Here is a 72,089-nt window from a genome sequence, read left to right as displayed (position 1 = left end):
TGCATAAAGCAATATATAAGATTCTTTAAAGAAATAAAGTCATACAAATATCTATTTACAATAGTACAAAGTTCTGTTTTAACTGTAAGGACATTTGCTTTACATTAGATGGGACTTAAAGGTTTATATTAGCTTTATGATTTTTAATTGTTTGAAACTGGTTATAAAAACATATTATATGATGTGTTTACTAGGAATGTCTTACTAGGAATTTCATTGGTGCCACTCTTTAAAGGAGCAATCAGTGGTGATTCTAGCCTGTATAGCACCTTTGTATAGCCCCCCCAATATGTCTGTATTATGAAGGAAACCTTCATAGTGTCGTAGTGTGACTGCATTAACACTGGAGAAAGTCAAATGTGCTCTATTTGATAGATTTCCTCTCTCCCCTTCGTCTGAATTCCTGTGGGGAGACCAGAGGTCAACCTACTCTTAACCCCCACCCCCACCCCAACCCATCCACCACCATCACCCACCCCATAAAACTCAGTGGGACAAATTCTTGAAACATTTGTACGCATACAACTAAAGGGAGCACCCTAGATATTTGTATAAATATCTATGTTATGATTGATTATTATTTGTAGTTATTTCCCAATCACTAAGTGAGCTCCCATCCACTGGTAGTGCTGTTTCACTAAATCCACACAAACTCTGTTATAAACCTGTTTAAGAATCACAGAAACAGTGCTGTAACCTGTTGAAGGAGAATGCTACACAGGAGACAATCCTACAACTCCTGACTTCTTAGAGTTTAGGATTAGTGACAGGTTTAAGAATGTTTTTTCACACTTAGTAGGCATCAGTAATTTACCAAGAAGTGTTAACTATATTTTGTACACATTGTACGACTCCTGGGAATGGTCTTTTAGTTAAATATTTCAGTCTGAATTTTTCATGCTTATGCCTGAATTTGTGGCATTCAGTCATTTACTCCAGTGATTCTACTTCATGTTTTTATAGTCGTTATACTGACATCTAGTGGCCTGAATGCATCATTTTAACCTATTAAAAAGCATGTGGGGACATGTTCTATGGAACATAACCTGGTCCATTCAGAGATGAAAGAAACACTGATTCCCCCTCTCATGTGAGTGGCACTTTATAAAAACAATGTAACAATAACAAATATGCAAATATCCACTATTAAAAAATATACTACTATTTGGTGGAAGGAATGACAGATTGCTCCTTTAAATGCTGGCTATAATAACATCTAAATATCTAACTTTAAAACTATTAGAACAGAGCAACAAGCTTCATTGAAGGTCATATACTACAATATAAAAGTGAACAGACTGATGGATGTAAGGCACTGATCGGCTGTGTTAATAATAACTGTGACTGTGCACCTGTGCCTGGATTTTAAAGCATTCCATTCAGCCCTACTCTACATTCACTGGACATGAACTGCTGAGGGCCCTGAAAATGAACTAGTGAAGAAAATAGTGCATGTAAGTAATGCCTGTAGCACCAGATACAGGTTAAAGCAGCTGTTAAAAACTTGAAACCAACTCTTAAAACTGAACTAATACTGACAGAGCACACAAGGTTTTAATACCACTGGTTAGATGGCATGCTTTTGGTGATTTTCCATGTGAAATTAAAGTAAGCTGTTCTCTGTAGAGAATAGATTTAAATATTTTTTCATGCTAATTTTCTAATCATTTTAATTAGTTCATTCATTCATGCAATTGTCTGTTAACAGCTTCATCATGTTCACTGTTGCAATGGGTCCCAAGAATATCTGGAATCACTGGGTGTAAGGCAGGAACACAGTCTGGACCACACACTCACACATTCACCCAGTCACTAACCCATTACTTTTCACTTTGAAGATTAACATAAACACGCCGTTTGACCAGGGATACCTGAAAAGTTGCACATACTTAAAGTGATTTTATGAGTAAATCTATCAGCACCATTAAATTTACACACGTTAAACCCCTCTGAGGACAATGTTTATCTTAATAAATGAAACCTATATGAATCTCAGTACCTAGTTTAGTTTATAAAAAAAAAAGTACAAATAATTTATGGTCTTAAAAATAGAAGGATAAAGATAAACAAAAAAGAGTATATTTTAAATAGTTCCATATATACAGATCAGGGTCATTCAGGAATGTTGTGCAAATAAAGCCCCTCCACGATGGAGAGAGAGAGAGAGAGAGAGAGAGAGAGAGAGAGTGTGTTTGTGTGTGTGTGTGTGTGTGTGTGTGTTTATTCTGGTTTATTTGAACCAGTGCAGGTAGTTAGAGTTCACTGCAGGAACACATATGTTGTTACTGCATGATCCTCCGTAACTGGGCGGACACATGGAGCAGGGAACACCAACTTTATATGGAGCTTCTCCAATCCAGTTTCCCCTGCAAACAAACACACAACAAAAACTTTTAAAAAAGTTCTTAAAGCTCTAAAATTAGGAAAAACAAATATTTAGAAGTTATACTCGCATTAAATGAAAATCAAAACTGTTTTGTGATTTCTGAATTAAAGATGCTCCATAGAGGAGGTCCCCACATGGGGGCAGCCCTGTTTTAAACAAGGTTTAGAAATACATCCAGGCCTCTAGGTGTCCTTATTTTGACTGTTTCATAAAGTGAAGAAAGAAATGTGAAGTGGAGAAAGGGCAAATTGCCAAACTAACAAAGTTATATTTAGAATCTATGGCAAAATGTTGGATCATACAAGAACAGCCCACTGGGAAATAAACACATTTCTAGTTTTGATATTTGCCCCAAATCTGGTTCAAATGTTTAAAAATTACTTTGTAAACAAATATCATTATATTTGAAGATTTGTTGCACTACTTTTGCAGTTTTAAAACAAGGGCAGTTGCAGATACATGTTTGTAATATGGTATACTTTGTTTTTTCTTGTTAACTAAGAGACTTTCACTGCTCCTGAGCAGCAAAGCTGTCCTAGCACTGGCCCTATCATCAGTAAGTCTCAAGTTTGATCCCTGCTGATGCCACAGCCCTCTGTAACCACGGGTCTAAAAGAGGAACACTGGCCTAGCTCTCTAGTTGTGTAGAGTGTCTCTCCCTCTCCCCATCACTCAGAACAATGCTAGCCAACGCAGGTAATCAGAACAAGCTCATGTAGATGGGGAGGTAGACTGGGACAATGACTACATTGGACTACATATAGAGGACATAAAGAAAAGTTAACTTTCAATGAGGATCACAGCAGGAGATGATTCCATAACAACAGAGAAAGAGCAAGTGTACTTCATGTTATTTCATGCTGATTTTCACATAAGAAATAGAAGTAATGGGTGATTTTTTTTGTTCCACGGCGAAGCTCTTATTTTCAGGGTAAGGCAAGTTCAACTCCTCTGTGATGCTTTTCCCAAGCTTTCGGTTCAGTGGGATTAAATAAAGTAGGCCAGAAGTCAGTCATAAGCAGGGTCATACATAAATTGTGGAGCTTAAATTCCAGAATTGAGGCAAAATTCCTTTGAAGCTCCCCTGGTGCCAGGAGCTTTCAGTCCAGAGCAGGCTGCCTGCACAGGCTTATGCCAAAGTGTTTAGCATGTGTAGTCATTTCATCTTAGTCTGGAGCTAAACATCAAGAAGAAAACATGAAAAAGGTGCAAGAGCTTTCATTTTTCATGCTTTCTTGAACTTGTATAGCAATTAATAGCAGTGCTAGGTTATGAAATACTGGGGGGAAATTGCAATTGCAATTTTTATGACCAATATTTTAAATGTTATTCACAAATCTTGATTATTTACTAATAATTAAAATCCATGACTATTTATTGGCCATGACAGCTAGAACATACCCCAAATTCATGAATAGCGTCTCCAAAACTCTGATGGTGACTCGTTCTTTGGACTATTACAATTCCTGCTGTCATTTGTTATGTTTTGTCTTGTTCTGTATGTTTACTTTCAGTTTTGTGAGATTTCTTCCATGTTATTTTACTTTTTTTCAAAAGCTCCACATCCACTCTACCATGCTATGTACCTTTAAGAATAATGATTGCACACTTACTTTGGTGAATAGTTGCACACCAAATACGTCGCTCTTTTCCAAACTGAACCCCACACGTTCATATTATGGCACGTATGAATAGCGCATCCTATTTTATTTGATGTCGCCCAAACCATCTGCCCAAAGAGAACGAGAAATAAAAGTAGATCAGAGCTGATATGGGCCACTGAAAAATAATTAATGCAATTACTCCACAAGTCAGCCACCATCATAAACAACTCACCTGTGTGTAATGTGTGCACATGGGTCCGTAGCACTTTAAAGGACATCTGGGGTTACATTCGCGAGGATAAGGGAAAGAATAATCTTTCACTTCATCGTACCATGGCTTCACCAGCTGGAGAATGGATCTGTACCTTTAACCAAACCACAAACCACAATGTTACTGGACACAGCTGAGAAAACAGATGTTCATAGATGCTTTAATGTCCAAGTTATTTCAGAATGAATTACTAAAATGACACACATCCAAACTTGTGATAGGCTGTTTATACGTTACTATAATTTATAAATTTGAGTTGTATTTAACATTTCACATGAAATGAAACACTCAGGACTAATTGTAATGAAACATGTACAATTCCAGAGAATATTCAGGAAACAAAAATCATTTTTCCAAAAGATTGAATCAGGATGGGTATTATAATATACATATTTATAATGCCCCACCCACAAATGTACTTTTCATAGCTTTTCAACTGTTGCTTAGTTGGACAAGTTTTACAAAACACTGGTAAAAATGCCATACATACATCCCAGATGCATGCAATATCAACCACATTCATTTCGCACACCCCGTTATTATGATCTCATTGGACAGCCCAAAGCACTAGAAGAGAATGGAAACTCCCCAGGTCTTTTACATCAGCTCACAGATCCTCATACTGGCTGGCACCCAGCCATGTGTGATGAGGGGAAGAGAGGAAACCATCCCACCCACCCAGAGAGCAAAGCCAATTACAACCGATGATCTCCCATTGATCGGACCATCACATAGACCACTGGGCCACTCAGGAGCTGCCAAAACACCAATATTTATAGTCGGGTATTCACTCAAACTAATCATAATAGGTTGCAATTTTTGTTTATGATTCTCTTTCTTTAAGTTAAGCATAAATAGGAAATTTATGCACAGCACGTACAGGACGACATTGCACTGAGTGCAGAATGAGTGTCTTACCTTCCAGTTCGGACAGAAAGGTTCTGACCCAAAAACCGAAGTAGGCTCCGAGGGCCATGTTCCCAAAGACACATCGCAGCCCATTCCTCAGCTCTCTTTGCTAGAGTATCATCCCATACCTGGAAACATTAGGGGGTGGGGTTGGGGTTTAAATTGCGGAAGACACATTTTTTATGCAGAAGACAAATAATTGCACATTATTATTATTATTATTATTATAAATAATAATAATAATAATTATTATTATTATTATTATTATTATTAGACAGACTAGCCATCTAAAAGCAGGAGATTAGCCAAGAAGCTTAGTCCAACAAAATTGGCGAGATGAAGTTGCTAGACACTGAAAAGCTCAAATTGAAAAGGAAAGCATCTGGCTGGGCAATAAAATGTAATTTCATCTGGTTATGCAATAGAAAATACACCATCTGTCTATGCTAACACTGCTTTCTTAAAGAAACTTGATCGTGCCCTTGCCATTACCAAATTCACAAGCCATGAAATGAAGCCTAAGAATCTGTCTGGCTGAGAGACTGAAAATACAGTGACCATAAGAGCCATAAGACCACTGCTTCCAAAATAAATCCATTTATATCATAGCCCTGAAAAAACAAATGTTCACCAGTGGAGGCCAAAAAACCAATTCACAAGTTCCAGGTCTGTCTATCTATCTATCTATCTATCTACCTACCTACCTACCTACCTTTTTTTTTTGTTAGTTTGTCAGGTTTTCCTACCATGTATATTATTATCGATGTATGCTAACACAGCATTAAGTGTCATTCCCACAGATTCTCTTGTGTGGTTTACTTCCCAAGCTGGGACTTAAACCCTAGTTTGAGCTATATCACCTGAAAGTTAAAATTATTTAAGTCCATCTATTCACTTTGAAACATATTACATGCCTTAACAATTAGGCTGAACTATATTTTTAGAAGAAATGGACCATCTTTGGTGGACAGGTTAATTTATATCTATGAAATATTAAGCACATATAGTTTCTGCTATTCAATATGATGTTTACTTCTGAAAGCTTAAGTATAAGAAAAAAGAACAGGGACAAACACTAACTAATGAATGCCTGCACAAAGCACCCAATCATTAAACGCCACAAGAAACCCCTTGTGGATAATCGTCAGCCTGCTAAACACGTGTGAGTGAGTTACAAGCCAATTCCATGAGCCCATGATCTAGACTAAAAATGTGACATTTATACAACAGTATGCCAGTAAATATTTTTTTTGTCTTTATAATCAGTCGTAGTTATAGGGTCTCTGCAGGAAATTACCTGATCCAGATTTTATTTAAAGTGCGAGATTAATCAACCAGTGCCAAAACCATTTAACAGCAGAACCAAAACACACTGTAGAAATGTCCCAATAACAGTACAATACAATACAGTACAATATCAGTCAAATACAGACATATATAATGGTTTTATTTTTTGAGGGGTCCATCCATGGTCCCTAACTCCACCTAACCCAACTCTTAACATTAATTAATGTCACGAAAAAGACTTCTACACAAATTGAGAACTATGTCTGTTAGAAATCCATATACTCATATCAATTATCAGTTACATTTCTGACAATGAGAAACTATATTTACTTTATTTGAACACTTTTAGACAGAGTATGTCCAGCTTCTCAAAATGATTATGAAAATGTGTTGCTCATGAATATGAGAAAAGTCACAATGATGAGATACTAAGTTATGAATTTGGAAAGATTTCTCAGTATTAACATTTACAAATTGGCTTCCATACAAGAGTCCCCGTACAGGAGGAAAAATATTAATGTGATTATCATTATAGGCACCTTTGGTCCCTACAAAGTAACAAATACAGACTCAAACACAGCACTGTGGAATCTGAACCCAGTGACCGCGCGGGGCTCTGTTGCTAATCTCATTTTAGCGAACAATTCTGATTTAAAATGCAAACAAAATGGCTTTAAATGCAAATTACCATGTATTCCATGTTCGAAGCCGGAGGGAAAACTTTTCCGCGGACTTTGTTGTGGTAGTGGAGGATGGCTAGCATGTCCTCCTGGGAGATGGAGCGCTTCTTTCTGACCCGCGGCGGGAGCGGCGCGTCCTGGCCTGGCAAAGGTGCGCCAAGCCCGGCATGAGTGAGCGAGAGAGCCGCGGTGGAGTTCCGGGCGTAGGCTGCGCAAACTCCGCACCAAAGACACAAGAGCAGCACGTCCACAGCCAGACACGTCTCATTCATCATCAGCTTCATTGAAGTTCACTTCGGGGTTTTCTTTTCTTTACGTATTTACTGCAAATGTTCACAAAGCACGTGCACTTAAATTGCTTTCTGGTTTTGGGTGCAGTCCAGTACAGATATCTTCTAACAGTTAAACATCTGATATTTGTTGATGTGCATCATGCATGTGCAAAGATATAATGTATTTAGTAAAGTAATTACATGCCATGCCATGCATATGCTCTATGTGCAATACCTGTACTAAAATGCTGAAACAAATATAGTGGAACAGTATACAGTCTCTCTCTCTCTCTCTCTCTCTCTCTCTCTCTCTCTCTCTCTCTCTCTCTCTCTCTTTTACTCTCTGATTGTGGAAGCCTTTTTCAAAGCTCCTCCTGTCCAGCAGCTCTGGATTTCTCCCCCTTCCACAGAGCTAGTAGAGGGGCTTTATATACCCAAGATGCACAGGGCAGGAAGTCTCTTGGCTTGCCCCTGAATGTGCAGGGTGTCCCCACCCCATCACCTGAAACACATCACTCGCAGACGTAATGCTTTGTTGCTTTTATCCCTTTCCTGGCACAGTTTTTCAGGGCCAGGCCTTAATCAAAACATCTGGTTTTGGTTTGCACAGCTGGCAGGAGTAGAAAAGAAAACATAAGATAAGCAAAGAGAATAATCCACTGACCCTAAAAGAGTAGGGCTCTGTAGACATTCTGAGCTCTGTGCCAATCGTGACAGTGAAGATTAGAGTGGAGAAGAAGCTTTATATATGGGTGTTAGTGGGCGTTGGTTGTTTTTTGCTGCTATTTAGACATAAAATATAGTGAGGTCAGGTGCTGATGTTGGATGATTAGTTCTGGTTCACAAACACCTCTCCAGCTCGTCCCAAATGTACTGGATGGAGTACCATCACTTAAGAGAACACAGCTCACACGCAGCTGCTCCAGAGTACCAACGTAATTTCATGCTTGTCTGTGGTAATTGTACAAAGTAATGCAGTGGTTGCACCTTAAATAAGATGAATGCACTAATTAACAAGCTGTGTCTACTAACTTCTGACATGAATCAAACATTTATTTAGATTTTCTTGAAGTAGCAACTTTGATAAAATTACAATAGAGCCACATCTGGCATAGACACCTTTTGCCTTGACATTTGTGGACACTTGGAAGAAAGTCCAGCAGCTTTTACAACTCAGGGGTTAGAGCTGGGTCTCTCACCTCTGATTATTTTCCTTGTGGTATTTATTATAATTGACTGTACTGTAAAGATTACACTTGTTCTGTGCTGGATGCTTTGCCAGGACGGTTGGCAGCTGGTGAACAAATTAAAGCAACGTGACGCAGGACTTCTCTCTCCCCCATTCGCTTCTCTCTCTTAAAAAAACAGTCCTTTCCATACTTTCTTGGAAGTGATGGACTCTCAGGGCTGGAGTTGGGCCATCAGAGGATGAAAAACGCTGCGCTGCTGTATGGTGAAATCTAGTAGCCTGTTAGTGTTGTTCTCTGGCCTCCATTTCTCCCCAATCAGAAGCGCATCACACCAATGATGCCTCAGTGAACTAACCAAGGAAATGCCTGGTTCCATTCAACACTGGAAAGAAATCTGAGTGCACAGGTGTCTCTACAATCAGTTTAATTTATGTCTATAGCACTAGGGTCTTTCTTGTGAGGGATGAAATGAACAAAAACACATTATTCCAATAAATATCTCTTGTAAACATCTCATTTCACAGTGACGTATTAAAACCCAACTGTTAATCAGCTTTTACTGCTTATGTAGGTGTGGTATTAAAAAAGGCTCAGAGTAATAGTGGAAGTCTAGGAAGTTTGTGGTGAGCGTTCTTGGCCGAATGTGTGTGTGGTCAGTGTGAAAACCATTCCCATTTTCTCTGAGCCAGTTTGTCACTTGCGCTGTTTAGGCACTTGTCTTAGCTCTGCATTTCAAAAGCAAAGGATGACTTCATATGTTAATTTTAACTTCACGAGCTTTTAAAAATGGGAAAGAACACGGAGATCTTGAGCGGGAGTTTCATATGACATTAGAAGAGGTAAAACTGATGGAGAATGTGGAGGAGAAAGAACAGTAACACATTTTGACAACTGGGCACAGGAGAGACGGCGATATAGAGTCACTGCAAGAAGAAAACCATGACAACTCCAAAACAGATTTTTAAAAGGAACATTAATTTAAAGGGAAAGTTCAATTGTTTCGGGTCTTTCTAAACTCATGCAGGTAGATGTCATCATAGGCACCCCTGATTGTTTCTAAGAGTTTGTTCTATCCACAAATGGCTGTTCTGAAAAACGAAGATATATGAAATGTATGATTCCTTTCACGTTAACTAAACAATGAAATACATATCCTTAAAGAAATTTTAGACATAAAACAGACAACAAAATGTCTACATTTATTGGCAGTGGTCAGATTTTTCCTGCCATGATTTAGTCTGTTCTCTTTTACATGCGGCATAGTTTAGGGCACCGGAGGCGACAAAATTCTCCAGCTTTTTAGTGGTTTCAGAAAAGGAGACTGTGATAATGGAGCACATTGTTGGCTAGCAAATAAACTCATAGCAGCACAAATGGAAAGACACATTCAACAAGTGCCTTTCAGTGCTTAATTTAATCAGTGTAAGTGTCTGGTTAAAATATTCACCCAATGTTAAGAGTTTATTCAAGTAAATAAAGCTGAGCAGTGACTGCTTTTTTTTAACAAGGGCTGCCATTTTAGCTGTGACTGAGTGCAGAGGCAGGGGTGGTTAGCATTGCTAAATTAAGATAGCATTGCAAATCCCATTGGTGTGGTAGCATAAATTGGAACTGGCCTAGCACGTGTTAACCCTGTGAACACACAAGGTTGGGTGCCTGGTCGAAAAAGAAGAAAACTATCCTATCACTATATAAAAGAAGTGCCAGGTTTATTTTTGAATGCACCTTGTTATTCCTGGCCTGTGCTAATACTTTTATGGCTTTACTTGGCCTTCACTGTGGACCAGATCTTTACTCAGTGACTGGAATACGCTGTGCTTTACTCCTTGCATGTTTTGTCTGATATTAATCACCAGATGTCTTCATTTGTGCATCAGCGTCTTCAGAAATATTCCAGCTCTGACCGTCATTGCTTACACTTAACCTTTCAAAACAAGTCTGGTGTAACACTGGAGCAACTCTGATGATGGCTAACCCTGAAACACACTCTCTGTTAAAAAAAACACACGCATTAAACTCACCTCGCTGACGTCTCCACTGTTCTTCTGACATCACTGATACACACTTGGACAAACTCTGATACCAGCTGATTTTCTCAAGATGGTTCTGATCGGCTTCATGAAGTTTCTGTCATGATGCTGAAAGTGTACAAGGTCAGCATAAGCTAAAGACAAAAATCTCTCACTATCGCTATACTTTCTCCTTAACGTCTCTGTAATTCCTCCTTAATATCTACATAGTTTTCATACTTAATATCTCTGTAGTTTCTCTTTAATACTGTATCTTTGAGTTTCATTAATATCTCTGTAGTGTCTCCTGAACACACTGAAGTCAGATGGAGAGACAGTGGAGGCTTGTGTCTCCTGCTTCTCAGATGTTTCTCATGAGAGAAAGAGCCTAGGAATGTTCTCTGTGTTTCCTACTGAGTCTGAGTGGAAGTCTCAGTGGTGTCTCATGCTTGGCTCAGTGCTGAGATAATAACACTCCTATTTATCTGCAGATGAACTAAAGGCAGCTGTCCACTGTTTCTCACCAGAGCTCATAACACAATCAGTTTTGATCATGGAAATAACCTCATCATTTTGATCTAGACATATCGTGTCTCCTTTTCTACACATATGTCTCCTCAACATGTCTCCTTTTGAGCTAACAATGAGCAACTTTTTGAACAATGATTAATGTCTTTCTGGGGTGTTAGGCCATGTGTTAATTAGACAAGGCCTGGTCAGAGAGTGCAGCTCCACTGTATCAGGAAGGCAAAGTAAAAAAAAATCATGCTGAATATTTATTTACTTGGAGAGCAGCTCTGATTTCCTCGGCTCCCTCTCTGTGGCCTCACGGAAAAGAACAGATGCAACAGAGAATACACTGCTCTGTCAGCTCCAGAAATCAACCCCAAACTTTCTCAGACTCACAGCTGTGAGCTCCACCCTACGACGAGCTCATCTTTCTCCTCTGGCTCTTTGCTGAGCATCTAGGAAAATCACTTAAGGGTCATCTGTGAACAGTGAAAAACTTCAGCTCAGAAGAAGGGAACAGAAGAGAGCTTTGCATTTCAGCTATCTACGGACACTTTTTCAGAAAGAGACCACTTCTACTGTCACACTCTGGTGACTCTGATCACTTTATCACTTAGCACTGTGTATCTGGAGGAGACTGTGGGACTGATTCTGCTGGAAAATGAAAAGCGAGGAACTGTGAGGTCACTTGTTTGTCGTCGTTGGCCCTAAAACAGAAAGAAACCATGGGACTGACCTCTGTGGTTTGTTGTGGCATTCTGCCATTAACCGTCTACAGTTTTTACCAGAAAGCGCTGGTTAAACACAGCTATCAGAGCCAGTGCGCCATAAGATGAATGTGTGGAGTCTGTATGTTTGTCAATGCAGTGTTAAAGTTTCAGCTCGGCCTCAAAGCCACAGACACAGCTTCGCTAAACCACCTCTGTTCCCGTCTAATTTATAGAGCTGCCATTCACACTCTAACAGTACAGCTTTCACACGAGTTTCACACAAACGTTCCTAAATATAAACAATATGCTTCTTCCAAAATCAATGAAAATGGGAATCTGTGATGTGTAAATTTTCTTAACGATTTATTTAATGACAAACACACAAAATATTTTTAGATTTTTTCACGGACCAACTCAGTTGTATTTTTAAAATATATGCACATTTGGAAAACTGATGCATGTAAAACTGTCCACAAAATCTGGACAGAGGTGAGTTTCCCACTGAGCTCCATCAGCTTTCCTTTACTGACACTGTCCAAGCATTTGGGAACTGAGGAGACTCAGTGCTGCAGGTTTAAGAGTGGAATATTTGCACATTCTCGCTCAATGCAAGACTCCAGCTGCTCACCAGTCTGTGATGGCCATCATGTGAGTCTTTATGGTAAGCATAGCAGACAGATCTGGAGCGTAGGCCGGTGAAGTTCACAAACCCTGTGTTTTTTTTGCGAAGTCACACTGTTGTAGCACATGCAGAATGGGGTCTGGCATTGTCTTGCTAAAACAACAATGGACTTCCTAGAAAAAGACATGGCCTATTGCGTCTTTCTAAAATCTCACTCTCTTTCGGACCCTCTGAGCTCAGCTAGGGTCCAGAGAACCCGTATGTGTTTCTGTATAGAGCTGATGGAATCTCAGATTGTGTTTCTTGATGCGACGGTGGACTGTGTTCAGTGAGTTCCTGAGCCCACAAGCCTATATTTATCACAGTATAATGAAAGTTTCTCCTGCAGAGCCGTCTGAGGGCTGAAAGGTCAGGCTCATTCAGCAGTGGTGTCCCACATTGTCTGACATGGACTGAGATTTCTCAAGATTCTTGAATCTTCCACAGTGTCCACAGAGGGTTTCTTTGTGCTTTTGTCGTTAAATAAAGCTTTGGAAGAATTATCACGGCACAGACTTTTGCTTTTAAAGCAGTTTACAAAATATGTTTATATGAAAATCTGGAAAAAAAAAAAAACATGTATATTTTATATAACAATTGATATATAATATAGATCCACAACACTAGGATTATTCCAGTGTAAACAGATGTGTTTTTAACGTGGATTAAAATATTTCATTTGTTTGCACTTCTAAAAGCTGTTGCCATGCTGAACAGTCATAATAAAGCTGTGCCACTGAAGACACATACACAGTTTTAAGGCCTGTTTTATCACCTCTATATAAGTCAGTATCAGTAAACACTTCTTGGAGCACAGCTTGCATGTTTCACCGCTCCGTCGCCTGGACACAGTGTCCTCGCGGGGGGTTAACATGTTTTGTCTTTAGGAGATTCTAAACTTCACTTTGTGTCAAGTGCACAAAACAAACCTAAGCTATTCCACGAAACACTGAGCACAAATTTAATCACCACTGCAACCTGAGGGGAATCTGAAAAACACAAATAAAACACATGAAAAATTTACAGTACTTTTTAGCACAGTTTTAACTCTGGATTAAAGATTCCTGCTGTAAATCTGAAACTTTTACAGTTGTGTGACCAACTGTGGCCTTTTCTACCTATAGAGGAAGGAATTATTATATTATTTATACATTTATCACCCAAAAAAGTCTAAATGACCAAAATGATTTTTTTAGCTGCACAAATCAGCAAAAGAAGAAAAATCTATTTATTGCGTTAAATAATTTGGTACGTTTATATGGCAAAACATATATGAATTTTAAATTAAAGTGTGAACAGTATCAAAATAAAATATGTTCACAATTTAATATAAAGCATCCCAACTGTTCTGGAAACCTTCAGGTTAACAGTAAAGTTCTAACAGCCCTGTTTTGTTTTTAAAAGCTATTAGCACATATGTATAGAACCATCCATTGTTATAGACTCTAGGTGGGTATCCTCCTGCAGTTTTTCTCGATGTAGTCCTCCATGTGGACATTTAACTGTGTTTATGGAAATCAAGTAATCAATCTGCTATACATGAACCAGAACCAGACAAGATGCAGTCCGCTTAATTAAGTTGGGAATGTTCCTTACATGTGGTCTCATTAAGCCAGCGTTTTAGTAATGCGACTTTATCTCCAGTTTAATCATCTGCTTTTCTCAAGATAAGTTTGTGTTTTGTTGGTCCCTATTAAACATTTTGTTGGTCCCCTATTAAAATCCAGGGCACGAAATCTAAAGGAAAACAACAGGACCTGTGTTCTGTGCTGCTCTGTAAGAGATCTGAAGGTTTTGGAGATGTTCTGCTCCAACAAACATGAGGCACGTTGAGTGACTGACAGTAATAAATCCATGCAGATGAAGCTCACTGTGTGGCCCTTCTGTCTGTAAGAGCCACAGGAACATCTCCACTTCAGAATCAAACACCAGCAAATACAACATATGCAATTAATTGTGACTGATTATTTGAATGCTTTGACAGACCTAATGTATGTAACATAAACACTGTATCAGATCCCTTTCACTTGGCAGAGTTAACCTCAGGACTAAAGTAAGATCCTCACACACAGAACTGTATCTATTTCTAACATGTCGCATTCCTTCCCCTCTAAAACATTCTCGCTCATGTATAAGACATTTACGGTCATCTTTGATGCCTGTCTCTTATAAACCAGGCCTTGCAGCTACTCTCAGACATTTCACACAAGCTTCTGATGTAAACGCCTCAGAAACAAGCAAACATCAGGAGACGGGACGCTGCAGTGGGCTCTCTGGCCTTTTTTCTGGAAAACGTTACTTAACCACAATGCAGGGGTCAGCAAACAAACAGAGTTCTCATTTCCCATAATGCAACAAATTGACATTACCATAGACTTCCCATTATCAAACATTCAACACATGTGTGTGTGAATTTATAATCCAAATCAAATAATGGATTAGAATTACTGCCACGTCACAAAGTCACAAACAAAATAATAATAATATAATAGTAATAATGATAATAAAAATGAATCCAGAAATCTCTCTCTCTCTCTCTCTCTCTCTCTCTCTCTCTCTCTCTCTCTCTCAGGTCTGTGGGCAGTATGAATGGATGCTTTTTTTTGTTTGTTCTGGAATCTGCAGGTCACTCTGGGTTGTTAACATGAAGAGAGGAAGAGAGAAGATGTTTCTCTAGATGGATGAAAGATGAGTGCAGCTCTTCTGACCACATTCTTGACCCCAGCTCTTCTTCTCTCCACACTTTCTACCATTGTTTTACCACTTAAACCTGAAGGGAACTTCTCTCTGGACAACTTCGTTTGAAACATCTTCACCTTTTAAACCTAGACTTGTTTAATATCTGATGCTCTTCATACTTTTGTTTTTCGAGCTAATGGCCAGCAAAACCATTCATGACCGTGTTTTAGCGATTTTCACCAGGGGGTCCAGTAATTATGATGACGGAAGTAAAGTTCAGAGACTGATGGACCACATTCCGTATAATTGTGTACAACTTTTTTGCCAAACTATTTTTTTAAAGAATACTAAGTGAAATACCTCTGCAACCACAGCTGGATACTTGTGGGTGTATGGTGTGTTAGTTTAGGAGCAGCTGCTTTGTGGAGGGATTTGATTTGGCTGTAAAGTGTAGTCGTCCAAACTGTAGGCAGTAACACAGTAACTCTGGACAGGTGTGGAGTTTATAACCCGACTCTGAGCTTTAAACCACACAGAGACGCCTTTGGTATAAACTGAGATGTGCTGCATCTCAGAAAGGTACAGTGCACCTGCAATACATAATAGAAATAAATTATTATTATTATTATTATTATTATTATTATAAAGTGTTATAACTGCTATTGACCTGGTTTACACCTGGAGGATTGTGTTGGGTTTTGGTTACATAGGGAGGGGTTTTGATTTGATGGGGTGGGTTTAGGTTTGATAGAGTGGGGTTTTGTGAGATTGAGTTGGATTTGGTAATACTGGGTAGGGTTTTGGTTTAATAGGGTCGGTTTTTTGTTAGATAGGGTGGGGTTTTGGTGATCCTGGTGGTGTTTTGGTGATCCTGGTGGTGTTTTGGTGATACTGGGTGGGGTTTAGGTGATACTGGGTGGAGTTCTGGTGATACTGGGTGGGGTTTTGGTGATCCTGGTGGTGTTTTGGTAATACTGGGTGGGGTTCTGGTGATAATGGGTGGGGTTTTGGTGATTCTGGGTGTGGTTTTGGTGATACTGGGTGGGGTTCTGGTGATACTGGGTGGGGTTCTGGTGTTACTGGGTGGGGTTCTGGTGATTCTGGGTGGGGTTCTGGTGATCCTGGTGGTGTTCTGGTGATACTGGGTGGGGTTCTGGTGATACTGGGTGGGGTTTTGGTGATACTCGGTGGGGTTCTGGTGTTACTGGGTCGGGTTTGGTGAGACTGGGTGGGGTTCTGGTGATACTGGGTGGGGTCCTGGTGTTACTGGGTGGGGTCCTGTTCATACTGGGTGGGGTCCTGGTGAGACTGGGTGGGGTTCTGGTGATACTGGGTGGGGTTCTGGTGTTACTGGGTGGGGTTTTGGTGATTCTGGGTGGGGTCCTGGTGATACTGGGTGGGGTTTTGGTGAGACTGGGTGGGGTTTTGGTGATACTGGGTGGGGTTCTGGTGTTACTGGGTGGGGTTTTGATGAGACTGGGTGGGGTTCTGGTGATACTGGGTGGTGTTTTGGTGATACTGTGTGGGGTCCTGGTGATCCTGGCGGTGTTTTGGGGATATTGAGTAGTGTTTTGGTGATACTGGGTGGGGTTCTGGTGATACTGGGTGGGGTTTTTGGTGACACAGGGTGGGGTTTTGGTGAGATTGGGTGGGGTTTTGTTGATATTGGGTGAGGTTCTGGTGTTACTGGGTGGGGTTCTGGTGAGACTGGGTGGGGTTTTGGTGATACAGGGTGGGGTTTTGGTTAAATAGGGTGGTGTTTTGGTTATACTGGGTGGGGTTTTTGCTAGATACAGCTGGTATATGGTGATTGGGTGGGCTTTTGGTCAGGCAGGGTTGGCATTTTTTTAATTGGGTGGGCGACAAAAACTGAATGCATATATTACATCAATTTTAGTTACTTAGTTTTACTTTTAGGGTTTAATACTGCAACAGGTTTGTTTGGATGTCCAGCGTCCTGAGGACTGAGTAACACTGCATCATCTCATCTCATTTGTGAGCTTGATCTTGGACTATTTTCAGCAGAAACTTCTCTCTGTCTCTCTTTCTTTATGTGTGTGTGGGTGTGTGAGTTACAAAAGTACATTAGTCTCCAAAACACTCTGCCAAATATCCCCACATATTCATTTCTTCACCTCCTCACTCCTGCGTCAACAGCCTCACAACACATGACAGCATCGATTTCACCCTGACTTTATTACATCAGACCTGTACCAACATCCCATGTTATATCACTGTTCATGATTAGTAACAGCTGTTTTACAGCACTACATTTTTACACAAATTCAGGGATGAAAAGCCTTTTATTTCACTCCGATATTGAAGCCGAGGCATTACAAGCCGAAATTATTTTGATCTCTTTCATCATATTTTCTATTTTTGAAATAATGCGGTTAATAACTCCAGCAGCACTGCTGTGTCTGATCCACTCTCACCAGCACAACACACACTAACACAGCACCACGTCAGTGTCACTGCAGCTGTGAGAATGATCCACCACCCAAATCATATTTGAAAACACAGACAATGAGTGTAGAGACAAGGAGGTAATTTTAATGTTATGGCTGACCTCTGTAGATACCAGTGAGTTAGAGCACTGAAGTTTTTCTGCTGTGGATTTTATTACTGCACAGAGTATGTGGAATATTTTGAATAGAAACTACACTCAGGAGGAACTAGTTCTTTCCGATCTCTCTCTGGTGAAGATATCTGGATGGATGGTGTTTGCAGCTTTCTGAACTTGTTCCCATCACTATTTAAACCTTCGGTTACTGTACTCCACCCCAGCGCCAGGAAATCAGCTCTGAGCAGCTCCAAAGACTGACAAAATGCTGGAGTAAAGCTTGAAATGAGAGGGAGGTGAAGATAAGGTTGGGGAATTCTGATTTGCTGTAATTATCTGATGCTCAGAACTCACCTTGGACACCGTGACAAACAAAGATTTTCCCTAAAAGTTTTAGTCACTGAATAAACATACACAGCATTTGTGTAATGCTTACATTGTTGGGACCTGAGTGGGCTGCTTATGATCTACAGTAAACCTCTCAGTAAAGCTCTCACAGACTGGATTTTCAGATCCAGACAAGTGTATAACCCCTTGAGTGAACTGCACTACGTCAGCCACTGTGGAAATATTGTGCATATATTCTCTAGGGAAAAACATTGCTAATAGCACATTGCACTATTCTCAGTCTAAAATGTGGTCTATGGGGCTCTGAATCTGTGGAAGTGTGTTTTCTGTGGGTGATGACATGGTGATGTGTTTGTGATCCAGATCTAATCATCAACATCAGCACTTGACCTGACTGATTTTTGTGGCTGAATGCCATCAAGTCTTCACAGCAAATATTCCATCATCTAGTGTCTGAAGCTTAACTGGAGTTTTAAGTGATGCACCATGCGTCCTTGTAACAACAGACTTTTTGACTTTTGACTTTGTCCTTCCTTAAAGTGTATTTTTCCAATATGAATTCCATAAAGATGCATTAATCAGAAGGAGATGATTTTAGTGGAACCTACAGCGAGCTGCAGGTGCCAGTAATCACTCACTATACACCTCGCTGTTGAAAATGGCACAAAGCACTGGCATTTCTGCTGGAAAACTGTAATCCATCGCACACGTTTCAGAGGGACTCCCTCTTAAAAATAACAACTTAAATCATCCCTAGTTCATAATCACAATGTGAGTGATTCCCAGCTTCGTTTGTACAGATCCCTCTCTACTTACTGAGAAGCAAATAAATCCTCTCTCAGCTATTAGCACTGAGGGAAAAATATGGTATAGGCATGGAGGGATAAAATAAAATCTCTCCATCAGCTCATCCCAGAAAAACAGAGTGAAAACTTACACTATTTGGGCCACAAAAGAGTGACATAAGGTTTTACTAACACTTCACAATGTGCATAGATTTGGTGAAATATAAATATACTTAATATAACTGCAATATATTCAGATTTTAGACATTTAAAAGAAGCACGCATTCAGATCTGGCATCTGTGTTGAAATGTACCCTTAGAATGGTTCTTTGTTTTGACTGGCGTTTTGTTTTACCCACTTCATTTCTTCACCATCTGGAGCTAAGACCACATCACTGTTACCAGCAAATAAGACAGGGAACATTTTATAAACCTAATTTCACTTTCCTCACTCCTCCCTAAGAAGCTGGCACATTGAAATGATGAAAGGTTTAAGAACAGTGTGTTATAAATGTGTTGCAACATTCCCAGCTGGAGCTCTGCTATTGCTTTTGTCAATTTGCTGCTCATTGATTTATGTATTGTTCTCCATCAAGGACTCTGGAAATGTTACACACATTTATTTAGTTTCAAGCACTTATTAGGCCTTCCCTGAAGGACTAGAAAGTCTTAAAAGTTTATTTTATCAGATTTTATTCTAAGTAGAGTTAATAAATACTAGAACACAGAGTATTAAAACCATGATATAGCTTTAAATTAGATTTTGCAACCTTAAATTGAAAATGTTATATTTTGCAGTATTTTAATCACATGTACAAAGTTTGTATGGGTGAGATGAATACGTCTGTATTAATTAACCCACAACGTACACCTGATCGTATTGATGTTTAGTGTAAAACACAGGCCTTTAATTATTTACCGTCAGAGCCAAACTTTGTTGTTATAGGCCTGTGGCACTGAGCAGCTGAACATGTGTTTCAGCTGAAAGACAGAGAACTGACCCTTGTCATCAAGAGGTAGCCGAGGAAACACACTTCTTTTACTCCTCCACATGTGGAGCAAAGCTGTGGGTGGTAGTGACGTAAAAGGAACTGAAAGAACGTACTATTAACCCCCAAAACAACATTCCTGTCATTCTAAAACCCCCTTGGCTTTCAACGTCCAGCATGGATGACCATTACTGACACGACTGGCACCATACTGATTATTTTGATTAACCCGTTATATCAACATATATCAACAACTTGGTTTTGCATGTGACGTTTTCGTGGTCAAATACCGATTTATCTTGGTCACATTCCAGTTTACAGATTTATTAATAAATTCCCATATTGTGCAAAACCAATAATGTGGGAAATTATTGGGACATTTTTCATATGATCAGGGTTTCATTACTTCATAGTGCCTACTCTGAAGAATAGTTTGCGATTGTTTGGTGCTGGAAAAGGCACAAATGTAATTGTGTATTTTTAATGGGTGTAAATGTCTCATAAACCTCTAAATGTCGTTTGGATGTTAAATGCTAGTATTTTTATTCCACAGATGAATTAATACTTTTACTCTGAAGAACAACTATTGATTTTCTTCCCAATTTCATGTGCTTAAAAAGGCACAAATGTAAATATTACTCTGCAGTATTTATCCTGAGTATAAATGTTTTTGGGAGTTAAATTAGGATTATGCACTGCCCAAAGATACATTAATGCTTTTGAGATCTAGCTTAAAATTTTTTAAATGGATTTGTATTTTCTCTGTTTTTCTTTCTTTATTTTACATTACATTTATTAACTTCTAATGTACTTTTCTTAATACAAATAATAACAAATATCTGTTAAAGATTCCACAAAAACATAACCTTGTATAAAAACTTCCTTGCCTAAATAGGCAAGTGTTTTGGTAAGATGTATTAACCAAGCAACTAACAGCTAACTGCTCATTAAACTCAGCCTCAAACTCCAGGGGGTTTTCACTAAAACTCCATGAGAAAACCAGCTTCTCTCCCAAAGGAGACACTAAACATTTTTCAACCTCTAATTCACTGTAGCTGTGTTGTGTCTGATCTGCTAGCATGGCCAACAAGTTAGAGAGTTAGCAAACTCAGCTTTTAGCATGGATAAATTCATCAAACTACTAATAAAATTAAATTAAATGTTCATTTGAATTGATATATAGGAAATAAACCATAGAAAACCTGGACTATATTCACTGACATACAATGTTGTTTGAAAACCTTTTTAAAGTAAGATTACTGCAAACACCATATGACTATAATAATTTCCTTCTGAACTGAAGGGCATTTATCTGGATTTTGTTCCTCTTTACTGCAGTTAGAGTCTCTTCTCTCCTGGAGAGATGTTACCCTTTGTGTTGGACCATTGCTGTTTGATGGCCTTCAGCCACCAGTGTGTAACAAAGGACATAATTAATTTTAAAAGGGTGAGAATATTTACCAATTCTCTAGATAACTAAGCTTTTCTAAAACCTAGGTTTCACCTTTAAGCCTGAGTAGCGTTGCAGGGGAGCCTTTGCGTAAATCAGAGATTATTACAGCGATTTTTAGGTCAGGGAGGTTGGAAGCTTTGATGCACTATAAAAGATGTGCCTCAGAGCTAGTGTTAATGTGGTTTAACAATTATTCATTGTAGCACTTGGACAGTAAATAAGATGGCAGCTGGTTTTATTAACAGGAGACTTTCACACAGGAATATAATCCATTTTCTCAAAGAGCCAGTGCATCAATTTAGAGCCAGGCTATTTTCCACTGTTGAATTTAAACTGTTATACCACCTTAAAGAATATTTCCCAGCTTCAGTGTAAAGGGAGCTCAGATGATGTGTTCCAGCAAAACGAAGAGTGTGTGTTAGGCCATAAGCTACTATTAACAGCACAAATAACATTTACGTTTATGTCATTGGACTGATGTTTTAATCCAGAGTGATTCATTATCTTAATCGCGTAACTGTGGTAGACTGTTGTAGCATTAGGAGTTTTGCCCACGGACTCTTATTGGTGTGATTTTTTTGTGTTCCTGCCTGAGCCCAGTTATATTAGAAGAACACTTGTACACTTGTAATTTTACCTAAAAATTGCACGGAACTGTAATAGGAAGAATAGCTCTCCCTTTGCTCCAGGCTTAGTACTGCAGAAACTGGACTATATACATTTTGGAGAATCATTGTCGTTCGCTGGTTTGATCTATGGTATTGCCTTAAACATCTGCCTCCCACATGGTGTCAACCAGAGCAGTGGTCTCTTAGCTGATGTGATGCATCTGGACTGTCGTTGCTCTCCTCCGGTGTGAAGGGCTGTCCGGTGACTTTGCTTGATGGAAGCATGTTTGTCCTCACCCTCCCAGAGTTGGGCATGAGATGTTTGCTCTTGGGTTGAATCTAACATTGTATAGAAGTTTTGTTACAATAATGCTCGTTGCTGGTCATCTGGTCACTATATCCGTTATCCTTTCTGATGGTTTGTGTATTTAATGAATCAGAATTTCTTATAAAACCACAGCTCACAGATGTGGAGGATTATCTTCTCTCCTCTTGCTCCAGAATCTCTTTCTAAAGCATGTCTGGGTAGATCTGCTTATTCTCTGTGAATTGGCAGAAATACAGAGCACAGTGATTCCTGAACAAATAAAACCGCTCAGAAAATTGAGAGTAGAGAAACGGCAGGCTTTCCCCATACACATCATTTAAACACAGCTCATTCATCTTCATAGCTCTATTATTTTGACCTTAGCAAATAAAGAGAGTTTGTGTGTTCAAACGTGCAGAGGTGTGCTCACTCTGGAAGACGTCTTCTTTCACTTTGACTTAGAGAATCAACAAAAGCATTTTACGTTTGCGTAGAGCTGTTTATAAGCCCTTATTCATTGTGAAATTATTTCTAAGCAGTCTCAGAACTGAAGCTTTGAGCCTCTAGGATGGAGAGTTTTTGCTGAATCAGGGAACTGTTATAATCACAATAAACCCTGTGGCCTCCAGTTTATGTGGGATTACAAACATGTCGCCAAGATTTCAGTGTAATAGAGTGCAGCAGCCGCCAAAAACAATGCGGTCATTAGAGAAAACAAGAGACGGTTCTTTACAGCCGTAAGAGGAGTTATACAGAGCTCAGGATTAATATCACATAATAACTCCTTTTATTTTAGCTCAGGTGGGGGGCAGTACCAGCTTTTGAGATTTGGGCATTGATCAGTTCAACAAGTTCATAGCCTTTTAGTAATCTGACAGTGAGGAAACTCAGGGTTGTCCTATTTCAGCCTTACCCCTCCTTGTTTTAATCTTGTCTTTGTCTTGTTTTCACTGTGTTCTGTTTCCCTAATACTCGTTTCCTTCTAGCCTCGCCCCCTTGTCCTCATTCTACTCTCACAGATGTTCCTGATCTGTCTAGGGTTTAAAGCTCTGTGCCTTGTCTCAGTGTTTGTTGGTCTTTCTGTCTTTCATTGACGTCCTCATTTTTTCTGGATATTCGTGGTTATTCTGTGTGATTATAGTCTTTGATTCTGCTGTTGTAAGTGTTTAGGTTTGGTTTTGTTTGTGTAGTTCTCTAATCTCAGGTCTCTGGTGTTTCTAGTGTCAGTGTCCCCTTGCTAGTTTTGTTGTTATTTCTAATGTCTCTCTCTCTCAGGTTCTTAATTTGGTCCTATTTTCTGTGCTGTGCTCTCACTGTTACTGTTTCTTGCTCGGCCTTCTCTTATATTATTTCCCTCTTCATTTAGATTTTTTGGTTTCTCACTTCTTGGTTTTGTGCACCTTGGTCTTTTCTTTTAGCTTTAGTTTTTCCTGTGTTTAGCATCTTGGTGTTATTTTGTCTTCTGTTCTGCCATAGTTTCTTTCTGTTTTTGGATACTTGTTATTTTGGAGATTCCTTGTCCTTATGCTATCCTTAGTACATCTTTGCACTTACTTTCACTTCCATTTTTCAAGCAAACCCTTACAATGTAGTGGTTCCACAAAATAAATGTAAGTTTATGTAATGTCCCCACAATGTATGAGAACAAGTCTGTGTGTGTGTGTGTGTGTGTGTGTGTGTGTGTGTGTTTAAGCGGTTATGCTAGCCATTTTGTGGTGACCAATCCTGACCGGTGTTGACTGCCACAAGATGGATTTCCTCTGAGGTTGTGACCACAAACCACAAACCAAATCAGTACCTTCTTTAAAATGTGAAATAAAGACAGTTAAATAAACTCCTGCCCCAAATAGATGTCGTGAAACTTTAGGACTAACATTCAGACGAATAAGCAGGTCCTTGTAGTCTCAGCCAGAGCTGTGTGATTTGTTATTGTCTGAATGCTGGAGTGTGAGAGTTATAACGGTTTAAAATGAGTGTGACATAATCTGGGACTAGAGGTGGACCATGTTTCTTTGAAAGGAGCCAGCCTGGTACATCTCTGTCTTCAGCAGAACAAATAAAATTAACTGAATAATAAATGTAACGTTTTAAAGTGTCATATTGGTCTGACACTTTTCCACCAGAGGACACATAGGTGACGTTAAACAATGGCAGTGGGAATAGAGCTTATCTAATTTTCTAACCATCATAATTTTCTCACCATCTACCACCACATCACACAGCGGAGAGTTCCTCCAGATAATGTTGAGTGTGTCAGGTTTGTGCCCCCTCAAGAAAGATGTTATGTGCATGTGAAGTCTAAATCAGGCAGCGGCGCAAATCAGGTAGAGATCCAAGCTCGACAGCGTTTCTCAACTGCTGAAATGTTATTATGTTGCAGGATAATATTATTAAGCAAATAAAATATATTTAAACTTAGGTAAGACCTTTCTTGTGACGTCACAGTGCAGCTTCCTTAGACCGTTCCATTTGTGTGACCTAGGATACCAAGAAGGAGTCTTCATAGGACAGTCCTACCTCAGCTGCAGCCTGGGCTTTGGAGCGCAGCTATATTGCTGGCTCCTAGTGTTTGTTTCTTGTTTACCCTTCTAGGTCTAGGTTTACTTGTGTTTGTATGTTTCTGGTTTCCTTTAAGTATCTCTTAATCCTAGTTTGCTCATCCTTGCTCTTTTGTTTCAAGTATTGTTATATTTTTAGCTTCCTCTATATAATTTTTTTCTGAACCTCTGTGTTCTTGACATTTTCTTATAGCCTTCTCTTTTTTTTTTTTTGCTTCCAAGTCTGTATTATAGCGCTTAGTTCGTTGTTTATCTCTGTTAGTTGTTAATTTAGTCATGTTTTGTCATTGTGTGTGGGCTCTGTTTTGTTTTCGGTGTCTAGATGATTCTGTCTCTGTCTAGGGCTAGAGAAGTAAAAGTCTCTGAGGACTGGGCTGTGGAGCAGTGTATCTTTGGCGCAATGGAGCTCCATCCAATAATTTTTAATGATTTGGAGTGGCATTAATGTGGATCAAGTGTGTATGCATTATACAGGCACACAACAATTGAGTATACATTATAATTATAAAATACACACACCCCTGTGAGAATTGAAGTGAAGAGCTCCCTCTTGGATGAGCTCATGCATTCACAGAAATCTCACCTCAGTCCAGGCCATGAGCGAATACATGACACTGAGCTGAGAACTCTTCCAGAAATGTGCTTTTGAACTCTGAAGATATGGAGATATTTAAAGAAGTTCTCACGTTCACATCACCCTCAGAAAAGTGCTGTTCAAAACACGAAACTGAACATCACACCAACACAGCCAACCTGAGAAGACGAAACGCGGTATTGAACATCCACTGGACTCCAGCTACTTCTGGAGAAAGGTTTTCAGTTTTTTTATGTCATCCCTTTCCAAAGAAAACCATGTATGTCCATGTTTGTGGATGTTTAGTTTACTGCATCATTTGATCTCATGATGAATAAAAATGCTCCATCCTATTTTGGAGATACATGTTTTTGATTGGACAGCGACAGTATGATTCTTATTGTTGTTGACTTCAGGTTCATCTTGACTGTCCTGTTCACCTGGTAAGAGCTTTGAAATATTTAGAAAAGGTGCGTACACACAAAAACAGTTCTGAAATATGGGTGTGCAACATCTCATGAAGAAAGTGTGATCTATAAAGGAATACTTTGCGCAAAAATGAGCATGTATTTAAGCAAGGTTTGACCCATGCATACACAGAAAACATTGCAGAGAGAGAGCGTGAATTGGTGACATCATGTTGTAAAATAGAGAAATGTAAGGAAACATGCAGAAATTACAGTCTGTAATAAATAGACAGTAAATCGTAATTTACAGGTCTATAAATAGGCAAGGGGCTGATGCACTGTCAGTCATAATGGCTCTTTTTTGGAAACGATGATGACTGTTTAATGAGCTGATTAACACTGTTTAATGCTGCAGCCACATGTTGCCATTCAACTTACTTTTGTTTGTTTGTAATGCCACGACTGAGGCCACCAAACCACATATTTTTCCTCGCCTCGACCTCTATAACAATGACTTCTACCACAAGCCGCACAGTGTCCAAAGCTTCTCTTTTTTATCTTTCAGTCCTCCATTGTCACCACTATCTCATGCGAAAATGAAAGGAGAAGCCCATATTTAAATATTTGCAAGGTTATTTTCATTGGTAAATAGGTATTATAGGTAAATGTGGGCATTTTGAAGAAATTGTGATTTATAAAGAGAAAACAGTGTAGAGGTGTGTGTACACACATTTTTATAAATTGAACTTTTTTAGCCCTTCCCATTTTTTTTGGCTTTTGTGCACATAAGGTTCTTAACCCATTTAAACGTTGTCACAGTTGTGCAGAGACAAGGAGGTGGACGTAGTTGCGGGAAATATTTATTAAAACAAACAAAACCAAACAATGTAGAATCACAATCTAAAAATAAACACTTGCAGAACAAAGTAAATACAAACTTGATCAGACTGAACCAAGACAAACAGAAAACAACCGTGAACTGATGCAAACATACAAGCCTAGACCAATCCTACAGAAACCAAAGGGGTGTATACACACACACACACACACACACACACACAGACAAGAAAAACCCGGGATGGATAATGTGGTCCTGGGAAGGCAGGACCACAAAAGAGGCACAGGTGGGAGCACTAATGACAAGGTGGGGCTAAGGCAGAGACAAGAAAAAACAAAGCAAAGCCATGAGCTAAAAGACCACATGATACACAAAACACAAAGACAGAGCAGGAAAATACAAAACAGGGCAAAAGCATGACAAAACGTATTCGCAATGGTTCTTTACAGAACCAAAAGTGTCACTTCCATGGGATTGCTCAAAGAATCTTTTCTAGGACCTTTATTTTTAAGAGTGTACTCAAGTTTATCTCACCTTTATCACCTTTATATCTCTCTTGTGTGTGATGTCTGTGTCTCATTTTGTCCCCTGAGCCAGTACAGAGCAACCTATGGGCAATAAAGTTTTCCAATTGGGGAATCACCAACTGAAACACCTCCCCTGAAACAATATCTAGCAACACAACACCCTGATAACCACCTGGGAAACCAGGTGTTAGTTGGGTGCAGTTCATTGTTCAGTTTTCCATGCTCTGATTTACAAGTGTGTGTGTGTTTGTGTGTGTGTGTGTGTATGTGGATGATTCGAGGCAGCTCCACACAGTCATTAGCCTCGTTATTGTCTGATAGGGGCTGTTATGAACGGCCCGCGAAAGCATTCTGGGTTTTCTGCCAAATCCAGCACAGTGCCAAGGGCTCAGGGCCAGCGCAGCCAAAAACATCATGGCTGTTATCTTTGGACACATCCTTGAAAAACTCTCGATTTGTCTCTGAGACCAAGAGCTCCTCAGGCACAAACGAAATCAGCAAGAAGTAAATAAATCATCACTGTGGCCTTCGCATGGAAACAGAGCCGTGACTGACCGAGTTAGGAGAAGAATAGCGTTGTGGTCTAAAACTTTTTCAGATTTTTTTTGTTTTCTACTTCATTTGAACAGGGCAATAGTGTCTTACATTGAGCAAACTGTGCTTTCATTCATTCATTCATTCATTCATTCATTCATTCATTCGTCTTTCGTAAGTGCTTCATCCAGAGTCACGGTGAGTCCAGACCCTCTACAGAATCACACCCTGGACAGAGCACCACACCCTCACCCTTTCACGCTCTCACAGCTGTGCACAGATTCACACAGTCACTCCACCTACCAGTGTGTGTGTTTGGACTGAGGGGAGGAAACCCACACAGACACAGGAAGAACACACCACACTCTCTTCACAGAAAGTGACCCGATGAGTGAATCCCACCCAAGACCCCGAGACCCTGCAGCTGGTAATTAAAAGAACACTAGGTAAGATTTGGATTTTTTGCTCCTGAAATTTTGCTACTGAAATCTTGGTAGGGTAGAAGCTTCCCACTCCGCCCTTAAAGTTACATAGTGCAGTTTCTTCAGTGCTGAGCCCTGAGTAGCAACAACAGAGTCTCTATTTTCCCTATTACAGTTCATTGGAGCAATCACAATGTTTCTGAAGATCAATACCTCATTTAAGGTCAAAATAAATGCACATAGAGTTCCTTTAATCTAATGTGTAAGTCCTTTAGTCCAGTTGCTGAAGTCCTAACCAATGGGGGAAGAGCTTGGCTGGAATCTGCCTGGATACAACATGGGAAAGAGCCTAATTTGGTTGTTTTAACTGTGTGATTTTAGCTCCTTTTCCTTAGCAAACCTTAACAATGGCACAAAATAGAGTCATAGGCACAGAGAGGTGTGTTTACTGCATCTACAGTTCTGTATTTGCTATTTGCCAAGTCAACAGTTCTATTGAACAATGTAATAAATCCAGCTCATGTTTATACATGAGGATAAACTCTGGGATAGTCATTGGACACAGAGCTGGACAAAAGCTGACCATTATGCTAATGATTTTCCATCTCAATCCTGCATTATCTAGGAAGATGTCTGGATAATCTATCACCACATTATTCTCATCCATGCTTTGGCCAGTCTTTGAGGTCAAGGCTCTTGTTTCTGGCTGTGGTTTGGTTTAAAGGAGAACGAGGGTAACTTCCTGTCTTTACAGCATCTCTTCAGTTTGCATTCTTCTTAAAATGATAAATACAGGCTTCTTTTGAATCAAAACTTTCACTGAATTTTTCACTGTACCCCGTGTAAGTTTAACTCTTTTACAAGAAGAGCAGGACGCTTTGGGCTTATAAATCTAAGGGAGGCATATAACACAAAGTTTTAGGCACCTGAAGAAATAAGATTTAAAAAGCTATTAATCTGAGCAGCAATAATTTAAAAAATAAAATAAAAATAACCCTCAATATAACAGTAAAAACCCAGCCCCATTATTCCCGTGAGTGTGATACTGTGTGTGTGTGTGTGTATGTGTGTGTGTGTGTGTGTGTGTGTGTGTGTGAATAACCGTTTCAGGGTTAGCGCTCTTGGACCTTATGCGATGTTCGTAGTGTCTGAGTGAACCTCACCTCTCCTCATGACATTCCCGTATTATTTCAGGTTACCATCCAATCCATAACTTTAGCGGTTAATAAATACTTCATTATGTTAAATTAAGTGTGCTGTTGTGTTAACAAATTCATACAATCAAAGAGAACATCTGGAAACACAGATACTACTTTTTAAAAAATCCTTTAACTGCATTTCTGCTTTTGTGTATATTATAGTTTTATATAATTTTATATTACAGGCACCACATGTACTGGGAAGAGAAATTAATTAAGAAATACTAATAAAAATCTTAGGTGCCTATGGTTTGCAGTGTACTGTATTTTTAGCCTTATATCCTATTATTCTGTTAAATATACTGAGATGAATATAACATGGTGGTGCATTGGAACAAGGCTCAGAATGACACCAGAGCTCAACTCTTTGAAGAATGTGTGAAATGTGTGTTTTCAGCGCTGGGATCTACTGGTTTATGATGACAACATACTGTAAGTGGTCTATTTTCCATAATGCCATGGTGATAAACCTCTGCTCTGGACCCGCCCATCTTCCCATCTTTCACTGTACTGAGAATATCGCATGGTAAAAAAGAAAACCTGTTTATGTCCACAGCTGAATCCCATGGTTACTTTCAGAGTGAGAGGACCTTTGCTCTCTGTGCTTTTTGACTTCAGCTTGTTCACGCTTCACTGAAACCCGTCAAGCTTCTCCTGAAGAATGGACTTGAATGATGTGATTGGTGAGTCTGAAAATGTTTACGCTAGTCCAGCTGTGAGAGAGTTTGACATGGAGGGTCTGCAGGTGCTAAAAGCCCTTTTCACATGCTTTTGCCTAAAGATTTCTGATAATTAACCAGAAACAGGTTCAGTGTGAATATGAGTCAGTAAAATACCTGGTAAATTACCCCATGAAACCCAGGTAAGTACCAAAGAAATTACCCCCAAAAGACCAGCACAACACCTGGGAAATTACCCCCAAAAGACCAGCACAATACCTGGGAAATGACCCCCAAAAGACCCAACACTTGGGAACTTACCCCCAAAAGACCACAACAACACCCAGAAAATTACCCCCAAAAGACCAGAACAACACCCAGAAAATTACCCCCAAAAGACCACAACAACACCCAGAAAATTACCCCCAAAAGACCAGAACAACACCCAGAAAATTACCCCCAAAAGACCAGAACCACAACTGGGAAATTACCCCCAAAAGACCAGAACAACACCCAGGAATTACCCCCAAAAACCAGAAAAACACCCAAGAATTACCCCCAAAAGACCAGAGCAATACCCAGAAAATTACCCCCAAAAGACCAGAACCACAACTGGGAAATTACCCCCAAAAGACCAGAACAACACCCAGGAATTACCCCCAAAAGACCCAACACTTGGGAACTTACCCCCAAAAGACCACAACAACACCCAGAAAATTACCCCCAAAAGACCAGAACAACACCCAGAAAATTACCCCCAAAAGACCACAACAACACCCCGAAAATTACCCCCAAAAGACCAGAACAACACCCAGAAAATTACCCCCAAAGACCAGAACCACAACTGGGAAATTACCCCCAAAAGAGCAGAACAACACCCAGGAATTACCCCCAAAAACCAGAAAAACACCCAAGAATTACCCCCAAAAGACCAGAGCAATACCCAGAAAATTACCCCCAAAAGACCAGAACCACAACTGGGAAATTACCCCCAAAAGACCAGAACAACACCCAGGAATTACCCCCAAAAGACCAGCACAACACCCAAAAAATTACCCCCAAAAGACCAGAGCAATACCCAAAATATTACCCCCAAAAGACCAGCACAACACCCAAAAAATTACCCCCAAAAGACCAGAACAACACCTGGGAAATGACTCCCAAAAGACCAGAACAACACCCGGGAATTACCCCCAAAAGACCAGAAAAACACCCAGGAATTACCCCCAAATGACCAGCACAACACCTGGGAAATTACCCCCAAAAGACCGGAGCAACACCCAAAATATTACCCCCAAAAGACCAGAGCAACACCCAAAATATTACACCCAAAAGACCTGCACAACACCCAAAATATTACCCCCAAAAGACCAGAACAACACCTGGGAATTACCCCCAAAAGATCAGCACAACACCTGGGAAATTACCCACAAAAGACCAGAAGAACACCTGGGAATTACCCCCAAAAGACCAGCAAAACACCCAAAGAATTTCCCCCAAAAGACCAGAAGAACACCCAGGAATTACCCCCCAAAAGACCAGCAAAACACCCAGAAAATTACCGCCAAAAGACCAGAACAACACCCAGAAAATTACCCCTAAAAGACCAGAACAACACCTGGAAAATTACCCCCAAAAGACCAGAACCACAACTGGGAAATTACCCCCAAAAGACTAGAACAACAACCGGGAATTACCCCCAAAAGACCAGGAAAATCACCCAGGAATTACCCCCAAATGACCAGAGCAATATCCAAAATATTACCCCCAAAAGACCAGCACAACACCCAAAAAATTACCCCCAAAAGACCAGAACAACACCTGGGAAAAGACCCCCAAAAGACCGGAAAAACACACGGGAATTACCCCCAAAAGACCAGAAAAACACCCAGAAATTACCCCCAAAAGACCAGCACAACACCTGGGAAATTACCCACAAAGACCAGAAGAACACCTGGGAATTACCCCCAAAAGACCAGCAAAACACCCAAAGAATTACCCCCAAAAGACCAGAAGAACACCCAGGAATTACCCCCAAAAGACCAGCAAAACACCCAAAAAATTACCCCCAAAAGACCAGAACAACACCTGGGAAATTACCCCCAAAAGACCAGAGGAACACCCAGGAATTACCCCCAAAAGACCAGAAGAACACCCAGGAATTACCCCCAAAAGACCAGTAAAAAACCCAAAAAACTACCCCCAAAAGACCAGAAGAACACCTGGGAAATTACCTCCAAAAGACCAGCACAACACCCAGGAATTTACCCCCAAAAGACCAGCACAATACCTGGGAAATGACCCCCAAAAGACCCAACACCTGGGAAATTACCCCCAAAAGACCAGCAAAACACTCAAAAAATTACCCCCAAAAGACCAGAACAACACCCGGAATTACCCCCAAAAGACCAGAACAACACCTGTGAAATGACCCCCAAAAGACCCAACACCTGGGAAATTACCCCCAAAAAACCAGAACAACACCCAAAAAATTACCCTCAAAAGACCAGAGCAACACCCAAAATATTACCCCCAAAAGACCAGCACAACACCCAAAAAATTACCCCAAAAGAGCAGAACAACACCTGGGAAATGACCCCCAAAAGACTAGAACAACACCTGGGAAATTACCCCCAAAACACCCGGAATTACCCCCAAAAGACAAGAAGAACACCTGTGAAATTACCCCCAAAACACCCGGAATTACCCCCAAAAGACCAGCAAAACACCCAAAAAATTACCCCCAAAAGACCAGAACAACACCTGGGAAATTACCCCCAAAAGACCAGCATAATACCTGGGAAATGACCCCCAAAAGACCAAACACCTGGGAAATTACCCCCCAAAAAACAGAACAACACCTAAAAAATTACCCCCAAAAGACCAGAGCAACACCCAAAATATTACCCCCAAAAGACCAGAACAACACCTGGGAATTACCCCCAAAAGATTAGCACAACACCTGGGAAATTACCCACAAAAAACCAGAAGAACACCCAGGAATTACCCCCAAAAGACCAGCAAAACACCCAAAAAATTGCCCCCAAAAGACCAGAACAACACCTGGGAAATTACCCTCAAAAGACCAGAAGAACACCTGGGAAATTACCCCCAAAAGACCAGCATAATACCTGGGAAATGACCCCCAAAAGACCCAACACCTGGGAAATTACCCCCAAAAAACCAGAACAACACCCAAAATATTACCCCCAAAAGACCAGAGCAACACCCAAAATATTACCCCCAAAAGACCAGCACAACACCCAAAAAATTACCCCAAAAGACCAGAACAACACCTGGGAAATGACCCCCAAAAGACTAGAACAACACCTGGGAAATTACCCCCAAAACACCCGGAATTACCCCCAAAAGACCAGAAGAACACCTGGGAAACTACCCACAAAAGACCAGAAGAACACCCGGGAATTACCCGCAAAAGACCAGCAAAACACCCAAAAAATTACCCCCAAAAGACCAGAACAACACCTGGGAAATTACCCCCAAAAGACCAGCACAACACCCAGGAATTTACCCCCAAAAGACCAGCACAATACCTGGGAAAGTACCCCCAAAAAACCAGCACAACACCGGGGAATTACCCACAAAAGACCCAACACCTGGGAAAGTACCCCCAAAAAACCAGCACAACACCCGGGAATTACCCCCAAAAGACCAGCAAAACACCCAAAAAACTACCCCCAAAAGACCAGAGCAACACCCAAAATATTACCCCCAAAAGACCAAAACAACACCCGGGAATTAACCCCAAAAGACCAGAACAACACCTGGGAAATTACCCCCAAAAGACCCAACACCTGGGAAAGTACCCCCAAAAAACCAGCACAACACCCAGGAATTACCCCCAAAAGACCAACAAAACACCCAAAAAACTACCCCCAAAAGACCAGAGCAACACCCAAAATATTACCCCCAAAAAACCAAAACAACACCCGGGAATTACCCCCAAAAGACCAGCACAACACCCAAAAAATTACTCCCAAAAGACCAGAGCAACACCTGGGAAATTACCCCCAATAGACCAGAAAAAAACTGGAAATTACCCCAAAAAGACCAGAACAACACCTGGGAAATTACCCCAAAAAGACCAGATCAACACCCGGGAAAAAAAACCCAAAAGACCAGCACAACACCCAAGACATTATCCACATGACACCAATACAACACCCGGGAAATTGCCCCATGACAGCAGTAAAACAACCTGGAAACAACCTCCATTAGACCACTACATTACCCAGAGAACTGCTTGCATTTGACAAGTACAGAACCAGGAAAATTACCAATACAACACCCAAAAACGTACCCCCACGACACTGGGACAGTATTGTACTGGTCACATGTGGTAATTTCCCCGGTATAGTACTGTTAGGATTATATACCAGTTGTATTGATATTTTTTTCCATTTTGGGGGATTTCAAACAGAAGCTTTATAAATAAAGACTGGTATGTGTTAGTGTGTGTTGCATCCTCATATGCCCTGAGTGTGTGTAGATCAAAGAGCTCTAGCTCTGACAGCTTCTGCCTATTTGTGCAGCAAACACATGAGTATTCACAGAGTGGTGAGAGGAGACACAGAGACTAAACACACACACACACACACACACTGAGCTGGAAGTTTCCAAAACTCAGGAGAAATTTCACTGAGGCATCCTTCTGACTCCTTCAGTGAAAAGCACATGTACTTGAGTAAGTGTAACTAGCCACTGCACACTGCACGTCTGGTTCAGTTCACCACCACTATGAACAGCTCTGTTTGAACAATTCTATAAACAGTAGGTTTTTAAAGAATGGATCATTTCACACAAAACCACTCTTTATCACTTTGTTTACAGTTTACGTTTTTAATTATGCAGAAATGTAACTCTTTAATATGTTTCAAATAAGATGTATTTGCATTTTTCTATGGATGATTTACTAAAACAAAGATATAATTATGATATGAATGTGCAGTGGTTCAACAGTTTGCTCAGGCTTCCAAAATAATCATAATTTTATAAACAGGGGGCTCTAATCTGCCAAGGACTCTGCACAGCAAAACAAAAAATATGAAAATGTGAAATAAAGAGAAATAAAAACAAATATATTCATATGTTTCTGAAAAACCAAAGATATAAAATGAGCCAGAGCGCTTGTCTTGGCTGAGGGAGATGGTCTGAGCAGGACTTTACAGTGTTTTAGCTCAGAGCTCGTGTTTATGCTGAGCTTGTCCAAACATTGAAGGAACACATGGTCAGGCCGAGGATGGCAGCAGATTTCATCATAAAACCGTGATGTTCAAACGTTGCAGGAGGGCCATTCAGACTCAGAACCATCCAATCAGCAAACATCATAAAACTGTGTCCTAAAGGCTTTCTGGAAGAGCAGCTCTTTCCCAGAATGCCTTTATCCACCAGAGCTGGGTTATTTAAAGGGCCCGTAGCATGGAAAAGCTGAAATGTCTGCTTTTCTTTAAATCGATTATGGAAACACTGGTTTAAATTGTATTCAGTGCATATACAGACACTGAGTTGTGAATATACTGTGTATTTACACAACCTTTAACATTTAAGACCAGCTCTGGCTGCTTTTTAAAGTGGATGTAAACCCACAACTGAAAAATGTTACAGTGCTCCTCGATGTTAGTGATGGGCTTAATGAAGCTGGATCTCTGGAAGGAGAAGGGAGTCTAGCAGTTAAAGCAACACTATGTAGTATTATTATCTTAATATTACAGCTTAAAATCACTGTCATTGTTACACCAGGCTCAGCACTGCAGAAGCTGCACTATGTAGAATCAACCTCCTCACCTCTTGATTTCAGGACAGTTCTGTAAAAGTGTAGTACCCCCTGTAACTGTAGGGGAGCCCAAGAGCAAAAATGAGTGTTAACTGAGTGTTAGACTGAAAGGATGGTTATTTTTTTCAGATGTTTGTGTCATGGCTGTTTAAAGTTATCTTTAATGAATATACAAAATTTATGGGTGTATTAACCTTAATAATGCATTTGTACAACTTAATAATGCATGGGAATATATGTAAAAGTCTGGTTCCTGTTTCTTGTTACGTTTTCCCACACAGGAAATATTTTGATGCCTTATTAAAGGTGTAGGGAAAAGCTGTTATCTCTGGTTTGTTTACGGTCAGAAGCTCTGTCTTTTAAGGTGGAATGGAGGAGAGAAACTAATGTTGTTTGTATGTGGCTGAAGTGTAACTTGTCTGTAAGTTTTATTCACCATTTGAATTACCACAGACACTCATTTGGCTGTTTAGTTTTGTAGCACTTTCCGTCTGTGTTTACTTTCATGCAGTTAGCGAACTTAGAGTCAGTTCCACCTTAAGTAATGTAACTGTAACAGCAAAAATAAGTCAGTGTTACCCCCCTATGGAGCAGGAATAGAGCAACATCCTCATCTCGGTTCATACTTTTCAGCATTTGGAGTCTCTCCATTGTCTAAAAAGGTCCAGATAGTGTTTCTCTGGCATGAGCAGAGAGAGAGAAAGCCTAGCGTACCGGACTGAGACGCTGTTTTATACTAATTTACAGACACTGGGGCTTCGTAAACACATTAGATCGGTTTCCAGCTCAAACCAATTGCAGAGCAGCACATAGAGAGGAAACACAATCAGAGTCTCCTTTAAGTTGTTTCCATAACTCATTAAATTGCTCTTAAACCTTATCCCCACATATTATTTAAGCAATTTGCCTGCAGGGAGTGGTTAGTTTAACATAATCCATGTTAGTGTCAGCTCAGGTACTGCTCAGATTAAACAACCAGTAAAACTAATTTAGCATAAATATAAACCATGCCAAACTTAGAAATCTGCAATTCATTCAATATTCTTATGTTTTATCTGTGACACAGGACACTGCTTTTATTAAAATATAAAATGTAAATGTGTAGAGACATAAAAATCAGAATCTGTATGTACTGAGGGGTTACCTGAGTTTGATTATAAGCGGTTCTTGGTGTCAGATGGTACAGATGATAAAGCAGGATCTGTAGAAAATTCACACATTTCGTTAAAGCCGTGTCCTGATCTTGTCTCTTTCGAGGCACAGCTCATTTTGGGGCAGCTGCTTTTTCAAATTTTGGGTTATTTTTATAATAAAATTATTACAAATATTCTGCGAGTCAGTCAATATCTAATAAGAAATATACTCAAACAATCTGGGCGTGTTGTGACATTTATGAGGTGGCACTGGTTTTCGGGGCTTTTATTCTGTAGAGATGAAAGGTTGGTAAACGTACACGTTTGGAGTTGGGCATCGGTTCTGAGAAGCTGAGTGCATCAGCAAAAATTGCTCCAAACCAAACACAGATAAACGCTTGTGTGATTTTGGCTCTGGTTTGGTTTTTTTTTTTTTTTTCTTTTTCTTTGCTCTACTTTTAGTTTCTCTGACACTGGGCAACTTTTCTTAACAAAAAATGGCAAAATCCAGATTTAGCTCTGAGGAAGAAAGCTTCTTGAAAGTAGCAGTTCAAAGGCAAATCAAATCTATATGAAATTAGGTTTTAATATGAGGTTTCAAACACAAAAATCAAGTTTATTGTAGCTGTGTGATTACGATCAGGGCTTTGTGCAGGACACAGGAGTTACTCCACCCTCAACATCATCACACTCTTCTGTTAAAGAACCTTTCTTTGTGCACAAGGGTACAGTCCTGTCAGAACAGAGAGAGCCAAACACTACTAGTTGCCACTAAGTTGGAAGCTCTTAACTGTCTAAAGTCTGTTCTCTTAACATTATACATCACAAGAACTAAACCCTGAAGGGACCCAGTCCTCCAACAAAGTTCTGTGCACTTGGTAAGATTTGTAGTTTTACACCTGCTGGCAAAGGGGGTGGTCCAAACACCTGAGGGTGTCCATACACTTTTGGCCATAGGTTTGCAAGAGCAGTGGCTTGGTTTTCAGCTATTACGAGTGAAAAACTTGTTTGCCTCATGTATTCGTTTTCTTCTCTCTGAAACCTCCTTGTCCAATTACACTTGACTTTCTTGGCTCTGCACCAGCTGCAATGAACCGATTCAGATTCCTGAAAGACTGAGATGGAAAATAAGAGCTCTGCATTCTGGACAATGAAGCACCTCGTGGAGCACTTCATCCGATTACTTTTAAACACCTGCTGAAGTTTAAACAATGGAACAGCGAGACTTCCAGTGCAATCACAGAAACAATAGATCATAAAGCATGTGGGTCTGGTGTGTGATTTGTTTGTGCAGCTGCAGAGTCCAACACACATCACAATTAAACTCAAATACACTCCACACTCAACATCCCAGAAAGCAGTAATACACTAGAGCACTCACAGGTTATTTTGGGTTTACTGCCACCTTGTGGACATAGAGCACATGGCTATATATACACAGACCAGCCATAACATTAAAGCCACATCCCTGTTTTACATTCATTGTTCGTTTGATCAGCTCCACTGACCATTCCGGTCACTCTGTAATAATACAATCACAGACTGTAGTCTACTTGTTGCTCTGCATACATTATTACCCCATGTTCCCCCTGTTCTTCAGCACTCAGGACCCCCACAGGGCAGGTGTGATGTGGTGGTGGATCATTCTCAGCGATGTGGTGGTGGTGGTGTGTGTGTGTGTGTGTGTGTGTGTGTGTGTTTAATTCTCAAAGATAAATGTACATTGCTCGGTCGTACAATGGACAGACTCTGTATCTATTGATTTCTATGAATGGATTATATTTATAGCATTAGCATTTATAATTTATTGTCAGTAAACACAGATGTAGTGCAGTACACATGGTCAGCACCGTCACTGCTCATGGACATATTCTTTAATTTCTAATAACCCATAAAATGTGTAAAATAAACCAAGGAGGCGACGGAGACAGAAGCATTCAGGACAGCAGAAGGCGCTTTCGGAGATAGTGAAAAGCAAGATAGGTGGCTCCTCCCACCAGGCCGATGAGGATGGACGTCCCGATGATGGACGGCGCTCGTCTCCTGGCCACTCTGAAGGCGGTGGGCAGCACGGCGGATATCAGGATGTTGTTGACATTCCCCAGGACCCTGCGGAAAGTGGGGCGCTCCAGAACCCGCTGGTAATAGTTCTCCACGTTCATCCGTGTGCCGTTTCCCCAGTAACGACGCGAGAGACCCAGAAACGTGAGGCGGTGAAGGGTAACAGCCAGGGAAACATCAGCCATGCTGAAAAACTCCCCACACAGCCAGGTCTGCTGATTCCCCTCCTCTACAGAGAGACAAAGAGAGAGAGATAAGGAGATGGAGGGAGGGGAGTGATAGCGAGCAGAAAGAGACAGAGAGAGACACACACACACAAAGAGATGATAGAGATAGAAGGAGATACACAGATAGTAAAAGAGAGAATGTGACAGAGAGAGGTAGTGAGACAGAGTGAGAGAGAGAGAAACAGAGGAGAGTGAGAGTGAGAGAATGTGAGAGTGTAAAAGAGAGAGAGAAAGGGAGGAGAGTAAGAAAGGGAGAAAGGAAGCAGAGAGAGTGAGAGAGAGAAAAAGATAGAGATAGAGAGAAGGAGTGAAAGAAAGGCCCCAGCTGCTCCAGACTTTTTAATGGAGATTGTACAAAGTGTAAAAAGTGTGTGACCAACTGTACGTACATAACTGTGCTTCTCCAAGGATGAAGCCAAAGATTGGACGGAGTGATACCTCCCCTCCACCCTCCCCTTTTACACAAAAATTGTGGCCACCCACTTTTGCCAAAGCCCACCAAAAAGTCCACTCCACTGGTGCTTCTGAAGTTCAGTGTGTATCATTTACCTGGTGTTTCCTCTGCTCTCCTCTGAAGCTCTGTCTCCACCTGGTCCATAACGTTCTCCAGCTCATCCAGAATCTTCTTCAAGTATTTCACATTATCATGGTCAAACAGTTTCGTCTGGACAGAGCGAAACCAATCTCAAGATTGTTCACACATTCGTTCAGTCAGTAATTAACATAAGGCTACGTTCAGATGGGAAACCATGAAGAACCAACCTGTGGCACTTGTGCAAGTGGAGAACGAGCAGAGGGTATTTTTATGGGATGGTGTTTATGGGCAACACCGTATCACACTGCAACCCTAGTGTCTATACTTGTGACGGTGAATTTGAGCAGCGTGTAGAACTGGAGCTATCTGTGTGTTACTGGTTTTCCTATCACTGTGTAAAAGAAGCTCAGGGCTGTCTTTAGTTTTGGATGCGCTGAGTGACACATTCAGAATGGAAAAATCCCATCACTAAAACATGGGCACGCTTATTACTGACCTGTCCAATCAGAGGAACACTACTTACTTTCAGACGCCGTTGTTTTGCGATGTAGGCGTCTTTAAGCTCTGGATTGTCTGCAGCCAGTTTCTTCAGCTCTGACTCCATGCTGCCAATCTGAGCTGTGACAGAGGAAACGGTTTACACCTCAGCTTTTAACCTTCCCTCTCATCACACGGATTATTAAATAACCTCTTTTGAAAGACAACAGGGGGATATCAGATTATTAAAATTTTTTTGTGGGGGGTGCACTGGAGCAGATTTCAAAGGCTGTATCTAAACTGAGAAGCCCACAAGATCTTTCAGATCGTGGTGTCTTCTTCCCTGAGGTGGAGTTTTTTGCACTGTCTCCAACAGAAGAAGGCATTCTTTCTGTTTTTGTGATTATTCACTTAATAGTTCATTTCATGTTTGAAAATGCTAGTTGTCCTCACAAATGCATGATGGACAGACAATTGAAAATCATCTAAAACTACTCTGAATAAGATCTTCTTCCACTGATTAATCATTAGTATGTTTACAGTTGGTACAAAACTCTGCAGCTCGTCTTCTCACTGGTTCAAAAGAGAATGAGCACATTACACCAATACTAGCATCTTTACAGTGGCTCGTAATTTCACTCACAATTCCATTTAAAATTTTACTGTGGGATTTTAAGGCTTTAAATGTTCTTCTACAGGAATCTTGACGGTGTCCATGGGCGAGTCGAGATAGAGAAGCTCAAGAAAGAGCTCAGAGCCTCAAATAAAGCATCATGGTGCCGTGGAGCTGTACGGGTCATTTACAGAGTTTTATAGAAATAAATAAATAAAGGAAATAACTTTTCTCCACTTTTCATGAGGTCAGCAGGATGGCCACATTAATCTGGCTGCGCGGCAAACTGTGGATAAATCATGACTCTCTCCTGACTCTATCCATTTATCTCTGGCTCTGGTGCTCAATTCAGACAGAGCGACGCTGGAACCCAGACCGAGAGTGGGTTCACTGGAGAGAACCAAGTTTTCAAGGACCTAGGAAAACAACTAGTTCAAGAACCAGAGTGGTTTTGGAGAAAAAGGGCTATGAAGAACCTGCTGCTGTTGGATGCTGGGCCTGAAGATTGACAATTTCTTTCATTTTACAGTTGATATATCGACACCTGCTGCAATAACATTTCTGATTTGAGCTGTTAATAATGAGAAAAATGAACTCCCAGTCCTACCTCGTATGCGAGTGCTGGCGTAGGCGGGGATGTGCGAGTCCACAGTGATTTCCGGATGGAGGATGCAGCCGTGCGTGTAAGCGTCCATGGGCAACGAGTCCAGCAGCTCCCTGTAGTGCTGCACTCTGTGATAATACGTACTGCCTACCTCCGGGATTAACCTGGGGGTCTTCTCTGATCCACACAACAACAAACAAGAACAGCTTCAGAACAAAGGTGTATCCTAATCTCTCAAACAGAAATATTCAGCTCGAGTAAAAGGGCAAAGTAAATACAAGAGAAACTTTACAAACAGGGATCCTCCAAAATAAATCTCACATCAGCACTCACCGCTGGGAGTGTGTGTTTCATCCACAATTCTGCTCATGATGAACTTAAAGTGCAAATGCAAACACAAATATCATCAACAGAAAAAAACCAACAGAAAGGCTTAGGAGTGATGAGCATAAAGGAAAATAATAAGAGTAAATAAGGAAACATCAAGTAACAGTGGGTTCATGGATAAACTAAAGAAATCATTGGGATTTTCCCAAAATACACCATTATATCATTATTCACCACCAAAGGAAGAGGTTTGTGTGTGTGTGTGTGTGTTTACCATCCTGGAAGTTGTGTTCTAAGTAGTCGAGAATTTGTGTTTGGTCACAGATGACCTGCTGATCGTGGACGAGGACGGGAACCTCTCCACTCGGATTCAGACGCATGAACCACGGCTCATTGTGTTCACTCAGCGGCAAACTCACATCATACTCCTCACATCTTAGAGCTTTCTCAGCTATGGCCAGCCTCACCTGAAACACACACACACACACACACACACACACACAGAGAAAGAGAGAGAGAGAGAGAGAGAGAGAGAGAGAGAGAGAGAGATACATCTCCTTAATGTCTGTGTAGTTACTCATTATTATCTCAGTAGATTTTACTATATTTCTCTGTTGTTCTACCTTTAATATCTCTATAGTGTCTCCTTTAATATCTGTGTTGTTGCACATTTATATCTATGTAGTGTCTCCTTAATATCACTGTAGTTCCACCTTTTCTGTAACTCCTCTTTAATATATATGTGTTTCCACCTTCTTATCTCTTTAGTTTCTCTTTAATATATTATTATTAATTATTTGTTATTTTTACTGCACAGACCCCTGTATCCATCCCCCACCCTCCTCCTCCTCGATGATGCTGCGAGTGAACAGTCTGTAAATCTCTCACCTTCTGAGAGCTGAAGGACTGAGTCCAGTGATATAGAACCAGTTTACACTCCTCCTTTTTCTCGTTCCCTCTTTCTTCCTGTTCTCCTTCTGCATTTAGCAGCAGCTCTTTCTCCTCCTGAGCATCACTGTTGCCTCCCGTCGCCATTTTGAGGGTTATTGGTGTGTAAAGCGCCGCCTAGTGGACAATGTGCGTTAAAACTACTCATTAGTCCTTACTAATTTCACCACTAGATGGCAGGGCAATCTCTGTATTCAAAATAACCTGGAGGTTTTATACACAGCATGATTTCTCAGGTTAACCAGATAACTTAATCCTCGAGCCAAATGTGTCCAACAGGAAAGGAGCTGAGGGACAGTTTCTTATATTTAGGCTTAAGTTATCTGACTAAATCGCTCAGAACTGGTATTGGGAACCTAAATTCTTCAGAGAGGTGTTCACAAAGCAGGATTCAGGAGTTAGCTCGATCGCTTAAGCCCGGATTTTAGGACTGTTAAATAGGAATGTCCCTCAGCTCTTTTCCTGTCGGACACATTTGACTTCAGGCTGGAATTATCCGGCTAAACCGAGTGACCCTGCAACATCCCAAAAAGAAAGCTCTGGAAACTTTAATAATGCTTACCACACACAAGAAAAGTCTTGATTCTGAGTGAGAAATGTTGGTTTTTCATAGATGTAGTGGTTAGCTTAGTTTAGTGTATGTTTTATTTATTCCGTTTTGCACTATGATCTTAGACTGGAGGGAAAAAATGATTACACAAACCACGATCCACACAAACAGATTATATAGCATTTAAAATCTTAATCAAACTGTAAAATTGGTCGTTTATGTTTATTTATGTTTTGACTTGTTTATTTTGAAAAAAAAACGATCCCTTCATAATAAAAGACTCTAAGAAATGGGCAAAGTCCACAAAGCAGAATTTTTCATTTACACAGTAAATTCACCAGTGTTAAACCAACACTGCTAGTGTAATAATTTAACACTCTCAGTGTTGAGTTAACACTAAGTGTTGACTTAACACTGGAGAATTTACTGTGTAGCCAGCTAACTTAAGCCCAATGTTGAGGAATCTCCCTTCTATTGCACTTTGTTTTGGTTTGGCTTTGTGTTATTTGTGAGACGTCCTGCTTTATGGAATGCGCCATGTTCAGTTAACAACATCTATGAAAGGTCGATGTGGGCGCGGCTTGAGCGCTTTTCTGACACTCCTGGTTGCTGTAGGTTGGCTGTGGGCGTGGCTACATTGCTGACGCGCCCTGAGTGGGCGTGGTCTCCCTCTTCGGAGCAGAGCTGCTCTCAGTGTGAGTGTGTGGTTAGGGCGAGGGTTACGTGGTCGGAGAGTGTGGCTGAAGTGTGTGTGTGTGCGCGTGCGTGTGTGTGTGTGTATGTGTGTGTGTGTTGGGGGCCAGCTGGTCGTGGCTCGTGCTGACCGAGCGTTCACACCTGTCCGCGCTCCCAGGCTCTCAGGTGTGCGCGTGAGTGTCTCTCCTCGGGAGAAGAGGAGGAGGAGGGGGGGCGTGTTTGGGTTTACGTGTTATTGTTTGTGTTTACGGGTTTGTTTTGCGGCTGAATGCCGGGCGGGCGCTTTGATTTCGCGGATGGCGGCTCGTACTGCGGCGGCTGGGAGCAGGGCAAAGCGCATGGGCACGGCGTGTGCACGGGCCCGCGCGGGCAGGGCGAGTTCTGTGGCGCGTGGAGCCACGGCTTCGAGATCGTGGGCGTGTACACGTGGCCCAGCGGGAACACGTACCGCGGATACTGGAGCCACGGAAAGCGCCACGGACTCGGGGTGGAGACTAAGGGCCACTGGATTTACCGCGGGGAGTGGAGCCACGGGCTCAAGGGCAGGTACGGCGTGCGCCACAGCGACGACTCACCTGCCAGGTACGACGGCACGTGGAGCAATGGGCTGCAGGACGGGTACGGAGTGGAGACTTACGCTGATGGAGGTATGTACAGCTGTTACACTTCTTCCACCTGTATGTCTCACCTAATACATCACGTCTGCAAATTGCACCTGTATATCACACTGGTACATCTCACCTGAAATAATACCAGTACCCCTCCCCTCTACATCACACAAGTGTATCTCACCTGAGATCACATCATTATATCTCACCTACAATCTCACCTGTAAGTTACACCTATACATCACACTGGTACATCTCACTTGATACATCACATCTCTATATCTCACCTATACATCTCACCTGTACAATACCCTGGTACATCTCATCCACACATCACACCTGTACATCTTACATGTATAATCACCTGTAGGTCCCACCTGTACACCATACCTGTATATCTTATCTGTACACATCACATGTACACATGTGCATACATACTTGTGCAAATGTGGATTGGCATATCTCAACTGTACTCCTCTAGAACACATCTTAACACCTGTACAACACCTGTACACATGCTCACCCATGCACCCTTTAACCTGAACACCTGCACACTAGGTCTAGAATATAGACACTTGTACATCTCTCCATTTGCTCATCTTATATCGACAGCTGCACAACACCTGTACAGTGGAAGAGCTGCTGCGCACTTGAATGAACTATGAATGAAGTGTGCACCTGAGCTTCACATCTGTACGTCTGTTACACCTGTACACCTAAACATCACACCTGGAGGCATATACATCTGAACATTTGTGGTCTTAAGGATGTGTACACTGTGTAGATCTGGGCAGATGGTACACACACACACACACACACACACACACACATATATATACCTGACGATCAACTCTACATTTACACACCGAAACACCTGTACAACACCTTTACACATCTGTTTACATCTGTGCACCTGCTTTTCTGACTTAATAGTGCTGAGACTGCAGTGATTTATGTTTCTTGATGGGAGTGTTAATGCAGGCTTCTGTTAAGAGATTAAAGCACTGTGAGGTCACACACACAGCACTGTGTGTGTGTGAACTTCAGAGAATATGCGACCTGTTCTAACACACATTTAGCACAGCCTTGCCTTTCTCTGACCCACTAATGGTGCTTTTATTTTCTTTTACTTTGAAGCTCACAATTTGAAAATCATGTGAGCATCATTTGAGGCCACCAACTCACACACTGTGAAACAAGACCCACCCAGTCAGTTTTCTGCGCGCTGCCTATATCTCAAAACATGGGATAAAACTTGCCGTTCTGTTTCTGCTCTGCTTCTGACGTCAAGTTGCAGAGATATTAGAATTTCCCCACCCCCTCATCTAAGTCTGTCCAATCACAGTGCTAGATACACGTTTATTTGAGAGCGCAAAAACGAGGTTAAACGGAGACATGCCGCTAAAATGATCTTCTTGCTTCTGCACACATTGTGCATTTGGTCAGCTTCACTGACCGCACAGGTGCACTTTCACTTTGATGTGGTGGTGGTGTGTTTAGTGTGTGTTGTGCTGGTACGAGTGGATCAGACACTGCAGTTACTGCTAGAGTTTTTAAACACCTCAGTGTCAGTGCTGTACTGAGAATAATCTACCAATCAAAAGCATCCAGACAAGTGTCCTGTGTCCACTGATGAAGGACTAGAGCATGAACAAGACTACCCTTGGTTTACAGTTTACAGACTTTAATGTTAAGGTGGCTTTAATGTTATGGTGGATCACAGTGTGTTTAAATAATTATACATAAGTTTAATATCAGAACATTGAACAGTTGCAGGTGCTGTTGGCTGTGGATTAATAATGTAATAAATATTTTATTACCAATAATCATTTTCTGCAATAATGCTGATTCTCTCTGTGTTTCAGGAACATATCAGGGTCAGTGGATGGGTGGGATGCGCCACGGTTATGGAGTCCGGCAGAGTGTTCCCTATGGAATGGCGACAGTGATCCGTTCTCCACTTCGGACCTCGCTGGCGTCACTTCGGAGCATCCAGAGCAACGGTGCAGTGATGCCGGACGCTGCAGCCACAGAGCAGCCCGTCAGCACACGCGGCGGATTCGTACTCAACTTCCAAAGTGACAGCGGCGAGACCAAAAAGAAGCCAGGTCTTTTCAGGAGAGGATCACTCTTCGGAAGCCTGCGTCAGCTCCGGAGGTCCGAGTCAAAGAGCTCTGTGTCCAGCAAGAGGAGTTCGGCCATGAGCCGCATCAGCTCCAGCGATGGGAACTCCACGGTGAGCTACGGAGACGGAGAGGCGGACGTCTTCCTCCCGGCTGAGGATAATGTAGACGCCACCACCACAGAGATGTATGCTGGAGAATGGAAGAACGACAAGCGCAGTGGCTTTGGAGTGAGCGAGAGATCCAACGGGATGAAGTTTGAAGGGGAGTGGCTTAACAACAAGCGCCACGGATACGGCTGCACGGTGTTCCCAGATGGAACCAGGGAGGAGGGCAAGTACAAAAACAACCTGCTGGTGCGCGGCATTCGAAAGCAGATCATCCCACTCAAAAATCCCAAAACCAAAGAGAAAGTGGAGCGCGCCGGGGAGGGAGCCCGGAGAGCCGCCGCCATCGCCCGCATGAAAGTGGAAATAGCCGTGTCCAGGTTGGTGTTGTTAAGAAGTTAGTGTTCTCCTTTGAGCGTGTTGAGCTGATGAACAGAGTCAGAGATTAGTGTTCTCCTCCGAGCGTGTTGAGCTGATGAACAGAGTCAGAAATTAGTGTTCTCCTCTGAGCGTGTTGAGCTGATGAACAGAGTCAGAGGTTAGTGTTCTCCTCTGAGCGTGTTGAGCTGATGAACAGAGTCAGAGGTTAGTGTTCTCCTCTGAGCGTGTTGAGCTGATGAACAGAGTCAGAGGTTAGTGTTCTCCTCTGAGCGTGTTGAGCTGATGAACAGAGTGATGTTGCATTAGATGCCATTTGAAAAGACACCGTAATGAGTATTTTACAAAAGATTTATGCAAATGTATTTGAATGTTTTGTACATAAATGTCACATTCAGTTGTAGAATTCAGATTTGATTTTGCCACACACAGCAGCTCTGCAGATTGTGTGAGGTTGTGCTTGTGCAGTTGTGTTAGCGTGGTTGTTTTTGTGCACTCGTGGCCATGTGATCCAGCGGTGTATCAGTTTCTGTTTTACTGCAGTTCTGCAGGTCTGTAAATAGTCGCAGTCACACATCGGACTCCTTTAGACTCACTGAGTCTGTTCAGAGCCTCTGCACTTAACAGAAATACAGTAAACCAAGCAGATCACACCATCAGGAGGGTTTAACTTGGCTAAGGGTGGGCAGTGCAGCTGATTTACAAATGCAAAATATAGAAATGCACAACACCGCTGCCACAAAACCTCTTATCTCTAAGAAGAGAAGAAAATATATGAGCTATTTTGAATGGAAGTTAATGTAGCAATCATTTTGGAGTGTTTCTATGAGTTCTTTTATCAGTGTGGCAGGAGATTTAACACAGTGTGAAGGGGAACTTGTTTGTTTTTCAAGTGATGTAATAAAAAATAAGGTTATAGTGATATCAGTTTTGCCCTTGACAAGTTTGTTTAACTAAGATTAATAAGTATTGATTAGAGAGAGCTGAAATTTACTGATATGTTCTTTTCAGTTTTGAGTGATTGGGCAGCGTGCGTGTGTGTGTGTGTGTGCAAGCGTGTGACTTTGTGTGTGTGTGCTGATAGTGGTAGGTGTGGTTGTTCCAGGACACACCCTACACACAGTGGAATTAATACACACACTGCTGCTTACAGAATCTTTAAAATAATTCAGTACCAGCCCACACATGTATGGTGATCTAGGCTCATGTGCAGCTGCCCCAGAGCTTCTCATTTCATTTTATGTTGTTATATAGAGGTTATATGCACAGTGTAAGCAATACATGCACCTAAAAGCAGCAGAAGTCACTCTGTGCATAGTGTGTCTATAACCCTTTGGATGTAGAGGGAATCTAAATTGTGTGTCTGATCAGTATTGTGACTACAAACATTATTCCAACTGATTTTTATTTTGGCCAAGAATTGTCACATTTTCAGATATGAAGCTTGAGGCTAGTCATGGTTATGATGTCATAATATGTCAGCGATCAATGGCTTCTAATTGGTTTAACTCATTTTCAAGTGTTGGAATTGGTTATAAATAGTGGCTTGAAGCTTGAATGCTGTCATTTATAGCAAAATGATGGTCATGGTTGTGATGTCACAACACCTTTTGCAACAGTATCGAAATTGTATTAAATAATTAAAATTAGAGGTCTTTTAAATGGATTTCTTCTTAAATTTAAATATCTTTCAACACTCAAGGACACATGCACTTCAGTATTTTGTGTGTGTGGTGGGGGTGGGGGCTAGGGGGTTTGCTATGGCTGTGACCTTAGATAGGTTATCCACACTAACACGCACACACACACACACACACACACACAGGCATTTATCCTGGTTGTGGGTGTGGCTGTGTGTTGGGAGAAGTGCAGAACTCACACTCACTCACGAAAGCAGTGAAATTAAAGTTGTGCTACATTTATAATGTATTTAATGTTTAATTTCTTCTCTGTAAAACCAAGCCCAGGTTAAAGAGTAAAGGACTGAGTTTTGTCTGAATTTTAACCTAATGCATTAACTTCAACTCCTGTTTTTACTTTCATTCATCCTTTCAGCTTCTTGAAGCTCTTCATCCTGAGCCAAGCTGGAATCACTGGGCACACTCACCCAGTCACTCACACACACACCTGTGGACAGTTTCACACACTCACCCAGTCACTCACACACTCACACCTGTGGACAGTTTCACACACTCACCCAGTCACTCACACACTCACACCTGTGGACACTTTCACACACTCACCCAGTCACTCACACACACACAACTTTGGACAGTTTCACACACTCACCCAGTCACTCACACACTCACACCTGTGGACAGTTCCACACACTCACCCAGTCACTCACACACACACCTGTGGACAGTTCCACACACTCACCCAGTCACTCACACACACACATGTGGACAGTTTCACACACTCACCCAGTCACTCCCGTACTAACACACACCTGTGGACAGTTTCACACACTCGCCCAGTCACTCTCACACACACACACACACACACATGTGGACAGTTTCACACACTCACCCAGTCCCTCACACACTCACACCTGTGGACACTTTCACACACTCACCCAGTCACTCACACACTCACACCTGTGGACAGTTTCACACACTCACCCATTCACCCAGTCACACACACACACACACACATGTGGACAGTTTCACACACTCACCCAGTCACTCCCGTACTAACACACACCTGTGGACAGTTTCACACACTCGCCCAGTCACTCTCATACACACACACACACACACATGTGGACAGTTTCACACACTCACCCAGTCACTCACAAACTCACAGCTGTGGACACTTTCACACACTCACCCAGTCACTCACACACACACACGCTTGTGGACAGTTTCACACACTCACCCAATCACACACACACTCACCCAGTCACTCACACACTCACACCTGTGGACAGTTTCACACACTCACCCAGTCACTCACATGCTCACACGTGTGGAAACTTTCACACACTCACCCAGTCACTCACATGCTCACACGTGTGGAAACTTTCACACACTCACCCAGTCACTTTGCTGCCTGATATTATATTGTATTAAAATTTAAAATTTTAAAATTAAAATTTATTGGTTGAATTGTGCCAATGTCATTTCCAATGTTTGTTTTTCTACCAGAATGAGAACTGTGGGCTGATATGGTGCTGATAGCTTTGCTTCCGTTGAGATGTAAACAGTGAAGGAGAGCTGAGAATCTAGAGAAACTCCTAGAGTCAGAGCAGTAGACAGTGGAGGTGAATGGAACCTGATGTCCTCCTCTGAAAGCTCCTCACAGAAAGCGAGGACAGAAACGGTGGGGGACACATGGCTGATGTCTGTCCATAGAGAAACACCAGCTTCTCCAAACCCTCTGGTACCCTCAAGGGATTATAGTCTGTACCTTTAATTGTACCGTATTCTATATAAATTGTAGATGTTAAAGTTGTGTCGATTTCATACGCCCCATTTCATCTTCAGGAATTATATTAATTAATTCATTCATTCACTATCTGTAAGCACTTATCCAGTTCAGGGTCGCGTTGGGTCCGGAGCCTACCCAGAATCACTGGGTGCAAGGCAGGAACACACCCTGTGGGGGGCGCCAGTAGGACTTATATTATGTTGTTTTATTCTCCACAGTTGTATAATGAAAGATTACACATATCCCTCTCTCCTTCTGGAGAAGAGAACGTAATGAACCTGTAATGAACACAACTGGACTTTAACACCACTGTTGTAAACACCATTGCTTTAAAGGTACATCACACTGTTTGTATCTTTAGTGACAATAATCTACCTGTACGATACTTGTGGTGATTAAACCCATGGTGGAGAGGAATTCAGAAACAAGGTGGAATTCAGAGGCTACTAGAAATTATTAGCTGTTTAATCCCTGTTTATTCTTTCACTCCTGTCTCTTTGTAAACACAGGTGTCAGGACAAATCAGTGGTCAGCCTCTATGTCACTGAGGTTGTTAATGCGAAAGGTTAAAGTATGTGTTTAAGGGCATGCTGGAAGTGGTCAGTGGTTCACACCAGGTCATGCTATATTGGTCACTGAGTTTAATCCATTTTCTTGTGAATAAATAGATAAATCAAGTCCACTGTACAGTAACTATGTAGTGTCACACTCTGTTATATCATGGGAAGGTAATTGTAGCTGTACTGATGTTCAGTAACATTACACTAACATTACACATTCAGGTACATTGCACTGTGCCTTTAATGACAATGATGTACCCATGCAGTACAGTACTGTTATTGTCTGAGCGTATACTACACTTCTACAGGTGACATTTATTAGAGGACAGTAATCAGACACAAGAGATTATGGTTTGTTTACTTTATTATATTTTGGATCCTCCCACAGAAACTGGACCATGGCCAAGCGACATACAAACATTATCATGTAAACTAATGTGCTGCTTTGTGTAGGTCTATGTTAGCGCACACAGGTGTTTTGTGTAGCTCTGTGTTAGTGCTTAGCATTAAGCATGGTGATCTTGTAGGCATCTGTTCCACTGTGTCATATATTGGTGCATGCTTTTGTGTGGAGATTAATAGAAGCTGTGTGGGAACAACTTAATGTTTAAATAATCAGTGTAAACATAAGAAAGACTAACAAAAGACTAGAAATGTCCACCAACAAAAACATCTGGACAAGAGGGGCTCTGATGAAGGGATAGGGTCTCTAACCGCACCAGATTGAGATAAAGTGGCTGATAAAGTTTAAGATAAAGTGACCAGGGCTTGTAAAGTCATAAAAATAAAGGCTAAATGGGATTAGATTAGTTTAATGCATTAACTTGATCAATAAATGGATCAGAACATTTACTGAGCCAGTGGAGGACCTTCTGATTATCAATGAAACTCAACAGCTCTTCACCTCCCTCATCGTCACTCGCCCACAGCGCACTTCAGTGCTGGCCATTCATCACACAAAGACTTGAGTGGAGGATGAGTGTGTTCAGCTTTCTCTCTCTCTCTCTCTCTCTCTCTCTCTCTCTCTCTCTCTCTCTCTCTCTGTGTGTGTGTCAGCAATCTCTTCTCAGTGACTAAATAAGGGCCGATGGGGGTCAGTTGTTCAGCGCTGGACAGAAATACACAGCGCTGCGGTGTGTATGTGTGTTTGTGTGTGTCTGTGTGTGTGTGTTTGTGTGTGTCTGTCTCTAAGTGACTCAGAGAGAGTTTTAACAGAGAGAGTGTGTGCATTAACAGGTTAGCAGGTGGGGGCTGGAGGTTATGAATGAACAGCTACTATCAGGTGTGTGTGTGAATACTTCTGCGGTGATCACACTGTAAGCACTGAAAATAAACACTGACACACACACTCATACACACATGTACACACACACTTGTAATCCCTGAACTTCTCATCTGACTCACAAAAGTGCAGCTCACAATAGATAAAGTATTGAACTGCTTTGTTGTCCCTGAATGAACCAGGTGATGTACCACAGGGCTCTGTAATTCTGTGACTCTAGGAACTTAAGGCCCCATGAATCTGTCACTCACTCACTCTATGATGTTATCCTTCTGTGATTCTACAACTCCAGAAGCATATGATTCTGTGACTGTGACTCTACAACTACATGACTTTGTAGTTCTATGTGACCATATGATTCTGACTCTGTGTCACTACTAGACAGTGACTCTCTGAATCAATGAGTGAATTTCTAGTGGTGCTTTTCCATTACATGGTTCTTTCTCGACTAGACTCTGCTTGGCTTTTCTGCTGCTTTGTCAGGTAGATTTGGTCTTGGAACCTAGTCCCTGCTCTCTTCTAGTTCGGTGTGAGTCGAGTGGGGACTAAACCGTGGCGTGTAAACCTTGCAGAGCGCTGACTGTCCAGAGAGAGTCGTCATTCTACGCCACGCAACACAGACGTTCAGCACCAACACTCCGTCTGTAAAATCTCCAGCTGCAGCAGAGATCACGTTTGTTTTTATCCGACTCACGACGACAGCTCGTAAAATTACGCCGTGGTCTTTTGAAGAAGTTCAAACACTCCTTGGATCGGTGGCCGACAAAAGAATCCAGCGAGAGCTGGATGCTGCAACAAGGAAGGAACAAACCCTACTGATCTGTCTGAACTGATGACGGAGCTGTGTTCAGTCCCAAACAACTACAACACGCCAATACACCATGAGTAAACACCACTTAACATTACTGCTACCGTTGTTGTGCTTTCTAAAGCCCTCTGTTCCTGTTTTGAGGTGACACCAGATACATCTGGAAAACCGACCGGTGACCAAACAGAATAGAGTTGAGTAGAGTAGGTACCATGCCGTGGAAAAGCGCCATATGACTCTGTGACTCTGACTGTATGGCATTGATACTGTGCTGAGTGTGCTGTACTGTACAGAAATATTACACAGCACACTTCAGAGTCATGAAGATATCATCTGCTCTGGAGCTCTATGAATAGCTCTGAGATTACAGCTCTGAAGTTCATCACTGCACCAGGAATTCAGACCAACACAGAGCAGAAAGGTTAATAAAGAGCTGATGGACAGAGCAGAGGTCTCCTGTTGAAGATAGGAGACAGTCACATTGGTGAATGACCCTCAGTGTGCTTTCCTAATTACAGAAAGCTTCAGTCATCACCACTAACCTAGACAGTGTTATTACAACCAAAACATTATGGAATACATCTTTCTATTGAAATGTTAATTAATATTATGCAGAGTTTATGTAGTTTATGTTACCTACATGGAAATTTTACAAAATGCTTTATATTTGCTTATTTGTTGATTAGTTATGAAATATGAAGGACATGGTGTGAAAAATGTAATTTTATCAAAGTTCCAGCACAAATGCAGATTGTTTGGAAAACTACATCCAGGTAATAGTGGCTGTCTCGTAATGGTCATATCTTCACTGTCTCAACTTTTGCAGAAGAAAACCTCAGATTTCTAAAATGTTAAGGTTACAACAGATGGAAGAGACACTCTTACCTTTTACTTCACACTAAGGCAGGAATTATTCATCCCTGATCAATCTGGACTGTTTCTCTTCCCAATATTTGATACAAAAACTTATAAAATTAGTATGGAGATACGTGGTTAAGTCTCAGTGGTATATGTGACTGTACTGACTTGGACTTGTTGTTAACACTCAGCCAGATGAAATGGCCAAATGCCAGACCGAGTGCTAGAACGTTGCCATGGTGATTGTTCCCTTCGTCTTCAGCTTTTTCCACATTAGAGAAGAAAGTGAGAGAGAATGTGTGTGTGTGTGTGTGTGTGCATGTGTCTGTGTGTGAGAGAGAGAGAGAGAGAGAGAGAGAGAGACTTGTTGACTTTGTAGTGTGTTAAATTTGCCACGTTTTCCACAGACATATTCAGTCAGTTGAGACGAGTTTAGCGTTTGAGGAGTGTGTTTTTATTTTCCAGTTTGCATTTTAGTTCAGTTTGCATTTTAATTCTGTTTGAGTTTTAGTTCAGTTTGTGTTTTAATTCAGTGTGAGTTTTAGTTCAGTTTGAGTTTTAATTCAGTGTGAGTTTTAGTTCAGTTTGAGTTTTAATTCAGTTTGAATTTTAGTTCCGTTTGTGTTTTAATTCAGTTTGAGTTTTAGTTCAGTTTGTGTTTTAATTCAGTTTGAGTTTTAATTCAGTTTGAGTTTTAGTTCAGTGTGAGTTTTAGTTCAGTTTGAGTTTTAGGTTCAGTTTGAGTTTTAATTCTGTTTGAGTTTTAGTTCAGTTTGTGTTTTAATTCAGTTTGAGTTTTAATTCAGTTTGTGTTTTCATTCAGTTTGAGTTTTAGTTCAGTTTGAGTTTTATTTCAGTTTGTGTTTTAATTCAATTTGAGTTTTAGTTCAGTTTGGGTTTTAATTCCATTTGTGTTTTAATTCAGTTTGTGTTTTAATTCAGTTTGAGTTTTAGTTCAGTTTGAGTTTTAGTTCAGTTTGTGTTTTAGTTCAGTTTGTGTTTTAATTCAGTTTGAGTTTTAGTTCAGTTTGTTTTTTAATTCAGTTTGAGTTTTAGTTCCGTTTGAGTTTTAATTCTTTTTAACTTTTAGTTCAGTTTGAGTTTTAATTCTTTTTGAGTTTTAGTTCAGTTTGTGTTTTAATTCAGTTTGTGTTTGAGTTCAGTTTGATCTGCCGATTACTCATTACCTCCAGTGTCTGGGATAATGGTCTCACTGGGGCCGGTTGGACCTCACAAACCAAGCTCACTGTTGGCTACTTTGACTGAGCTCCTATAGTCTGTGATTCATGCAAAAAATGTGAATTTTCTCACATCATTTATGTGCACACACATTTCTGGAATAAAATTGTATACAAAGAGTGAGAAGCTTAGGTTTATATGTGTCTCCTTTGAAGAACAAAAGCACAGAGTCTTTACTGTCTAATATGGCCTGTGCTGAGTGGTGTCTTAGTTGTTGACTGTTTGTGATTGTCAGGGTGTTGCTCTGATAATGATTTCGCAGGACATCTTTAATGTGTGAGAGATTATAAAGAAAACACAACCTGCGTGCCACATTAATCCATTTACATTTACAGCAATATAATCCAGAGGGACCCCCACTCTCTCTCTCTCACCTCACACTCTCCCTTTTCTCTCACTCTCTCCTCAGACCCTGTCTCCTCTCTCTCTCTCTCTCTCTCTCTCTCTCTCTGTCTTCCTCTGTCTGATTATTATGTGTGTTCAGAATTTAAACCAACAGATCAATAAAAGCATGTAGATTACTTATGGTTTATATAAGTATATAATATATATACATATATATATATATATATATATATATATATATATATATATATATATATATAATTATATAATATAGTATACTAATATTATTTTTATCAGTAGTAGTTGTATTAGTACTAGTAGCAGTAGTCACATTAGTCATGCTAATACTGTTGTTATTTGTAATATTATTATCATTATTATTATATATTTGGACATGCTGATTCGTCGTCTGCACGGCTTTAACAGTTTAACACCATCCACTCCGGCGCCGTCCGAGTAAATACGGAACCAGACGAAAATACCAGACTGTGTCCGGCATCTGTTCCGGACTCTCGCGCTTTTTAAAACACGGAGAAATCATTTAACACCTCACACGCACTCCGCTCCAGAAATATCTCTCTGAGGAAGTCATAAGCTCGTAAAAACACACAAACAGCCCTCAGGTAGATCTGTGTGGAGCTGCGGGTGAGGACTGGCTTGGGAGTGGAGACTTAACTGCAGTGATTTGTTTTTAAATTATAATGAATTATTTAAATTAATGATCAAATGAATTATAATCAGAGATGAGTAAGGTTTAAGCTCTATTTGGCCCCAACTGAACCTCTTTACTCTTTATGTTGTGTATAAACCCTGTATAAATCACTGAAATAAAATAGGACTCTCTGGAACAGCTGCATATGAGTAAAAAGGTCACCGTGCTTAATGCCAAGGAATGGCTAGAGGGATAGAAAAGCCTCCCTGCATTGAGCTAGGGAGTGATGGAGCTCCTTTGGTGACCCATCGCTAGACGATTTTGTTAGTTTGTTTTTCTGATGCTGTGTTGTGTAACTGATGTGACCTGGGACTTTCTGAGAGGGAAAGAGAGTAAAATCTGTCTAATGCTGGAACATTGGGAAGATCAGAAATGTTTGTGTGTGTGTGTGTGTGTCTGTGTGTGTCTGTGCGCACGTGGGGGATTTTAGAAGCAGGTCACTGTGGCTGTTGCATATAAGCATAATGTGTGTCCTTAAAGGTGCCCAGAGGCTAATAATTAAAACAAAACAACAACAACAATAAGAATAATTTGAATAATTTATTATTTCCATATTTTTTTGAAGTACATTCAATTACATAATTGAAATACATTTAAAAGCTGTTTTTTCAGTGCACAGTGTGAATGATGATATCAACATTAGTGTAGAATAAAAGGTGATTGATGTTCAGGGTCGTCACCAGAAATGTTTAGGGTGCCATTTGGATTTAACTACAACATCAAACAGTCCCATTTGGCACACAGAGAAACACAGAACAGACCCATGAGGGAAATACATGAGCTGGGGTCACTGCCCGCAAATGCACCCCTTAGCCCCAATGTGTGTGTGTGTGTGTGTGTGTGTGTGTGTGTGTGTGTGTGTGGTGGGGTGGGTCAGTGTCTGGATTAAGTTCTTTGTTGAATCTCCTCCTCTCCATTTTTAAAAGCGGGATTTGACAAAAATCACAGAGTCAGTGCCCAGAGTGACCTCTTACACACACACACACACACACACACACACACACACATACACACACATATATACACACACACAACACTATCCCCTCCTCCCCAACTATGACCAAATTTAGGCCATGTCATATTTAATGCCAATTCAAACTCATTTAAGTGACCTAGTCACTGTGCCACCATTTAACTACTCTCTCTCTCTCTCTCTCTCTCTCTCTCTCTCTCTCTCTCTCTCTCTCTCTCTCTCTCTCTCTCTCTCTCTCACACACACACACACACACACACACATGCACACACACTTACATTTTGCTAAACAGAATCGTATGCATTGTTCAAGACTTACAGAGATAAAAGCTGTTCCAAATATTCTTCAAAATTCATCACATTCCTTCACCTCTAAAAATTCAGTCAATACGATGTAGACACAGTGCCGTGGAGTGTTCAGGTGTGAGTGAATTGATGAAATATATAAAATATAATCAGATATTTTAGCCCGGTGTCTCCCACCGTTTACTGTCCTCACTTCCTGTGAGGAGCTGTTAGAGGACAACGTCAGGTTCCATTCACCTCCACTGTCCACTGCTCTGACTCTAGGAGTTTCTCTAGATTCTCAGCTCTCCTTCACTGTTTACGTCTCAACGGAAGCAAAGCTATCAGCACCATATCAGCCCACAGTTCTCATTCTGGTAGAAAAACAAACATTGACAATGACATTGGCACAATTCGACCAATAAATATTTTAATAAAATATAATATCAGGCAGCAGAATGACTGGGATATGAAGAAATGTGTTATGAAGAACGGTGTTTATGATGCACTGTGTTTTTGTTTTCCAGGACGACTCATGCCCGTGTGAAGAGTGAAGGTGCAGATCTGGCTGCAGTTGCTGCTGATAATGAATCAGAATTGGCCAGAGCAGTGGCCAGTGAACTGTCCCCCAGCTTCCTCCAACCAGGTACACACAAACACACACACACACACACATGCAGAGACTTTACATTTGCCCCATCCCCTTGTCACAGCACTGGGCCCGCATTTTTGTGAGAGCGCAAAGGGGAGCATAACCGACACAACAGGCGCAGAGAAGTAAGAGCACTGAGTAAAAACAGAGAAGAAAGAGAACAGAGCAAAAATGGCTAGCACGCTTGAGTCGAGGTGAACAACAAGCGGCTCATTATCATTTAAAGGAACAGGTGCTGAAAGCGGGCGTTCTGAACAGGGCTGATTACACAGGGAGAGAACACTGCTGTGGGGATTGTGGGGTTTTATTAAGAACCAGAACTGTTTCTTTTGGAAAAACAGGTATAAGACACACCCTTTAACAAAGTCAAAAAAGGATTTTGTGTGATTAAGTGTTGCATAAATTGCATTCAGTATGTTGCATTCATATGTATTTATACAACATATTGGTACAGAGGGTAAATTCACAGTTAGTTGATTCTCTGTCCAGGCGGAGGGACACGGTGTAGCCCTGTGTCATGTTTACACTGCAGATCACTGACGCTTGGTCTGGCAGAAGGAGTGATGTAGTGCTGCTGAACCTGTTCCACATTGTAATGAAATCATTCTTGGGGGGGTCTAAGTTTGAATCTGACCCAGATCTTACACATTTATTATCCTAGTAATCATTTCACAGATCAAACTGACCCCCACCCCACTCTAAAACAAGCACGAGGAGCCCTTCTCAGGATAGAGCAGAGCCATAAGAGTCAGTTCTCTTTAAATACCTGCCATTCTCATCCCTCATACACACACACACACAGCTGTAGGTCGAAGGAATTCTCTTTAAATTGGATGGCATACAGTGCTGTGCAAAAGTCTTGGGTATCTAAGATCATTATTATTATTATTATTATTTAAACAAATTTCTGGATAAATAACTCTCACTGCTGAGATAAACAGCTTTTTAAATCTCATTTTCTCAGGTGTCACATTACTGTAGATCCCAAAGCAAGCTGAAAATGCAAACCCACACATTTCAGCCTATAACTCTAATTCTATTACAGCTCATTCATTGAAACACAGTCCTCGTGTAGCCTTAAAGTCATATAGATACATATAGGTTCATCCGTTGGTGTCTGAATTTTCATCTTTAAACGTAGTGAATGATTTTACAGCTTCACATTTATTTAAAACCAGGGAAGGTCTGAGATTCTTCGAATTAAACAGAGATAGATTTAAATGTTTATTGTGGTTATACTTGATCTGGAGGACAGGAGCCGGTCGTATATCTGTCCGCCGTGTCCTAAACCCTAACAGGTGCACAGAGGCTGAGAGGTCATGATCATGGGGCTTGACCTCTTACTGATGAGGGGTAACTCAATACCTGCTCCAGTGACGCTGAAGGCTGCTGAATGGTCACCGAGGCCAGGGAGTTTGTTTGTGTGTGGGGAGAGGGACGCTGTGAATTTCACATGGCTTTTATCTTTTTATTCTTTTTCTGAACAGTAGTTCTGAATGTTTGAATCTTCGTTGCCTCTTTATCTTCTCTGGTTATAACCCTAGCTTCAAAATCACTGTGATGCTCCAGTGAGCAGTAATAGGGAGGATATTGCCCCTGTCGTTTGTACTCTCAGCTCAGCACTGCAGATACTGCACTCTGTAACCACAGCCCAACCCGTCCTTCCCCTCCACTTTAATTTCAGGACAGTGCTGTGAAAATTAATACATATAAGAAAAACACTTTGTAATGTGTTTTATTGTTCTATATCATATTTATTTTATTTTAAATTCTACAGGATGTCAAATCCTCCGAGTATTTTTATGTTTTGCTGGCATTAGCCTCTGAGAGTGCTGTAAAGGTTTTCGTGGTGCAGCCGTTTTTGTTTGAACTGTTTATTCACACGCTGTTGGTTTTGTGCTGTTGTGAATAGCCACTGAAACTGGTTTGTAACGTAATGATGTAACACGAGAGAGCGGCTATTCAGCTCTGTTTCTATGACAACACTGAAGCTCTGTGTTGGAGCTGTAGGAACACAAAGCTCGGAGAGACGTTTCCAGGAAACAGCGTAACTCGATTCACAACTTCAGGCATAATAATATAACAACCATCAGACATAACGAGGACAAGATCAAAGCATACATCAGCCATAACGTCTCCTCCATCTACAAACCCTCTCCACTTTTCATTTCCTTCATTTCCACTCAAAACAACAACAAAAACGACAAAGATGAGATATAATACAGTCCACCTGCAGGAGGAAGACGTATACAGAAGCAGATCTGAACACATCCACAGCTCTGTGTCCTTTCTTCCTCTGTGAGAACAGCCCAATGCTGTGGGTCTGAAAGGATGTGCGTGTGAAGAGAAGAAGAAACATTGCGAAAAAATTGATTAAGGGCACAAACACACACACATATACACACAGCAGTGTGAAGCCACCGTGACCACTGGGAGCAGTTTGGGGTTACGTGCCTTGCTTAAAGACATTTCAATGGCAGCCCATCATTTGTACTTCTCAGCTTTGTAGCCTAAAATAAAATAACACAAAACATCCACGTGTCTAATGGACACCTCATTTACTGCAGGTCACCTTCGGCCTGGGTACAGGAGTGACCTTCCCGTCTGAGGTGGTTAATAAAGGGTTAAAAGAGGGTTTCTAGAGTGACGTTAATGAAGCTCTGTGTGAAGTGAACGACTCCCAAATTGGAAGCTAATGAAGACATAGCTGGAATGATCTGGAGCTGAAGGCTGAGCAGCTCTGAATCACCGCAGCTGTCCACTTCATCACTCACAGCCTCCAGTACATAACCACCAACCGCCCTGAAATCCCCCCTAACCCCCCCGACAAAATATCCCCAGTGCAAGGTGCATAGAGAGCAGGTTGTGTTCTATGTCCAGCTCTCCTTAAACACACACACACAGGTGTATGTAACTTAAATACACAGCACACACTCATAAAACTTGACTATGAGCTCCATAAACACATCACGTCTCCCCCCTGTCTAGCGTTAGGCTGCTCATTATTGCTTTAGCAGCGTTTTGAAAAGAAGTGTTGGGCCCCCCACCACCCTCCAGAAGCTGGGGGCCACCATGTGTGATCAGGGGAGAATCACTGATGTGGGAAACAGGCGACGACAATAAGAGTATGAAGTTGTTGTGGGACGTTATGAACAGATAAAGAGGTGGATTTAATGTGAAATATTACACTTTGTGTTTCGGCCTCATTAATTTTAAACAGATCTTGAGTTCAACCTGCTTTAATGAAGGAACAGATGCATAAACATAACGCTGAAAACACCATATTCACCCCCTCAGAGGCCTCAAAGCTCCAGTTATAGTCTCATATTCTCAGATAAAGTGTAATCCCATTGACCACAGGGCGTGTTTAATGGAGCAGAAATATGACGAGCATCATCGTCCAGCTGCCATCTGCGGATAAAACAATAGAAGTGGGTAGTTGTTGTTATAAAGCTGTTAAAACACATCTCCCTCAGAGACAGGAGATTTATTAGAGTCAGAGATTCACCCCAATCATGACTTTGTGAGTGACTGGGTGAGTGTGTGAATTGGCTTGTGTGTGTGTGTGTGTGTGTGTGTGCACCCAGTGATTTCGGGTAGGCTCTGGATCCGCTGCAGCCCACTGCGTACAGAAGATGAATTACTGACATCTTAAAGTAATATCTTAAAGTAATAAACATCCAGATTTTTTTTTCTTCAATGTCGTTTGACTCTGAAGTGTGCTTCAGGTCTCGGTTCTGAAGTGTAGTCCCTGATTCCTGCAGTGTTTGTTCTAATTTGTGTTTTTAGGAGAGAAACCTCAGCTGAGAAATCTTCACGGTTGTTAATGCAGCTGTTGGTTGTGTCATCTTTTGCCTGTCATTGCCTTCATCTCTGTTTAATCCCACAACTCAGAGCAGTGTGTCAGAGTACATCCCGAGATGAGTTAGGAACACTGTGAACTGGGTGGACAGGGTTGTATTTCATTTAAAGCTACAAGCAGTCATTTACGGAGGAGGGTTTCATTAATCAGATCTGGATCAGCTTGATCTTTTATTATTCTGAGCCAAACACATCAGTGTAGAATTTTATTAAAGTAACAGTAAGTCATATTTTTACCTTACATTTCCAGCTTCAAATTCATTGTGATGCTCCACTGAGCTGTAATAATGAGAACAGAGCCTCAGTTGTTGCTACTCCAGCATCAGCACTGCAGAAACTGCACTATGTAACGTTTAGAGTACCCCTTGATTTCAGGGCAGTGGTGTGAAAATTAATTACACTCTACAAAACTCGACAGTAGTGCGGTCTGTGTCGACGCCTAATTATATTTCTGCAGAAGTGCACATCAGACTACGGCGTAGATTCAACGCAGACGTATAAATTGGCCGTAGGAGTGTCAGAACTGATCGCCCAGGTGACCTCACTTATGTGTACATGAAGGCTGAGTGCCGTAACATGGCATCAGAAGAGCGGTTGTTGGTATGTTTAAATTGTTGGACCTTGTGAAATGAACGCTCCCCTGTACTTTCTGACGGTGTACTGTCATCTCCTCTCTCAGGGCTGGAGTACATGAAGCAGAAGCTGAGCGAGCCAGTGGAGGAGATTAGCGAGGCCCCAGCGCCGGAAGAGAAGAAGAAAGAGAGCGGAAGCCCCTTTTATCGAAGGGGCACAACTCCATCCCACTCTCCGGCTCGGAGCTCCACTCCATCCCCTCGGTCGGCTCAGAAACAGAAGAGTCAGCAGGTCAACAGCAGCGGCAGCCGAAAGATCAGCAAAGATAACACGGCCACGGGCCGAAAAATCAGCAAAGAGGAACACGCCTCCATCGTGACACAGATCAGCAAAATCCCAGCTCAAGCTTCAGCGAAAGCCCAAGACGTCCCCCCTCCGAAGCCTCCCAAAGCTTACGCACCAGCGCCCAACCCAGTGAGCACCGGGAATGGCCAGCTGCACAGCGCCTACCACAGCTACCTGGTAAAACCCATTGTTATGATCCCTCCCCCTGAGGAGCCGGAAGACGAGGAACCCGAAATGACTCAGTCCAGCCTCGCCAGAATGCCCCCACTCACACCCAAACTCTTCAGGACCCCCACTCCCAAAGCAGAGCCCAAGCTCAGGAAACAGGAGTCTGTGAAACCAAAGAGCCTCGCGGAAACCAAGAAAGCCAGCATGGAGGTCGCTAATGAAGCACTGGAAGAAGAAACGGTGAGCGCTGCTTCTTTCTCTCCTGTAGAAAAACTACAGACGTAGCAAATTCATTCTGTAATGTACCTACAAGACCTGTCATGACTTTATAAGAATATCTCTGTGACAGAAATGGAGAAATGCACTGCATGGTACCTACCCTACTCAACAGTACTGGTTTGTTGGTGGTAACGTTAAGCGGTGTTTACTCATGGTGTATTGGCGTGTTGTTGTTGTTGTAGTTGTTTGGGACTGAACACAGCTCCGTCATCAGTTCAGACAGATCAGTAGAGTTTGTTCCTTCCTCGTTGCAGTGTCCAGCTCTCGCTGGATTTTTTCGTCAGCCACCGATCCAAGGAGCGTTTGAACCTCTTCAAAAGACCACGGCATAATTTTATGAGCTGCCGTCGTGAGTTGAATAAAAACAATCATGATCTCTGCTGCAGCTGGAGATTTTACAGATGGAGAGAGAGTCGCTCTACAAGGTTTACACACCACAGTTTAGTCCCTACTCGGCTCGCTCTGGACCACGAGAGAACAACCACTAAAAAAAGAACCCACTTCCAGAACCAGGACCAGATTTACCTAATGGAGAAGCAGAAAAGACAAGTCGAGTGAAATAGAGTAGGGACCATGCAGTAGAAAAGCATTATTTGTTGAGTTATGGTGTAATTATTTTTGTAATGTGTCTAATGACTCACATAACTCTACATTTCAGGGTCCGAACTCGGTTTTAGTCGCGATGGTGATGCTTTTGAATATCGGACTGGCGATAATTTTTGTCCATTTTCTGACATGATGAAGAGACGCCTCAGGTAAGATATTATAACATATCTGATTATTGTATACACTGCAATGTTTCTGATTGATTATTCACCAATCAACCATAACATTAAAATTGTTGAATATGGTCTCTACACTCAGTACATTTTCAGCTCCATTGATCGTACAGGACACTCTGTAGTTCTACAATTACACATTGTAGCCCATCAGGTGTTCTGCATAATTTTTTGCCTCATTTCACCCAGTTCTTCAATAATCAAGACCCCCTTTGGACCCCCACAGAGGGTGGGGTATGCAGAGCAACATATGTACTGCATTCTGTAGTCCTGTGTAGTCAGTGGAGACGACCCATGGACAGTGAGTGAGGAAAGGAGGTGATTGTAATGTTATGGCTGATCTGTGTACATGATTGGATTCCTCAGATGTGGAACTAACGCAGTGTCACTGGCCTTTGTGGAAATAAAATGGGGGCGCCAAGCAGATGGGCAATAAACCCAGCGTATGGAAAGAATGTGAGGTCTTTTTGGAGGAGGACGAGCCCACTGTGAAGAGAAAAGTAGCCACAGATGAAGAAAGAGAAGGAAGGTTTGAGAGAGGACAAGTGAAACCTGCTGCTGTGGCGAGCGCCGTGCCTCTCTGTGGTGGAAATGTGGGAGAAGAATTTTAAGTGTGATGAGCACAAGCAGCTGGGGCTCTCTCTCTCACTCTGTCTCTCTCTCTCTCTCTCTCTCTCTCTCTCTGTCTCTCTCTCTCTCTCTGTCTCTCTCTCTCTCTCTCTCTCTCTCTGAGTGTGTGTGTGTGTGTGTGTGTGTGTGTGTGGAAATAAGTGCTTAGTTCCAGAGGAATCTATCCAGGGAACTCACACAAACACAAAGCACCAGAGGCAGAAAGTAATTACATTCACTCAAGCAGATGTACTTCAGTGCCACTTTGATACACTTGTACTTTCTGGAGTATTTCCACAACAATATCACCTCGGTGCGCACACACACACACACACACACACACTCACACACAAACACTTTAACACTTTTCACACTTTAATCCCCTTCTGTTCTCTTTTCTTTTCTGTGTGTCTCTTTTTCTCGGTGTTTGTTTTTATCCTCCGTCAGTCGTAGTGAGTTATTTAAATTGAAGCAGGAGCTCAGTCTGCAGAACTACTGTTCAGAAGTTTGGAATCAATCATATTTTAATTAAAGTTAATATAAAGAGGTTTTATTCTACGTGCATCATGACATTTTCGACACAAGATGAAGAGCAGCTGCTGTGTTCAGACACAGAAAAGTAAAACTTGGCTTTAAATAATGTGAATTTAAATGGTAGAATCTATTCACTACAAATATTTTTGTCATCCTTTTCAGCAGAGCATTTTATGAGACGTGCAATAAGCTTTATTTATAAATAAATAGGATTTTTCTGCCAAAAAAATCAATCACATATATATTCTACTAGAAATTAAACCAATCTTTGGGTTGAGGGCTCTGAGGGCTGCGAGGCACAGACTAACACCTTTGGTTTATTTGCTTAGTATTCTGAGCAAAATTGGGTGGTATAAAGATAACAATGTATTTTAAAATGGGGACGGTATCTCCAAATTTGGGCTGTGTTTATGATGTGTGTGTGGTGTGTCAAATTTCTGTTCTGTGTCTTTAAGTACATGGCTAAAAATGTATGAGCAGTTTAGAGAGCCACTGAGAGGGGGCGCTGTGGGAGCTCACTGACCGGAAATGTGACAGCAGCCCACTGTAGCTGTGAAGCTGAAAACAGACAAAATACTCAGAAGACTCAGTCACAGCTCGACAGTGCACCCCCCCCCACACACCACCGCCACACCCACCTCCTCCCTCCACTGTAACGCTCCATATTAAAATATAAACTTCAGTTTTGGTCAATTTTCATACAGTGATCCTTTGTTTGAAAGTTTCCAACATGAATGCACACAAATATCTGCATCACAATAAGCAGGGTTAGTGAGTATTTTGCTTATTTTTAGACAGAAAATCATAATGGAAGATAACTTTAACATGAAATACTGCCAGATATGTCTTTTGATGAAAATGTGTATTATTTAAATGAAAGCTTTAGTATGTCTTTGAGTCTGTGCAGAAATGTTTTTGAACTTGTGTTAGTTTGTGCCTCGCTCTCCTCAGTCACATTTATTATTAATAATGATGACTGCTTGTATATGATTGTGCGCCCCAGGTCAAAATCCAGGGAAGGAGTTCACAGTTTTAAAGCACAATTAATCTATTGACTGAATATAATACAAAAGACAAAAATATAAAACTAATTTTGCCTTTATCAGAAGCTCAAATAAATACAAACGGTGCAGAGGAATGCAATTTTTAAATAAACGTGTTCCCTATAGAGGATGTTGTAATTTTTTAAATCAGAAATGTACACAACTCATCTAACTGGGGGTACCCAAACTTGTGCATGTGACTGTAGCCCACAGTGGGACTTAGCTTGACCTGTAACTAATGTTTACTTCATTTTGTCTGTTGGATCGTTTCAGTGCTGTGCATGTGTGCAATGTTAAGGACACCATCTTGATTTCATGCATTGGAAGCAGTAGTGATTAGTAACTCATTAGTAATTGATTAGTCATTGATTTCTAAACTGAAAGCTGCACCGTGAGCTTGTTGCATGTTGCAGAAGCAGGGCACGGAAGCCGTGGATGTTGAATTAATTCAGGTTTTGCCACGAGGAACGATGTGGACAAAAGATGTGTTGCCTTTAAAGAGTCTTTAACTACTGTTTACCTCAGAGGAATATGAAAAAAGCCAAAAAAAAAGCAAAAAAGGAAGAATTCTTGTCTTAATTCTCTTCTGTGGGAACTCTGACTGTTGAAATATTTTGGAAATTGTATTTTAAATGTGCCGCTGCTTGTTTTATTTCGTCGTTGCTGACACAGAGTGGTGGTTTTACTGATATTTTATGTAATATTCACATATAAGAAAGAGGTTATTTATTCTTTAATTAGTGTCTGGTGTTCTGTCGACGATTAAGGGCTTTAATGGAGCACTATTTCTATACACAGGCTATGCCATATTTATATTTTGTTATTATTTAGCATGGCTTGTTTAAAATCCACTGTAAAATACTAATATAATTAAGTCCAACTATGATATTTAATATGATTCATGCCAAAAAATAGTTATTCTATTGTTTATTACACATAAAAATACTGAATAAAATTTCATATTTATTACATTTTGGGAAAATATATAATCTGAGATTACGAAAAAGCACAAACAACATCAAGAAACATATGATGCAAATGTGAGATGTTTGCTGAACAAAAGACAAGAAAAACAGAAAGTCAGAGAGTTCATATGTTAGAGATTTCCCCCCAGTGTTGGTGAATGGAACCAGGCGTCTTACAGAGTCTCTATGGAGTGATGATGATGATGATGATGATGATGATGATGATAATGATGATGGAGAACAGTGGACATTTGTCCCTCACAGTGTCCTGCATGTCCCCCTCCACCAGGACTGGATTTAAACACCACCCTCTTCTTTAAACATTGGTCAGACATTAGCCGTGTCGCTCCCCCCCACTTTTAGAGGAAGATGTCTGGTTACAATCACACAACACTGTCCACTGCTCTGACTCTGCATGTTTCTCTAGAACCTGAACCATTAGGTTGAATTGTCGTTCATGACGACTAGATCACCAAGACTAGAATGTGATTACTCTGAGATGTTGGTGGGTGTGTAAATGTGGACGGAGGTTTTTGGTACCGTGATGTTAAATTAGGACATTTTCCAAAAAAATATTTTAAAAAATTGAAGGATATTTGCTTTTATTTGCACCACAAACATTAACTTTATTTGCTGTTGATGGCTTTTTCATTTCCCCTCACGTTTGATTATACTCTGTGAATATGTTTTGTGTTCTTGGCTGTGCACTGATAAAAAGGGCAGATTTTGGGATTATTTTTCTAATAAAACACCAGATGAAGATGTTTATAAACTGTTAAAGTTTTATTCTATTTGTAGAAATTTTTACAGAGCACAGGAGCTGGAGTGGAGCTCTGGTATTTTTCTAAAGTTTTGCGCATTTATTTCATTGGTTGCTACTTAAATACCATTAAAAGTTGAACAAAAACACAACATTTGATCCTATAGATTTAAAGCTTTCAGCAGAAAAGAGGAATTTCGATGTGTTTTTGGGGCATTTCGAGCCTGTTAAGGCCTCAGTGACTTCTGTTCTCTGGAGATGTTTTCTGTGTATAACAATAAAAGCGTTATACTGCACTTTCTCTCCTCTGTCTTTTTATTTTGGTTCTATTATCGCAGACACTACATTCAGACTGTGGGTGGCGCTGCAGGTGGAGTCTCTGAGCCTCAGGATGAATGAATGAACTAGGTTCTCTGGAGGAGTGGAGCACCACCTGATACGTCTGAGATGAGCTGGAGTGGTGTTGGTGATGCAGATCTAATCACTCAACATCAGTATCTGACCTCACTGACATTTATGTGGCTGAATGCCATCAAATCCCCACAGCAGTGTTCCAACATCTACAGTAACGCACTCCCAGACAAAGTACATTTCAACTGAAATGTTGAATACCCAAGGGTCTACAAACATTTTCTCTTTACTATGTCCTCTCTCATGAAAGGGCTCTACAGAAGTCTTCCAGGTGGATTTTCTGGACAGGGATGTAGTGATTGACTAGTGTTCATCTGTTGATCATTTCTCAAACACAGAGATGAGCCTCACGCTCTGAGTGTGCTGCAGCAAATAACCACAGCACATCAAAATACCAGCACCTATTTGCTTTTCCACGAATAAACTCGAACGTGAGGCCTGGACGGTTCTGAAACTGAAGAGTTGCTTTCACAGGTGAAATCTTAAACTGGTTCAGAGAGAGAGGCTCCACCAGCGGCTGAAGAGCCACTAAAATTAGATTCAGACTCGTAAGCAGCGACGAGATACGACTGGCCTAAAGAGATTTTTAAAAAAGCATCGTGGAGCCATCATGTAGTGGACAGATCCTCTTTCCATGTTTCCATAACTGCATCCAGAGCACGGAGAGCTGCTGAGACCAAACTGAGCTCCTAATTCGTTCAGATTAGAGTGTCACTTTGTTGTAGTTCGGTGGCATGAACACAGTTCAGAGCAGTTCTGTGTAAGGTAACCCACTCCTACGAGGCCTGAGAAATGGGAATTTCAAAATATGAGACTGAGAGCTACAGAGAAATTAGGACCCATACTTTGCAAGGTCTGGGAGGTGTTCTGTTACGCAGGATTTCTCAGTTCACCGTATAACAATTCTAAACTCTCTTCCTATTGGTTGGGTTTAGTTGTAACTTTAGTTATCTGGGTAAAATTGTCCCCATTAGAAACTTCACAAAACGATGGGCTGGCCTGAATTTTGGAGGTTGTCTAACCACACACTACAAAATACATACATGCATAGTGTTCCTTTAAACTATTCAGAAGGAGCAGAAGCTCTGGTTTTTAGCTGTTTTCGCTGTTCTCTTTCTTCTCCGTTCCTGTTTTCTGTTTTTACTCAATGCTCTTATTTCTCCGCTCGTTGTGTCTGTTTTGCTGAGTTTAACCTTCACTTTGCGCTCTCACATAAACACTGGTTCAGTGCTGTGATTGGACAGACTCAAACAAGGGGGCGGGGCTTTTCTAAAGTCTCTGAACTTGACGTCAGAAGCGGAGCAGAATCAGAACGACTCGTTTTATCACGTTTTCTGACTGAGGCAGCACACAGAAAACTGACTGGATGGTCTTGTTTCAGTGTGTGGGTTGGTGGGCTCCAGATCCTCACAATAATATGAACATGCACTGAACAAGTGGATTATTAAGTGTATATCCCCTTTAAAGGTTGTGAGTCACTGCTGCTCTCTTGGACGTACAGATGAACAGCACAGTGGTGCGTTTTAGACCCAGATTTAGCTTCAGGCTGAAAAGGGTTTGCTGAGTTTTATTCAGTTTGACACAATGCTCCGTTGGCCACGCCTCTCTCTAGAGAGCTTTAATAGAGGGGCGTCCTGCTGACCTTAATTTACGGAAGAGCATCCAGCCAAACATAAGAAGGCCTTCTCTCAACACGCTGCAGACTGAAGAAGGTTGGGGGACCAGTGTATATTATATGACAGTTTCATCTGATAAATTCTTTACACAATTTTTCTTGTAATCTCTAACGGAACAATACCCAGCAAACACACCCATGTGAGGCCCTTGTGTTTGGGCCATGGGTTAAATGTTGGGCCTACATATGGAGGCCGTCCAGGGTCAGTGAAGGGACCAGGACGGGTTAAACGTAGGGTCTATCTGAACTCTACAACTCCATTATGGCCCCCATTTATCTAACAGAGGGAGCCCACCTGGGTCCCAATAATAGCCCATGTACCATCTCTTTAAGGCTCATTTATACTCAGCGTTAAATGCAGATACGGATAAGTACGGAGCCTTCTGTCTGGACTCTGTGTTCATTTTGTCTGTATTTGTGCACGTTCTCTGAAATTTTACGGATACGGCCGGAACAGAGCAGTACCGCTGGAATCCGTAGGGGGCAGTGTAGCCTATAGTTCAAGCAAAACACGACCGCTGCAAAAAAGAAGAGAAAATAATTCTCTGTACAGTTCTGGCAAGGTACACCGCTGTCTCTTTCTCCTTTCAGTAGTGACTAACGTTACATTATCAGCTCCTCCTCCACTGCCGCCAGTTTTGTTGTTGTTGTAATAAACATTTCCCTCTGAACTGCCCTCTAGTGGATGTATTGTTTGACGTCCACACCACCAGAAAGTAAGCATAAAATTCAGGTAAATGTTTGAAAAAGACGTATTCATTTACATATGTAAAGGGAGTGCAAACTAGCCTTTATATGATCTTTTCTATCCAGCTACACCCACAACTCCTAATATAGGCATCCAGCCACACCCTGCATCTCCTTATATGGGCATGGCATCCACTACAGAAAGAAAGCCACAGCATTTCAGCTATAATCAATTTGAAAACCAAATCCCATATAAATCATCTTCCCTGCTCTTCTCTCTCTAATCTTTGCTGGTGTTTACTGAAGCAGTTCACACCACCAGTGTGTCACATTTTTTTAAATAAATACTGAAATAAACCTGCTATTCTCTCACTCCTGACATTAATAAAACTCTAACACTAACAAAATAAAAAAGTAATAATTATACTCTACCTTGACATTTTCAAATTATAGATTTATAATATCAGTATTGATCAGAAATTGTTATTATTATTATTATTATTATTATTATTATTAAAGTATATCATTCATTCATTCATTGTAAGCTCTTATCCAGTTCAGGGTGTCAGTGGGTCTTGAGCCTACCCGGAATCACTGGGCGCAAGACAGGAACACACCCTGGAGGGGGCGCCAGTCCTTAACAGGGTGACACACAGGCGCACACATTCACTCCCACCTATATACAAGTACACGATTCCTTATTAAATACTAGGTACTGATGAATATACACGAAAACAAAGTGCTATAGCTCCAACGTCCTCACACATGTTCAGAAAGGCAATAAAGTTTAAACTAAAGATTAATCCAGAATCTAAAAATCAGAGAAATATAAAGTGTGTATTATAAAGTAAAGTATTTTACAAAGTTCATGTATTTATTAGTTATGAATAAAAGAGATTAAATCCTCACTCTCTTTTACTCACTGCTGTTCTGACACTTGGTGTTCATGTAATCGTCTTCTTAATGGGGCTTATTAGTCATACGGGCTGTTGATAATATAATCCAGGCAGTGCTCTTTATTGTGTGTGTGTGTGTGTGTGTGTGTGTGTGTGCGTGCGTGTGTGTGTGTGTGTGTGTGTGTGTGTGTAATGGTACCCCAGTCCCTAAAATAGTGCAAGGCAGCTGCTCTGAGCAAAGT

The 72,089-nt window shown here is 41.2% G+C and overlaps 5 protein-coding genes across 5 annotated transcripts; 3 read left to right on the top strand and 2 right to left on the bottom strand.

Annotated features, from left to right (window-relative positions):
• Nucleotides 1-519: 519 nt before the first annotated feature.
• On the bottom strand, nucleotides 520-7,642 carry pi15a (peptidase inhibitor 15a). Its single transcript, XM_066686601.1, has 5 exons — nucleotides 7,146-7,642; nucleotides 5,180-5,298; nucleotides 4,223-4,355; nucleotides 4,000-4,115; nucleotides 520-2,366 (listed from the first exon to the last, which is right to left on the bottom strand). Exons 1-5 carry the CDS (start codon nucleotides 7,419-7,421, stop codon nucleotides 2,231-2,233), a joined length of 780 nt encoding a protein of 259 aa, XP_066542698.1. The 5' UTR covers nucleotides 7,422-7,642; the 3' UTR covers nucleotides 520-2,230.
• Nucleotides 7,643-30,225: 22,583 nt separating this feature from the next.
• LOC136664150 (proteoglycan 4-like) lies at nucleotides 30,226-31,173 on the top strand. Its single transcript, XM_066641231.1, has one exon. It carries the CDS (start codon nucleotides 30,226-30,228, stop codon nucleotides 31,171-31,173), a length of 948 nt encoding a protein of 315 aa, XP_066497328.1.
• Nucleotides 31,174-33,077: 1,904 nt separating this feature from the next.
• Nucleotides 33,078-33,977, top strand: LOC136664125 (proteoglycan 4-like). Its single transcript, XM_066641196.1, has one exon. The coding sequence runs from the start codon at nucleotides 33,078-33,080 to the stop codon at nucleotides 33,975-33,977; it is 900 nt and encodes a 299-aa protein (XP_066497293.1).
• Nucleotides 33,978-37,501: 3,524 nt separating this feature from the next.
• gdap1 (ganglioside induced differentiation associated protein 1) lies at nucleotides 37,502-42,748 on the bottom strand. Its single transcript, XM_066680509.1, has 6 exons — nucleotides 42,599-42,748; nucleotides 41,985-42,177; nucleotides 41,387-41,560; nucleotides 40,213-40,307; nucleotides 39,704-39,818; nucleotides 37,502-39,156 (listed from the first exon to the last, which is right to left on the bottom strand). Exons 1-6 carry the CDS (start codon nucleotides 42,743-42,745, stop codon nucleotides 38,804-38,806), a joined length of 1,077 nt encoding a protein of 358 aa, XP_066536606.1. The 5' UTR covers nucleotides 42,746-42,748; the 3' UTR covers nucleotides 37,502-38,803.
• A 1,178-nt stretch (nucleotides 42,749-43,926) lies between these two features.
• Nucleotides 43,927-64,930, top strand: jph1a (junctophilin 1a). Its single transcript, XM_066671095.1, has 6 exons — nucleotides 43,927-44,551; nucleotides 46,378-47,122; nucleotides 58,138-58,256; nucleotides 62,803-63,449; nucleotides 64,147-64,243; nucleotides 64,634-64,930. The coding sequence occupies exons 1-5, from the start codon at nucleotides 44,173-44,175 to the stop codon at nucleotides 64,225-64,227; spliced, it is 1,971 nt and encodes a 656-aa protein (XP_066527192.1). The 5' UTR covers nucleotides 43,927-44,172; the 3' UTR covers nucleotides 64,228-64,243; nucleotides 64,634-64,930.
• The last annotated feature ends 7,159 nt before the right edge of the window (nucleotides 64,931-72,089 follow it).

This window comes from Hoplias malabaricus, chromosome 1 (genome assembly GCF_029633855.1).
Source record: "Hoplias malabaricus isolate fHopMal1 chromosome 1, fHopMal1.hap1, whole genome shotgun sequence".
Taxonomy (NCBI): Eukaryota; Metazoa; Chordata; class Actinopteri; order Characiformes; family Erythrinidae; genus Hoplias; species Hoplias malabaricus.
This window is presented reverse-complemented; position numbering and strand designations above follow the sequence as displayed.

Bases quoted from the DNA above. Each gene is read 5' to 3' on its own strand.
- pi15a (XM_066686601.1), bottom strand. From the start codon at position 7,421: ATGAAGCTGATGATGAATGAGACGTGTCTGGCTGTGGACGTGCTGCTC. The intron at 5,299-7,145 runs GTAATTTGCATT...TAATGTTTCCAG, and splicing joins CTTCGAACATGGAATACATG to GTATGGGATGATACTCTAGC. The intron at 4,116-4,222 runs GTGAGTTGTTTA...CTCTTTGGGCAG, and splicing joins TGTGCACACATTACACACAG to ATGGTTTGGGCGACATCAAA.
- LOC136664150 (XM_066641231.1), top strand. From the start codon at position 30,226: ATGACCCCCAAAAGACCCAACACTTGGGAACTTACCCCCAAAAGACCA.
- LOC136664125 (XM_066641196.1), top strand. From the start codon at position 33,078: ATGACCCCCAAAAGACCCAACACCTGGGAAATTACCCCCAAAAAACCA.
- gdap1 (XM_066680509.1), bottom strand. From the start codon at position 42,745: ATGGCGACGGGAGGCAACAGTGATGCTCAGGAGGAGAAAGAGCTGCTG. The intron at 42,178-42,598 runs GTGAGAGATTTA...TGTGTGTTTCAG, and splicing joins AGTCCTTCAGCTCTCAGAAG to GTGAGGCTGGCCATAGCTGA. The intron at 39,819-40,212 runs GTAAGTAGTGTT...CGCTCTGTCCAG, and splicing joins CAAAACAACGGCGTCTGAAA to ACGAAACTGTTTGACCATGA.
- jph1a (XM_066671095.1), top strand. From the start codon at position 44,173: ATGCCGGGCGGGCGCTTTGATTTCGCGGATGGCGGCTCGTACTGCGGC. The intron at 44,552-46,377 runs GTATGTACAGCT...TCTGTGTTTCAG, and splicing joins GGAGACTTACGCTGATGGAG to GAACATATCAGGGTCAGTGG. The intron at 58,257-62,802 runs GTACACACAAAC...CTCCTCTCTCAG, and splicing joins CCCCAGCTTCCTCCAACCAG to GGCTGGAGTACATGAAGCAG.